This window comes from Micromys minutus, assembly GCF_963924665.1.
Source record: "Micromys minutus genome assembly, chromosome: 9".
In the NCBI taxonomy this organism is placed as follows: Eukaryota; Metazoa; Chordata; class Mammalia; order Rodentia; family Muridae; genus Micromys; species Micromys minutus.
Window position 1 is genome coordinate 36,039,468 of NC_137978.1, and position 71,705 is coordinate 36,111,172.

Here is a 71,705-nt window from a genome sequence, read left to right on the forward strand (position 1 = left end):
CTGGGATTAAGGTTTGAGCCACCACTGCCTGGCCAAACGCAGAACTTTTTAAGGGACATTGAGAGGACAATGGCCTCTCAAAGGTCAAAGAGTAAGAAAATGTTTTCAAATTCATTGTGTGGAATGACTCAGTGGGTAAAGTATGGAGCCACCAAACCTGACCTGAGTTTGATTCAGGGCCCATATGGTGGCAGGAGAGAACCGACTCCTGAATGGTGACCTCTGACCTCCCCATGCATGTTGCAGACCTGTACCCTCCCCCCACTCCTCACCCTTCATAAGAAAGTGTAGATTTAAATTCTTAAAATTATGCTTGTATATGTTTATTACATTAACTTTTAGTCTCTGTGCGCATGCACCATGTCACATTGACATTTTCCCTAGAGATACTGATCATACTTGGTGGCAGTCACCTTTACGATTGAGGCCCCTTTCTAGCCTCCTGTGTATCTGTCTATCTGTCTGTCTGTCTATCTACTTATCTATTTTACATTCCAACTCCAGTTTCCCCTCTGTCCTCTCCTCCCTTTCTCATCAGAAAAGGGCAGGCCTTCCCTGGAAACAAAGCAGCCGTGGCAAGTCAAGTTGCATTGAGACGAGGCACATCCTCTCCAATGAAGTGTAGATGAGGCAGCCCAGTAGGGAGAAAGGTCAACCCAGCAGGTCTCAAAGGCAGACAACAAAGTCAGAGACAGCCCTGCTCCCACTGTTATAAAAAGACCAAGCCATACAACTGTAACATGTCTGCATGCCCAGGTCAGTCCCATGCAGGCTCCCTGGTTGGCTCAGTCACTGTGAGCTATTATGTGCCCAGGTTAGCTGACTCTGTTGGTGTTTTGTATTATTGTTATTATTATTATTAATTATTTTGAGACAAGGTCTCTCGAGTTAGTCCTGGCTGACCTAGAACTCACTATGTAGACCAGGCTGTCCTTAAACTCACAGAGATCCTTCTGACTCTTCCTGGTGAGTGATGGAATTAAAGCCTTGTAACACCACACCTAGATTAAAATTTGTGTGTGTGTACATGTGTATATGTGTGTGTGTATACATGTGTGTGGAGCTGTGTGTGCTTGCATGTGGAGACCACAGTCCAGCCATGGATATTACTTCTCAGGCACCATAAGGGTCTCTCTATGCTATGGAGCTTGCCAAGTAGGCTACACTGGCTGGTCAGCGAGCCCCAGGGGTCCTCCTGTCTCTGCTCCCGACACCAGCATTTACAAGTGTGTGTCACTGCATTTATTCCCAGTGGGTGCTGGGGTTTGACTCTGGTCCTCTTGCCTACACGGCTAGCACTTTCTCAGCTGAGCTTTCTCTCCTGCCTCCTAGACTCTGTGTAAAAACTCTCCAGTGTCTGAAAATGCCAGTTATGCATTCGGCAACCCTCACCTGAGTAGCAACAGTCTCTGTCTCTGTGTGGGGTAGAGGCCATTGTGCTGTGACTGCACATTTCTATGTCTCAGAAAAAGGAGTTTCGGTGTAGCTGAACACCAGGGAACTTTGGAGTCACACAGAACTGGGTATGCAGCCAGGCTGTGTCATTTGTCCGCTCTTTCCAGAAGTTAAGTGTGTTGGTAACTTCTCTAAGCTTGAGTTTATTCACATGCAAACAGGAGTAATAAGCACATGCTTCACAGTGATGGCTGTCTTAGGGTTCCATACAGTGATGGCTGTCTTAGGGTTCCATACAGTGATGGCTGTCTTAGGGTTCCATACAGTGATGGCTGTCTTAGGGTTCCATACAGTGGTGGCTGTCTTAGGGTTCCATACAGTGGTGGCTGTCTTAGGGTTCCATACAGTGGTGGCTGTCTTAGGGTTCCATACAGTGGCTGTCTGTCTTAGGGTTCCATGCAGTGGCTGTCTGTCTTAGGGTTCCATACAGTGGTGGCTGTCTTAGGGTTCCATACAGTGATGGCTGTCTTAGGGTTCCATACAGTGGCTGTCTTAGGGTTCCATACAGTGGTGGCTGTCTTAGGGTTCCATACAGTGGCTGTCTTAGGGTTGCATACAGTGGCTGTCTGTCTTAGGGTTCCATACAGTGGCTGTCTTAGGGTTCCATACAGTGATGGCTGTCTTAGGGTTGCATACAGTGGCTGTCTGTCTTAGGGTTCCATACAGTGGCTGTCTTAGGGTTCCATACAGTGGTGGCTGTCTTAGGGTTCCATACAGTGGTGGCTGTCTTAGGGTTCCATACAGTGATGGCTGTCTTAGGGTTCCATACAGTGATGGCTGTCTTAGGGTTCCATACAGTGGCTGTCTTAGGGTTCCATACAGTGGTGGCTGTCTTAGGGTTCCATACAGTGGTGGCTGTCTTAGGGTTCCATACAGTGGTGGCTGTCTTAGGGTTCCATACAGTGGTGGCTGTCTTAGGGTTCCATACAGTGGTGGCTGTCTTAGGGTTCCATACAGTGGTGGCTGTCTTAGGGTTCCATGCAGTGGCTGTCTGTCTTAGGGTTCCATACAGTGGTGGCTGTCTTAGGGTTCCATACAGTGGTGGCTGTCTTAGGGTTCCATTGCTCTGAAGAGATGTGCTGACCAAGGCATCTCTCATAAAGGCAAGCGTTTACTTGGGACTGGCTTACAGTTTCATAGGTTCAGTCCATTATCTTCATGGAGAGAAACATGTCAGTGTGCAGGTAGACATGGTGCTGAAGGAGCTGAGAGCTCTAGCATCTTGATCTGAGGGCAGTCTGGAGACTAGAGCTTAAACATAGGAGACTTCAAAGCCAACCCCCACAGTGACACATCTACTCAAACCAGGCCACACCTCCAAATAGTGCCATTCTCTATGGGCCAAGCATTTAAACACATGAATCTATGGGGACCAAACCAACAAACAAACACAGTGGCCTGTCCAGCCCTTGTCTGGATTTCCAGAGCTCCCTCTGCTTCCAAGCAAAGTAAGACTGAGAACTTCCAGACTCAGGAAACCTGGCCTTGTACAGCATGTCCCCAACTGTCTGGCTAGTGGCTGACCCTTACCTCCTGGTCTGATCACCCTGCTCTCCCAACAGGTCTCGGACATTTGGTATACATATCTGAATGGTCACTACCAAGACCTCTTACAGACTCGTTCCCAGCAAACAGATTTACTGGGCAAACAGTTTGTGCATGACACCGGCTTGGGTAAGTGGCAGGTCTAGCAAATAGAACAGTGGATTTCTTTCCTAACACTCAGGCCTTCCTCTCTGTGTTCTCATGGAAGCCATGGGCACCACTTTCTTCATTGCAGAGATGGAGAGAAGACGGAGATAGGGCTCAAAGAGCTTGTACCGATGTCAGGAGGAGTTGAGACCCCTGTCATTACACATAATCCTCAGCAGGCTGATAAAGGCAGACTTACAGAAAAAGGGGACACCCTACTAAACCTCAGTGGTTTTTAGCTAGCATCTATTTCTTCCTTTTCCCTCCAGGATACATAAGCCCAGTGAAGCTCTGTGCAGAAGCTGCCTCGTAGATCCCTCCTGACAAGGTCTCTCTCCTTTCAGGGTGTGAGGTCCTCAGTGGCTGAGCCAGACTTGAGCCATCTCCACACCAAGGCCCAGCAAAGGGCTGCATATTGGGTAGCACTGTGTGTGGCCATTGCCCTCTGAGATGGTGCAGAGATGGGGGATCTAGTTCCACTCAAAAATCACCCCTCCTGGTGCAGTGATGGTACAGAGCCCGTTTACAGCACAAAGGAGCAGCCCCAAGTACAAATTCTAACAGGAGTCCCAGACGTGAGGATCGGTAGGTGGCTTTCTCACCAGGAAAGTGGCTCACACTGTCGTAGAAGCATAGCTGTTGTAAGTAATAAGCTTAAAGAAAAAGGCAAGGGTTGGAGAGATGGCTCAGTGGTTAAGAGCACTGACTGCTCTTCCAGAGGTCCTGAGTTCAATTCCCAGCAACCACATGGTGGCTCACAACCATCTGTAATGGGATCTGATGCCCCCTTCTGGTGTGTCTGAAGACAGCGACAGTGAACTTATGTATAATGACTGTACAATAAATGGTGACCGGCACAGAAACAAAAGGCTCTGGGAAGAAGTCATTTGTAATCCCAGTACTTAAGAGATAGAGGTAGGTGGATCAGAAGTCCAAGGCCAGCCTCAGCTACATAAGACTGATACCAGTCCAGGTTGTACGAGACCATGTTTCAATAAAATATAAACAAAGAAAAAATATGTTGCAGAAATAAAGAGACTTGGGTAGAGAACTGACAGGCTGTTGGTCAGCTGTCTTTGGAGGAGGAATTAGGGGGCTGCAACTGGAGCTGAACTGGTCCCAAGAAATCTGACCTGACCAATCCCTGGATTAGGAGCTTAGGCGATAGCCTCTGAAACAGAAATCTTAGCAGCTTTGGGCACTGGTGGTCTCTGCAATACTGACCTGCTGAACAGAGCTAGAGAAGGACAGGTGTGTGTGTGTGTATGAGCAAGGACATGTGTGTGTGGGTGTGCAAGGATAGATGTGTGAGTATGTATGTGTGTGTGTGTTTGTGTGTGTGTATAAGGACAGGCGTGTGTATGTGTGTGTGTGTGTGTGTGTGTGTATAAAGACAGGCATATGTGTGTGTATAAGGACAGGCATGTGTGTGTGTGTGTGTGTGTGTAGATGTAGCCTGTCCCACGCAGCCAGCTCCAGCAAGCCTCCTGTTTCTGTTCCTACCCAGCAGTGGGGTTACAGGCCAAACAGCCATACCTGGTTTTCTGAATTCAAGTTCTTGTGATCACATAGCAAACTTTCTTACCCACTAAGCCACCAAGCTGCCCCCAACTCCTACCTCCACTCCAGAAGCGTCCAAGGCTTATTGCTTCTTATCTCCTCTTCCAATGCAGATGAAGCCCAGGAAGCAGAAGCCATTCGGATCCTAACTTCAATCCTGGTCATTCAAGAGTCTACTTCCCCTAAAGCTCTCCAAAAAAGCATCTTTATTCTGAAGTCTCTGAGCATACTTTACTTTCTGATGTTGGAGTTTTCAAAGGTAATCTTCCCCCTGAAAAGCTCCTGACTGAATGGAGATAGCAGAATATATAAGTTTGCTTCAGCTATGTTTTGCCCACTACCCCAATCCAAGCTTTCCCCCATAACACTTCCAGTCTGGATGTGCAGTGGACTCCGGATTTCCTCTCTGGGGCCTGGGTGTTGCAGTTTCCAGAACTGCATGGAGGAACTGAATTGGGGAGGGGGCAGTTCAGGGAGGGGTCCTTGTGTAGGCTGAAGTGGCAGCTGTGTCCCAGCTCCCTGTTGCTGTGAGGATTTAGGCAGACAGACCTGCCATGCAACTGTTGAGGATGCCAGCCACTGGCAAAGCCCTCTACATGGCTGGCATGTTTAGTCATCACCCCTTCTTTATAGACAAGGAAACCGAAGCACAGAAAGGCTTGGATATGTTCCAATGTCTTATAGACAGTAGTAACTGGTCCATCTCAGGCTAGTGACTGATACATCCACTCAAGTATTTAAGTATACCACTTAAAAGGCTTTCTGCCCAGAATGGAGCAGACAGTAGCAAACACCCAGACAAGTTACTTCTCAGTAGAACTTAGGACTTTTGGAGAAAGGGAAGCTACTATAATTAGACATGTAAATGTGTAATATCATTTCAGACAGTAAAAGATGCTATAAAGAAAAATAAAGCAGAAGCAGGGGTGGGGGAGTATGTGTGAGGGGTGGGGGACATTGTGAGGGGTGGGGGACATTGTGAGGGGTGGGGGACATTGTGAGGGGTGGGGGACATTGTGAGGGGTGGGGGACATTGTGAGGGGTGGGGCGTGTGTGAGGCCTTTCTGTGTGGGCAACATGGGGAATTCCATAATCTCACAGCTTCCTTTCCTTCCTTTTCTTCAACAAACTTTGTTAAGCCTTGTGTACCTGGTGCTCTGTAAAGGTCGGAAGGAGCTCAGTATGGTCACAAGAGAGTGAGACAGCAAAGATCAGGGCACTGTGGGAGCACAGAAGAGAGGTGCTAATCCTGGAATTCTGGGAGACATAGTCAGTGAGTAGGAAGAGTTTTCTAACAAAATTTCAAATTAAGATTGGCTGATACCCTTTTCTACAGGTCAGGATCCACCTGGGTGGGAAGTCATCATTTGGAAGCTAAGGGTGTTAGGCTCACTAAAGGTGCTTAGACAAAAGAGGCCATTTGATTATCAAGGTTCAACACCTCATTCCCTTCAGGTCTAAAACTGTCACTGTCTAAAATCGCAGAGTCCCCACCTTCTTTGCTTGATTCCTGTTGCTGTATCAAAACACCATGACCAAAAGCAACTTGGGGAGAAGAGGGTTTATGTGAGCTTACACCTCCAATCACAGCTCATCACTGAGGGAAGTCAGGGCAAGAACTGCGACCATAAGGAATGATGCTCATTGGTTCATTCCCTCATACAACGCAGGTCCACCTCTGCAGGGATGGCACTGCCACAGTGGCCTAGGCCCCACATCAAAGACCAGTCAGGAAAGTCTCTCACAGGCAGGGCCACAGGTCAGTCTGATAAAGGCCATTCTTTATCTGAGCTTCCCCCTTTTCAGGGGCCCTAGGACACTTACCACCACCTCTGACACTTCAGTGCCTCTTTCCTGCTCTCTCTGGTTCTCTGTCATACATTAATCTTCAGATTCTGTAGGAAACGGCTGAGTGTGGCGGTGCACACATGTAATCTCAGCTCTCGGGGTGGGTCCTGCTTTGCTTCTGCTCTTGGAGAATCTAGGCACCATAAGTTCAAGGCCATTCTCCACTATAAAGTAAGTCTGAGGCCAGCCTGGGCTATAAGACTGTCTCAAGGCAAGCCCTCAGTATCATCATGTTTTTCTTATTCACTATGCTTTCTGTCTGTCCTGCTCTGTGTAAGTTTCACAAGGACACAGGTTTCTATGTATGTCAGTCCCTGGCAGTTAGTGGCTAGCTATTAGAAAGGGCAGGAAGGATAGAAACCAGCTTGTCCTGAGATAGATATCCCATAATGCCTCTGTCCAAGTCAGAACTGTGGGCCCCAGGGCTCTCTAGGATATTCTACTTCTGGTACCAGTGAGTCTTCTGTCTCCTGGCCCTGGTCCATGGCTCAGGACCATACTTGCTAGCCTCACGCTGCTAAGGATGTGTACCTGTCTGTCATTTTCTGGTCCTTCCTGTGGCCACTTCCACTTAGCACTGCAGTTCTGTTTCAGGCAAAGGAATATGCCACGAAAGCCCTCAGAGTAGCTGAAGCAAATCTCGGTGAGGAGGAGCAAAGGGATATTCAAGACTTGCTGAGTGTCATCTCAACCGAGGAAAGGCAGTTCATGACCTAGAGGGCACCTTGCTGGGGCTGCTGGGGGCAGGACTGATGCTGCAGAGCTGCTCCCTGGGGATTGCCTGAGGGACTGTGATCCTATTAGCTTGTGATGTATAGCGTTTTGGGTACAGTGTTCAATAAAACTGTTGTTTATCATGACCTTGCCCTTGGTTTTCATGCCTCTCTATGGCTCTGGGTAATATATCGTAACATTGATATATTGGTGTTTGTAATTAAACTACAAATGGTTCATTCATCATGTTCCCCACAAGTCCCCCCACCCCATCCACAAGAAGTTCTTCCTAGTCCTTCACCAAGTGAGAGGATGAGAAAGAGATTATATTGGAGCAGTTTCTCTGTCCTGGAATTAAGTTAGCATTAATTGAGGTAGACTATGGAAAAAAAAAAATCCATTACAATCCTTAGAGTAATTATTAAGAAAGTAATCTAAATTAGTTAAGAATTAACAAATGGATGAAAATGATACACTAGAAAAATGTCTACTTAGTGAAAGTGGAACAGAGATAAAAAGATGTGGAACAGAAAAGGAAGGACAGAGTACAGGTGTAAGGGAGTCCCAGGAAACACTGGCTGAGACACCATTTCAAGCAAGCACACGCCATCTGTATTGGCTGGAGGAGAACTACCCTCCCACCACCCCACCTCTGCCAAGAAAGACCTGGTAATGCAGAGGACAGACTGGGTCTCCACACCCAGACATGCCTAATTTCAGAGCTCAGGTCTCTAGTAACAGCTTTCTGACATGCTCGCACACATGCACACACTCACGAATTCACTTCTTGCCTCTTGAGGGCTTTGGACACATAGCCCATCCTGGTTCACCTCCATTGTTGGAGTCTACAGTTTAATCCCAACACCCAGGAGGGAGAGGCAGGTGGATTTACGTGAGCTTGAGGCCAGCCTGATCTGAAGAGAGTTCTAGGACAGCCAGGGCTATAGAGAGAGACCCTGCCTCAAAACAAGCAAGCAAACAAACAAACATCTACTAGGTTTAAATGTAGGATCTTATTTTATGGTTCTTTTTGTCTGATAAATTCTATTTTTCTTTTCCTTTTGGACTGATGACATTGTTTTCCTCACTGCATTAAAAAGTCCCGTTCTGCTTTACTCCACCCTCTGTCGGTTTGTCGTTTCTGTGTTTTACTGATTACCCCCAGAAGCCTAAGCGTTCACCTCTGAGCCCTATAGAAACCTAGCCTCAGGGCTGGAATGGAGCACAGTTGGTAGACTGCTTATCTGGCCCTCAGAAGGGACTGATCCTCAGCCAACATAAACTGAGCATGATAGTACACACCTGCCATCCCAGCACTCAAGAGGATCAGAAGTTCAAGGTCATGCTCAGCCACATAGGAAGTTTGAGGCCAACCTGGATTATATGACATTCTGTCTTCAAAAAAAAAAAAATTGAAAATTAAAATCTGGTCTGTAGAGATGGGCCGGTGGTCAAGGGCACGTGCTGCTCTTCCAGAGGAGCCGAGTTCAATTCTCAGTACCTACATAGGGCTTCTCACAACTGCCTGTAACTCTAGCCACAGGGCATTCGACATCCTCTTCTGGGTTTGGCGGGCAGGGTGTCTTAGTTAGAGGTTCCACGGTCATGAAGAGACGACACGGCCACAGCAACTTTTATAAAGGCAAACTTTTCATCGGGGCTGGCTTACAGTTTCAGAGGTTTATCCATTATCATCATGGAGGAAGCATGGCAGCATCCAGGGAGACATGGTACTGAAGAAGGAGCTAAGAGTTCTATCTTGATCCACAGGCAGCAGGAGACTATGTACCACAGTGGACATAGCTTGAGCATTTGAGAGCTCAAAGCCTGCCCCCCCAACAGTGACACGCTTCTCCAACAAGGCCATTCTCCCTAATAATGCCACTTCCCATAGGTCAGGCATCCTAACACATAGTCTATAGGGGTCATTCCTGTTCAGACCATCACACAGGGCATGTGTGTGGCATACAGTCACACAAACACGCATGCAGAATAAATAAATCATTTTTCTGTTTTTCTGAGATAAGGTCTCACTATGTAGCCCTGACTACTTGGAACTCTCTGTAAAGACTAGGCTGGCTGATCCCTCTCTTGAGTGCTGGTGTTAAAGGCATGTGCCAGCACACTGGGTCCCAAAATAAATCTTAAAAAACAAAACCAAAAACAATCCTTAAACTTAATCATTTCTCCTGCAACATACAAAGTCTTTGCAATCTCTGGGCCACATTTACCTCACAACTTGTATACTGATATTTACTTTAAATAAATCTTAAACCCACAGCTTTATTATTATTTTATAAAGTCCCTGTGTTCTTACTTTTCCTGCTTTCTGCCTGGGCTCACATTGCTGATGAATCATTTAGTATATCCTATAATGAGGTCTCTGATGGCGAATTCTTAGGTTTCCTTTCCTTTATGAATCTGAAAGTAGTTTTTGTTTGCCATCATCTTTGGGCTTCTCAGTAAAGATGCACTGTATCTTCATATGTGATATGTTGATATCCAAAACAATCCCAGTTCCTAAGAGCTTCGTCAAAGGTGGTTTATTTAATCCCAAAGACTGGTTAAAAGAATGGGACCTGTAGTGATACAGGGCCCTTCGTCCAATGCCTAAGCTTCCCACCGGGCCACCATGTCTTTCCTTTGCATTAAAATCTTCACCAGCAAGAAATAAAGCTTTCAAGGGCAGGGCTGAGGTATTACCCCTGAAAGCCGGAAAGGTAGTTGGGGGTGGGGTGGGCATTCTTTCTCTGTTGGAAGCACACACTTGCTGTTACAAATTACATCATGTCTGGGAACCTATGTTTAGCAAAGGTCATTCTGAGGAGGCGATCTGCATTCTCACAATAGTAACACTTTAATTGTGCATCCTGGATCGGTGCTGTTCCAAAGGGCCTCGGGTGACCACAATTTTCCCCAAACAGCGGCACCATCCGTAGGTCTCACCATGCCCTGCTGCAGCTCCAGGTGCAGATGAGGTGACTCTGTGTTCACAATGACTGCGAGGAAGGACATCCTTTAGGCCCAAGAGTTCACATAAAACAAACATTTGGCAAAAAAGTGTTTTGAAGGAGATGAAGTAGCGTGAATGAGTGATCACTCGATACAGTGTCTGTCCTAATTGATCAGATCAGTGGCAATGTGGAGATCCGTGTTTGATTTCCGGTTTGTTCATATTCAAACACAGTTCCAATGGCTAATGAGTGGGAGTGGTGGGCTGGTGCATGGCGGGAATGACCCCTGGGATTTTTTTTTCTGGTTTGAGCAAGTTGCTGGCATTGCGCACCCAGGTGAAAAGCTCCAGAGAACAGGGAAGAACATGGATACTGTTGGGATATAGTAACTTGGAGATGCTTATGGGACAGCAGGGAGCCGAGAGGTGAGTAACTGCATATTCAGAAGAGGAACCAGAGTTTGAGAGAGAAACTTTAGATGGCCACGTGCACGGTCACGAATACCTTGGAAGCAGAGATCACGTAGGGATGATGTGAAGAGAAGGAAGAGAAGAAAGCCTCTGAGTGAGGAAACTGAACTCATGATGGAGCCAAGGCAAAGGAGCCCGGCAGGCTGACACGCAGTCTCGGAACTCCCATGATGCCTTGTTTCCACCCAGCTCCACCTCCCACTCCCTGTATTCGTTCTACCACATAGGCTTTATCGCTTTCTCTATACATCTCTATTGCTCTCTGAACCTTGAAAGTTGCAGATATGATGCCATCTTTGCCCCCTATATCTATTTTATATAAGAAAAAGCAAGTACATTGCCTTGGTCTCAACGGGCAATTGACGTAAATCTGATACTATACAATGTGTACCATATTCACATGATTCCAGTCCAGTTATTCTAACCATGTCTTTGATAACAAGAAGCACCTGGCTGTTTATTTCTTTGGTCATAGACTTTGGGATGGATGGGGTATTGCTTCTCGAACGTTCTCTTGCTTTGAGGATTTCAGCCAAGCTAGTCTAAGGAAGAAATATACAAGGAAGACTAAAGATCTGAGTCACTGAGCAAAACTATCCTATGCTTGGTTGAAGAGCATGAGGTGTGGGGAAGCCTATTCTCTGAGTTAAGAAGTGTCTGCAGTGACAGCAGCAGCCCATGGAGAAGCAGTGGGTGTCAGCACAACAGGCAGGTAAGTGGGACCAGGAACAGGAAGCTGGGAGGACCCAGAACATCACAGGACACCAGGAATCAGAGGAGAAGCAATCTCAACATCTTCCATCTTGGGGAGTCTATAACTAGCCCAAAGGTCTCTCTATTGGGCCCTACTCTACCCATTTCTGCCAGAGCCACAGACAAGGTAGCCAGGGAGCAATCACTACCTCTCCTAATACCTCTTGCCATGACAATCCCACTGGCCTATGCTATAGCTCCGTGGAGGTCTGGATGCCTGGGGTAATCAGAATATGGACAGAGTTTTAATGGTGTCAAGGAATATTGGCAATGTTGCCACACGAGACAACAGCATGCGAAAACATTTCTTGAGATTTTTATTTCTAATTAGTGTTCATGAATATTTGCCTGAGTTTGTCTGGGTACCATGTACAGTGCCTATGGAGGCCCGAGGCAGGTATAGGATCCCCTGGAATTGGAGATACAGATGGTTGTGAACCACCACGGGGCTGCTGGGAACCAAACTCAGGTTCTTTGCAAGAGCAGTAGGTGCTCTTAATAATGGAACCATCTCTCCAATCCTCCCATCCTTGAAAGAGAGTCTCTCCTGGTAATTGGGGCTTGAAAACAGTGAAGAGACAGTAGAAGCAGAAAGAGAGAGACCGTTGCATGTCAGAGACAGAGAGGATAAACATAGCTCATTCCAGACCCTACAGGGCCAGACATGTGAGAGCCACTCCTTAAGAGTACGGCAGACCTCACTTGCAGCCTTTCTTCTGAGACCCTGGGCCCATCTTGTAAACTGTAACTGGAGAAAGTCACATTCTCTTTGGTCTTTGTCATTTGGAGTCCACGTGTCCTAGCTACTTTATTCTCTAGTCTGGGCTGGTGACCCACAGACAACAAAAGCCTCAAAGGAAGACCCTTGCCCAAACAACTCCCAGATAAGATGTCAGATTAGAAACCTAATTGGTGGGACTCAGTGAAAGAAATTCTGGGCAGTAGACACAACTTCTGTCCCTGTAAGAATCAACCGTGCTGTAAAGAAACTTAGCAAGCCAGGTGACATCTCTGTGGAGAAGCCAGAGGAGGTGCAGGGAACCCCACAGGGTTCTATCTTAACCAGTATCTCCAGGGAGGCCAGCAATTCCCCACATCCTAGTGATGCAGGGCAGCTTGACCACTGGGGACCACGTACACCATTGGTGCCGACATCTCAGAGCTGGAGACTGGTAGGAATGCCTGAAGTCAGTAGACACCTCCAGACTATGGGTGTCGCCTTCTGTTCCCATTCACACACCGACACTGGCAAACACTGGGGGCCTGGCTGGTCCAGTGGCCTCTCCACCGCCATGGACTGAGAGTAAGGAGGCTGATGGGCAACATTGGGAGGTTGGGGCAGGCTTAGTGGAGGACTGCTGCAAGGGCTACCTCTGCCTTCTCCCTAGTGGTGTTGCCAAAACAAGAGAGCATCAAAAGGAGGGAGCAGAACCACAATGCTCAGCTCAGTACAGTTGTACGGAAAGCCACACTCCAAAGCGAATTGTCATCAGAACTACTTGTAACGCCAGGGGATCTGATGCCCTCTTCTGGCTTCTCTGAGCACTACACTCACATGTCATTTACTCACATTGCATTCATTGGCTCAGATTATATACATATACATAAAGGAAAACAGATTTTTTTTTTCCTTAAAAGATAAATATAATTTTAAAAAGGAAAGAAAGGCCACCGACAGCTTTAGGGTGAAGGTGTCTTTGGCTGCAGCTGCTGATGCTGATCCTGACTCTCACCTCTGCTTGAACTCCTGATCTGCCTGCTGCAGCTGGGAACAGCCTTAGTTCAGGGACTTCAGGGCTGTCACCCTGGACATTCTTATCACAGCTCTTTAGCCAAGAAGCCTCTTGAAATGTTAGGCAAGAGTAGCCGTGATGGTGATGGTCCCACTGACCTGGTCAGAGTTCTTTGGGTGGACGCAGAGCCTGTCAGTCCCGGGAGACTCCAGTCTGGACTAGGCTGCCATTTAAAACAGCTTTCAAGTCTCCCACGTGGTCTGAATTGTAATTCGGGAGCCAGTGCAGAAGAGCGTGGCGAGCAGCCCAGACAAGCTCTCACCATCTGCAACAGTGTTTCCTCCCATCGACTTGACAACAGGGAGCTGTTACAATTCAGACAACACTCTGGGTTTGAAAGGAAAATTATGGTTTTTCAGAATGCAGCTGGTGTGCCAGTGAATAGGATGGCGTCTCTCCGAAGCGTCCCCCTCATTTTATGATATGAAAATAATAAAATGGAGATTCAGCATGTGACTCTTACTTAAAAGGATGTCCAAAAGCCACATCGCACAAAGGGGAATGAAGCATTCTGGTCCGCAGTAATAATCTTAATAAGAAAGCAAAGAAGAGCGAGTCATTTTAAACTGATTTCTTCCCTAGTGGGAGAGTTAACTTTGTTGTTGCTGTAAAACCCCTGCTTGCAAATGAGCTCTTTAGTTTTTCCAGTTAACATCTGTTCTCTCTTTACAGCACACTCCCAGTTTGCCCGTTGTGCAAGGGAAACCCACAGTGGATTTCTCCCCAAGGGAACTTAGCCTAGGTGTTTCCCACAGGGGAGACTGAGTCTCACAATCACTCCCATACTTCCCAGCCAAAGGAAACAGACTTTTTTTTCCTTCCTGTGAAAAAGAGAAGCTAAAGAGAACCAGCAGAAGGCAATGTTAGCAAGCAGTCTGCTTGACTTCACAGGAATCACTCATGTTTGTCCGGGTCACTGGCTTCTAGGAAAGCCTTCATGCAGCCACACACCCCACCTCCCTGGAACTAAGGCCTTCCTGAGCTTGTATGTTTTCTTTCTCCTGTTACCCAGTGGTACTACTGTGCCAACCCTTGAAGGATACAAACTCCATCTGTGGTGTTTGCCTATCTCTGTGGTACAGGTACCTCCACCACAGTGGATCCCAAGCTGCCCAGTGTGACATCACTGAACTCTGAGGTTGGGAAGGGATTTGGACTGGCCTATTATATTACAGTTCCATCTCACAAAGACAAATAACCCAAGAATATAAAAGGGCGGGGAAGCAACTGTGAGGTTTTGAGGTTCTTCTTCTTCGTCCTCCATCTTCTCTTTCTCCTCCTCCTCTTCCTCATTTATTTGGTTTGTTTTTGAGATAGGGTCTCCCTGTTTATTCTTACCTGCTCTGTAACTTTCTATGTAGACCAGGATAGCTTTGAACTCACTGAGATCTGACTGCCATTGCCTCTGGGTACCGAGATTACATTTTTGAGTTTTGAGTGTTTAATTATTAAATTCAAGGCAGGGTTTTTATATAGCCTGGCACTGAATGTAGCCCAGGATGACCTCGAACTTCTTTTCCAATTGCCTTTACTTCCTGGGTGCTGGGATTACAGGTGTCGGTTGTCTTGATTTTCTCCAGTGCTGGGGATTGAACCCAGGACTTCATGTATGCTATGTGGGCACTTTAATTACCAACTGAACCACAAACCCAGCCTCCATTTGAAACATATTTTAGTCAACTTGATCATACCTGGTGACTGTGCTTAATAACCACCTCGTAAGACTTGAATAAGAAGCCATCCTTTCTTGCGGACCAGAACTGGTCAGCTCTGGCAGTATCTCTGCCCTCTGGGAACTGCCAGTCAAGACTAACACACGAGGCACCTGGCGGCTAGTCTTGTCTTCCGTTCTCCTGTCATTCAGGGTCCCTCATCCTCCCTTTACGATAAATCAGCCCTTTTACACAGTAGATTCTGGGAGTCCCACTGAGGACCAGCCCAAGACAGCAGCATTTTAATCTGCTCTTGGTTGGTTCTGTCTGACCTCAGGGCTGTCTTCCTGGCCAAGTCCAGATGGTGTTACTGACTATCAGCGTTCTCAGCATGGCCCCTCCCCCTCCCACACTCCCCTCCCCCTCTGTTTGACAGGTTTAATACAACTCCCTGGCACCTCCTCTGTCCATGTGATGCAAAGCCAGCAAATTGAAGAGCCAAGAAAACCAGGTGCTAAATCATGCAAGGTCAGGCTTCCCGGCAGCTTCCAGCCTCCCAGTCCCAGGCAGCTTTTCCTCCAGATTTTCCTAAGCCATATACATCCCCCATGGCTCACACTGCTGTACTGCACAAACTCAAGGATGGATGGAACCTTCCAGAGCCATAAAGCCTGAACAACAGTCTGCTCTTGCAGCCTTCCCCCTTTTATCCCCCCCTCCCCTTGTTCTCCCAGCAGTAAAGCTGCTCTGTGCCAGCTTCTATCCCTTGGCACTCAGCCACAATCCTGGGAAGGCCCTGCTTACAAACTCCAGGCCTGTGGTAAAGTGTTTCCCTTTAAGATGGTGCTTATCGCTCCATTTTATAGCTGACAAAAGATTCGGTAAGGTGTGGTGGCTCTGCCTAGAGTCACACAAGTTATCTGGTTTGAACCAGATCTGACTCACATTGGTACCATTCACTTCAGTCTGCATCACATCCATAAGTGTACCCAAGGGCTAGAAGTGCAAACGGTTGCTATGATACTAACCAAGTCAGTACAGGGAGAATGAAGTGCCACCTTCAGAGATGGCATTCAGGTGGCCGGGGTAGGGCTGGGGGAAGGAAAATGACTGTGTTGAAGAAAATCCCTTTGAAAGCTACCACAGTTTAAGGTAAAATGATGACGGGAATCCAGGTAAGAGAAAGGATGACTATATAAGGGAGTGTGAACAGATCTGACTTATTCCGGGGGATGGAGACGAGTGGCACATGAAAGAAGCGTGGGTGGAGATTCCTCTGCAGACTGTGAGAACATTCTGTGTGTTACTAAACCTGCACTGCCTCGGCCTCTGACAGCCCCTCCCACATCACGAACACACACATGCCCACATAGTCTCCTTTAAATGTTGCCGGCTATAGAAATGCAGGAAGGAATGGAGCTTTATGTCTTAATGAACACAGTGTGGGGACAAGACCATACTGTCTTAAAGCGACATAGCAGGTGCTGCCAAAACAAGGCCTTTGGAGACCACAGAAAGTCCAGGGCTCAGAATAGAAGCTGGGTTACCAGACCTATCCGGTTCTCCCAAGGCCGGTACCCACTGACATTGGACTACACCAGGAAGAATCTAGAACCTAGTGTCTGATTGTAAAGGTGATAGAAACAAAAGATAGGGAACACTTTTGACATAATTGCTGACTACAGGCAGAACAGAAATTGGGATTTCCCCCTCAACTGAGCCTGATAATTTCTGACTACAAGTTTCAAATCTGTCATCTCCAGGACTTCTGTGGTGAGAGACATCAGCCAAGCTGGGGCACAGGAGGCCTTTAGTCAGCATGGCCTGAAGCTTCCCCTTCCCATACCATCACCCAATGTGAGTTGAAGCAAAATACTCATCACCAGTCTGTGGGGCAGGTAGGCCATGTTAGGAATCCTGATTTTCGACTGAGGTGGTCGAAGCCCTGGGAATGATAAAGGAGATGGCAGGAAGCTTCCCAAATTCTTGAAAATCAGGAAATCTTCACGCTGCCCTAAGCAGTGCATGGCCCCTCAGGACACTGGGCACACCCCAAGTCTCACCCCCACAGGAGGATGTGACATAGTCCCCAGCCAGATTGGCCACACCCCAAGCCGCTCCTGTGCAAGTAGACATGACCTGTGGTCACGTAAGCTCCAGGCAGAAGCAGGAACACCCCCAAATATGTAGACAAGGTCTTCCCAAGCCCTCAGGCCAAGCCAGTAGGAAGTACTGGTGGTCAGACTCCGAACCTGAACCATTTCAAAACTGTATTTATATGGGAGCTTGGGGCGAAAGTAGAGAGGGACGCGTGTAACAATCATTCCTCTGCCTGAGATCCTTTGTTCTAAAGAGCGGATAACACCTCTGATTGGGAAGAGATCCTCTCTCCCAAAGCTTCTTGCATCCCATGCTGGAGCCTCAAGCTGTCTCAGTTCAGCTTGGCCTGGCATCCCGTGGCTGTGGTGGGAACATGCTTCCCACCAAGCCCAGAAGTGGAGTGTTGGTCTCACAGGCCCAAGCCTGAGCTCATGTGTGCCAACCAGACCTAGCAGCAGAGGTGGCAGAGGCTACCTTTTCTCCAGCCAGAGAGTTGTGTGGGATTCCTGGCACCAGGTCCCACACCAGTCCACCAAGGGCCCAGACTTCTTAGACTGCAAACCTCATTCATGGCTCTATACACACACGAGTGCTGAGCCTGGTCATCTGGCTTACCAACACCACGGTGCTTGAGAACACTTTATCAGAATGGAAAGGCCAGGTGGGCTTGGGATGGCAGCCAGCACAAGCTGTGTGGAGGAAGTCACCTCCAGCAGTATGCTAGGTCCAGCCTTACTGAAGACTGGCTCCATGTCCCTGGATACTGAAGTGCTGATTCCCTTTCACAAGAAGGGGAATACTCTTATCTCCTACCTGGAACTGTTCTCACATTACCTTGGAATCTCGGGGGTTATGGAGGTTACCCAACAGTGCCGGGATGCTAGTTTTGTAGTGGTCCTATGTGTTGGTAGCACAGAAACTGAATCTTTTGGAAGCAATAGGAAGACTTAAGGAAGGGGTTAAGACTGAGCTGTGTGAACCTTTGAAGAGGAGGCTTCAGGGCTCATAAATTTAGAATAGTGACCGGCATCATAGGAAGCAGACGAGCTGGTCTTCAAGGATGATCCTTAGGGAAGAACTTTCCATGATGAATGAGATACCCCCACTCCCCCATAGCTCTTGGGCATTTGAACACTTGATCCCCAGTTGGTGACTGTTTGGGGAGAGGCTTAGAAGGTGTAGCCTTGCCGGAGGAAGTGTGTCACTTGGGGTGGGCCTTGAGTTTTCATTTTGAGTATATTCTGCTTCCCGCTTGCTGTTCAAGATGGGATTTTCATCTGTTCCTGCCACCATGCTACATGCTGGTGTTCCCCGCTACGCTTCCCTGCTGTGATGGTCCCTCGGGAACTGTAAGCCCCAAATAAACTCCTCCTCTAAGTTGCTTTGGTCATGGTGTTTTATCGCAACAATATAAAAGTAACGAAGGCATTTCGTAAAGCAGTTACCTATATGAACTGGGAGTTCCTGAGCCAACAGCAATGCCAGGGCTTTTTTGTTTTTTTCAATAACTCTTCTTTTGTGTATTTATGTGCGTGGGTGCTTTGCCTGCATGTCTATATGTGCACCATGTGCCTGCCGAAGCCTGAAGAAGGTGTCAGATCTGGAACTGGAGTTATAGTTGCAAAATACCATGTGGATGCTGGGAAATTGATCCTGTGTCCTCTGGAAGAGCAGCCACTGTTCTCAACTGTCGAGCACAGGGGGCAATGGCTAGCTGTACCTGATGATGGAGTCACTTCCCACTTTAAGATTTGTAGATAGTATTCAATGACTTGATTGACCATAGAACCTTCTCTGTCCCCCATATTAGCTTCTCCCACCTTTCCTATATTTGCAGGGTACTCTTTCCATGACTTAAGCCATTTTCTCTTCTTTCCTCTAGAGTCCCAAGCGATCCTGATTTCATCTCTGCTACAAAACTATTCCAGGCCTTTCCATCTTCTCTCTCCTCCCCAACCTGGCCTGTCTGACGCAGGACTGGCCGGCCAGGTGGGGTGCTAAACCCGCAGTAGTGACACTCATGAGCCACTTATGCTATGCCTCAAAATCTAAGGACCCAAAGTCTCCAATCCACCCTCCACTCACCCCGCACACAATCAATCAGACAAGACACATGAAGGTGTTTTTTCCCAAGTGCGGAATCATGTGTATTCTGAGTGACTGAGCTATTGACATTCAAGTTTTCACCAGTTTCAAGATGTTGCTACCAGACAGTGGAAAGACCACACACATACCTGAATCTATATTATGGAGGAAGACTTGGTGTTGGCATACATGAGTCAAGGGTTTCAGGTTATGCATGGTACATCCAGAAGGTTCTTTGGGTGCCTTACTCCTTTCAGGTTGTGAAATACCTGTAGCTAGAAGGCAGGCCTCTAAGAAGCTGCATTCTGTATTTCAGGGCCCCTACTACTGTTGAGCTTGCTAAGGCCAAGAATTCATAGCCTCTTCCTTTCTTAACTCTCTCAGGAGCAATGAGAAACATAACGCTACACTGTTATTGTAGGAGGCGTCTGTAACCTCCCCCCAGACAGAGAGCTGTGTGTAGTCATTCACTTCAGCCTCAGAGTGCACCACGAGGTAAATGAAATAGGCCATTTTCCCTGTCTACAGAATGGAAAGATGGAGACACAGCTCAGGTGCCCGGCTGCGTTGGGAGAGCCAGGCCAGACTCCTGTTCTGGGTCCGCATGTTCTTTCCAGCAAGTGTAGGCAGTTGTGGCAAGTATGGCGGGGCCACAGAGCTGAGACTCAAGGAAGCGCCTATGGCCAGCTGTGGTATGGAAATCCCAGAGTGGGGCTAGGATCCAGATGAGAGTCAGCTTTCTCTGCCTCTCGGCAGGGTTAGTTCTGGGCAATAACACCGGTGGCAGACATCTCTGCCAGCTGGGAAATGGGCCTCCTTTGGCAAAGGAATCTGGAAACACTCTGAGCTGCTCTGCTCAGGTAGGGCCTAGGCGGGCTCAGATCAATGAGAAAAGGCTAAACAGTGGGCATGTGTCAGTGTAGCTTCCAAGAGGCCAATGCTGGGCTCACCTCTGACCACGTTCAGCAGGAACCTAAGATAACTAGCCTTCTTTTAAAGCCACCCGAGTGCTTAGTCTATAAGAGTGAACTGTCCTGTTTCTATGGTACACACACACTCAGATTACAATTCAGTGGCATGCACCCAGGGGTAAGACAGTATAGAAACTACAGCGGTGAGGTGTGACATCTGTCACATGTCACCAACCTTTTCAGGGAGATGACTGTCAGTTGGTGAAATCTGGTGTTAACTAATTTTAAAGGCCAATTTCGATTTAAATGTGTTGTGAGAAAACATTATCATTTGGCTTTATATACACTTTATACTTATAGTGGAGTACAGGAATTATGTGCCCATTGGGTAGTAGTGCCTTCAAAGTAGATATACCTTATAAAGTGTATATTTACTCCAGTGTAACTGACCCAACTCACATTTCTAGAACCTTCCTTGGAAACTGTGAACTTTTATGCTTCCTCGGAATGGGCGAATCTTTGTCCTTTATGATAGGTCTATAATTTTTAGTAGCCAAAGAGCACTGTGTCCAGTGAATACAGGGGTGGTGGGACTTATCAGGTAGCAGGAGTTGTGAGGAGTGGGGGTAAAGAAACTAAACAAGGCCTGTTGATAAAGTTATGAGGCCTCTTTCCTTTGACGGCTACTGAAGTAATCCCAAAGAGTAACCTCAATGTCCTTGGCATCTGCCCTAAAACAACTGCGGAGGATGGGTCTTCCTAGTATGTATATGAGGTAACTCTGGGCAGATCTGTTCGCTGCTTGTTTTCAGTTAGACCCTCTATAAGCAGAAACAAAACTCTGTCTCTACCACTTGTCCCAGGGGAAAGATCTCATCTACTGCTTTAAGAGTTACAGAAAAAAAGCACTTGGTATCATGTCTACAATAGTCCACTCACCCCTCCACAAATACCCAAATCTCCCCAATTTGGAAAAATGGGTGAGGACAGGTTCCTGGAGTCTGGAGAACAGCAGCATGTGCAGAAGAAGCAGGGGTGGGGGTGGGTGGGGGTGGGGGTGGGGGGCGGGGAAGAACAGTCATCGCCTGGTAACTTGCTGTGGTAAAATCCCACTGGTTTCCAGATGACAAGTAAGCACAGTCCACTGAAAAGGAAAAGTCCATGGTGTTGAGTTCTAGTGCACAGGAAACAAATGGCCATAGCTCATCAGATGCATTTTCAGCTGAGGCCAAAGGCAGCAAAGGTGCGTGAAGCTGCTGGAGCTGACCTTAGGTAAAGCAGGAGTGTGAGTTCTGAGAGACAAAGCTACCTATGGCGATCCCGGGTTACAAAGCAGGACCCATGCCAACCGGTGAAGTCAAGGAGTGTCCCAGCCTCACCTTCTACAGAGCGCTTCAGGGAGCAGCTGAGTGTCAGAGGAAAGAGGTGCGATGGTGACTGGGGGGGAGCAGACACGAGCATCCCTCTCGCCTGCACACGCCTCCATTTCCTGCATCTGAGAGCGGTGTTTCCAGGAGCTAAGTACATGTTCGCTGCTGCTCATGACCAGGGGCAGCAACACGGACTCAGCGCCTTGAAGCGCTACCCTTCCATCGACGTGCTTGCAATAAATGTTGGTTTCAAATCGGTCATTCGGGAAGTTGTTCTCGACGGGTGTTTTTCATTATGAGTTGTTACAAAAACCACAAAGCGAGGCTGTTTGTTCACACTGTCATTAGAAAGGATGCTGAGTGCCCGGATGGGGTTTTCTAGTTTCTGTGCAAATGAAATCACGTTAGTCCAGATCTAATTCACTGAACACTACTCAGGGAAGCAGTAGCATTTGGTTTGAATGCTGCCAAGAAAGCAGGAATTCACCGGAATTGTAAAGCAATCCTGTTAATGCTGTAACCAGGCTCGGGCAACATGGGCAGGCGGGGCCCCCATTGTTTTTGCTGAGGAATCCCGAACCTCTCCCAGTTCAGGCTCACTCTCACTAGAGGTAGACCCATTGGTGAGGGTATAGACACTCTCTCCAACTCCCTGCGCTGAAACACAACCATTTGGCTCATTCTTCTCCCTGGGACTTGCCAGTCCCGGGAGGATGGCCATCTTCCCAGTCTGCCTGTTTGGCAGCAAGGACATGGCATAGTCTGCAATGACTGCCCCCACATCTAAGTTGCACGCCTGGTCAAAGGCCAGGAAGCCGACATTGGCATTTGCCTCACACACCATGAAGGAGCCATCATCCATGATGAGAAGGTCGATGCCACAGAAATCCATGCCCAGGATGTTGGACACCTGGATAGCCAGCTGCTTGCCTTGCTCTGTCAGAGGGCACTTGACACCCACACCACCTGGAAAGAAAGCACAGCAACTCCAAGGTGACAAAATGCCACTCACTGAGGAGGCTAATGATCTTCAAGAGAGACAGGACTGGTGACAAAGGAGGAGTGAGACAAGTTCTTTTATCTACAGTGCCACTTAAAAGTTTAGAAAGTTGGGGCAGGAGAGATGGCTCAGTGGACCCTACTTTGGTTTCCAGCACCTATTTCAGGTGCTCACAACTGCCTGTAACTCCAACAGATCCAATGTTCTCTTTTGGTCCCCGGAGGCACCTACACACCTATGGCATAGAATCACACTTAAAATATTTAAAAGTAAAAATAGATATTGGAAAACCACAGCGCCTGACACACAGTGTGTATTCAATAAATGGCTGTTAGAAAAATGAAAATGAAAAATGATAATCTACTTATCCTATAGCAGACAGGAACAAAATACTTCATAATCAATGATAATGCTGAGCTGGAAATAAGGGCCCAGGGGACCCACCCAGAATGAACAAGGCTCTGGGTTCAGTCCCGACTACCAGAAAATGAAAGATAATAATAATAATAATAATAATAATAATAATAATAATAATAATAATATACTGTCAACCTCAGGTCTCAAACACACCATGTATACCCACAAATTTGAGGTTCCACACTGTGGCTTTGCACATGGCTACTGTGTACATGAAGACAACAGCCAGAGTCTCTCACAACTGTCTGCCTACATAGATTCTGGGCCATGTGCCAGCCCAGGGCAAGAACTCACAACCCAGTGATTCTCAACAAGGGTCATAACCCCTTTGTGAGTCGAGTAACACTTTCACAGGGTTCCCGTATCAGAGATCCTGCTTATCAAATATTCATATTTCATTTCATGACAGCAGCAAAATTACAGTTATGAAGTAGCAACAAAATAATTTTATGGTTGGGGCCACCACACGTGAGGAGCTGTGTTAAGGCCACAGCATTAGGAGGGTTGAGGACCCCTGCTCATAATCTCTCTCTTCCCCGCTCCCCTGCAGACGGTGCGGTTCTGCTTGGGGACTTTTAGTGACACAGGACCCAGTCAACCAATAAGCCTCTTTATAGTCAATGAACTTGGAGCATGCAACTGCTGAGTCAGGAAATAACTATAAGGTTTTTCTTTCCAAATCACCAACATACTTGATTCACCAAGTTTGATGAGAGTTTTCTGTGATAGGGACAAGGATGACAGAAAACAAACTTTCTGAGGGGGCTAAAGGGACAGGATTCTCTATATTCAGTCAAAATGTAAACTGCAGCTTTCTGGCAGCTTCATGCATGAAAAGAAAAGGAAATCTTCAATTGAAACATGAGAGCAAATACGTTTCCCCTCGCCAGCACCTTGGTTCAAGAATGTTTATGCTTTTGCGCTGACTGCATTCATAGCTCTCTGGGGACATCCGGGTTACAGGTTAGACCTTGTGAGGCCTTTGGTAAACCAACTGAGGGGATGGAGCTTTCAAGTCTAACTCCTCACCTCCTTCCTTATGCCTCCCATGTTTTATTCAGATGGACCTTTGCCCAAATGCTGGTCACTCCCTGGTCAACCCTGACTGCTGAGTCCTAACATCTACACAACAAACTTTTATACTCCAGTGTCGACACCAGGACCGTGTTTTCTGGCCCAGCCCTTGACTTCCTATTCCTCTCTGGACTGCAATGGGCAAGGGAAAGGTTCCCTTCTCATTTTCTGTGAGGCCCTCTACCCTCTCCCAAACCCCGACCCCCCAAGCCTTCCCTGAGGTCCTCTGCCCCCCCACTTCCATCCCCCCACCTTCCACCCCCAAGTTTTCCCCCAGGTCCTCTCCCCCCCCAGCCACTCCCACTTCCCACCCCGAAGCCTTCCCTGAGGTCCTCTGTCCCCCACTCCTACCCCCCACCACCCACCCTCAAGCCTTCCCTAACATCCTCTGCCCCCCATTCCCATCCCCCACCTCCCACCTCCAAGCTTTCCCAGAGGTCCTCTCCCCCCACCCCTACCTCCCACCTCCAAGCTGTCCCTGAGGTCCTCGGCCCCTCCCTCACCCCCACCCCCAATCCTTCCCCATCTCACCTAGAAAGCAGTTGCTTTGCATGCGGCCATCTGTGGAGCAGCGCAACATGGAACCAATCACCTGACCGCCTACCACCACCACCCGGATGTCCTTCCCGTGTGACTCCTTCACATACTTCTGGAACAGGTAGGGCACATCATGGCGGACTAGGTGGCAGATGTCAGAAAGATGATGCTTGTCTCTGGCCAGAAAAACAGCTTTTCCTTTAAGAAGAAAGAGCGCAAGGGAGACCGTTGGACAGGCTGTAGGCCTGTCTTATCATCCTACCTCCCAGCCTGTCTCCCTGCCCCAAACAGGTACTAGCTTTCTAGAACTTTCCGTGTATTGGTACCTCCCATTTCTTTGATGAGAGCTATTTTATGAAAATTTTAACCCCACTGTCTCCCCACACCTGATTTTTGTTTGTTTGCTTCTTTTTTGAAAGGAGGTCTCCCTCTGTTTGTAAACCAGGCTGCCCTAAAATTAAAAGCCTGATCCCTCAATCCTAGCTTCCCAGAGCGCTGAGATTACAGAGTTTATCCTGTGCCTGCCTTTTTTTTTCTCCCAAAGTGAAACTATAATGTATCCCAGAAACTCAGATAAGGAGCCAAAGCAAGATGCTGAAACTCCTAAACAATCAGTAAGTGCTTCCTTCCCACCACCTCAAGCTGCTACAGGGCCTGCCTGCCTGCCTGCCTGCTGCCTGCCTGCCTGCCTGCTGCCTGCCTGCTGCCTGCTGCCTGTCTGCCTGCCTGCCTAAGTGCTCTAAAGTCTACACTGGGATTAGTATATATGGCAGGCAGACACTCATCTTTGTTTACAGAACATAATGAATTGAACACAGTTTAGAGGAATCTCAAGTGTGGATGCAGAGAGCTGCAGAGGACAACCACAACACGGTAAGAGGCCCACAGGGTCCACGCTGCTGCCACAAGACGCGCCTGTCGGCTCATAGGAGGGGACCTGACAGACACCCTCCTAACTTCTATTTTTGTGTGTGATATTTGCATATATTCACATATATGTGAATGTGGGAGACATGGAGGACAGAGATCAATGTCAGATGTATGTGTGTACATGTGTGTGTGCGTATGTGATATGTATGCATAGTGGATGCAAGTGAACATGTGTGCACCCTGTACACATAAAGGTGTGGAGGCCAGAGCAAGATGCTGGGTGTCTTCTTCCATCAATCTCTGTCACTGTCTGGAGACAGGGTCTTTGAAGCTGGTTGTCTTGCTAGCTGTCCAGTCAGACTGCTCCCAGCATCTACCTGTCTCTACCTATTCCAACCTCAATGCCTGGTTGGTTAGGTGCACGTAAGCCACTCCCAGCTTTTGACAAAGGTGCTGAGGTTTCCAACTTAGGTCCTCACGTCGGCGCTGGAAGTGCTGTGCCCACTGAACTACCTCCACCATCCCCTCCACGTCATTATTATTAGTATTTTGACACAGCTTTTCTCACTAGGACCTGGAGCTCACCGATTAGGCAAGATCAACGATCACCCTGTCTCTCTTCTCCAGAATGAGGGTTCCAGGCACGCACCACCACACTTAGCTTTTTATGTGGGTGCTGGGGAGCCAAACCAAGATTCGCATGCTCACTCAGTAGGCATGCTACCATTGGAGCCATCTTCCCAGTTTCCTGTTTCCTCCTCCTACGTGAATAAATTTACTATTTGGCCATCTCCACTTGGTTCCACAGGGAATGGCTCCCATCCTGTGGCCTTCTGGGAGAGCTCCTCTGTGATTCTGAAGTTCCCATCTGCTCCTGGAGTCATCTGTGCTCCTGCTGTCCTCCAGCCCCTGCTCTCTAGCTGCATCTCAGTGAACAGTCGGAGCAGCATGCCCAACAGGTCTGCTCTGCAAATCTGGCATGAGCATGCGTGACTAAGCGTTCTTTTAGGCAAAAAAAGGAAAGAAATGTTTTCCCTAGGTTTCCTGTCACCACCAGAAAGAAGTATAACAGCTATGGAATCTTTAAAAAATAATAATGAAATGAAATTAAATTAGAAAGACAGGGTGAGTAAGAGTGCTTGTGCAATCCTGAGAACCTGATTAGAATCCCAGCATCCACATAACAGTCAGGTGGCTGGTGATTATCTGCAACTCCAGTTCTAAGAGTACTGGAGACCGAAGGATCGCTGGGTCTGCAGGCTGCCAGGCAAGTTGAAAAACTTGAGCTTTCTGATTAGCCTTAAAGCTGTAAGGTAACAGAAGAGGACTGATGCCTTCTCTTGGGATCTACACACACACACACACACACACACACACACACACACACACACACAAACACACACACACGTGCACACATGCAAACATACATGCACACACACACACAGAAGATATAAAACTGAAAAGCATCTCTCCAAACTGTAGCCAGCACTCGGAGCCAGACTGTAGCATCACGTTTACCAAGCATACTAATTCAACCACTCCTGATCCCACGTGTGCTATGCCATCTGAGTTACATAGCATTACTGCAGGGGGATTACTCTCTTGCCGAGACCTCTGCTGCACCCCTCCACTGCATTAAGCAGTGTAGCAGACCTTATATCAGTGTTTCTCAACCTGTGGGTTGAAACCCCTTTGGAGGTCAAATGACCCTTTTACAGGGGTCGCTGAAGACCAGCGGAAAACAGACATTTACCTTATGATTCTTAACAGTAGCAAAATTACGGTTATAAAGTAGCAACAAAAATAATTTTATGGTGGGAGGGGGTCACCACAACATGAGGAACTGTATCAAAAGGTCACAAGGTAGGAAGGTTGAGAACCACTGCCTTATAGAGTAAGGTGCTCAGGGCCCAGCCCCTACCCCGAGCATCATTTAAAGCTAGAACTGTTGAGCACTGTACTAGAAGAGCAAAATGCTACAGACCAGGGGTGTGTATGACGTCAGGAGCAGCCCTGACAGGATGAGCAAAGGCAGAATTCTGGTGAACTCATGAGAGCACATGGTTATGTAGAATGGACACAGTCTCTCCGGTGACTAAGGACAGCCTGGAATGAAGGCTGTTTGCACAGACCACGGCTCTGCGAGGAACATGGACTCGGTCCAGCAGGTAACATGGGGACTTGGGAGGGTGTTCAACAAGAGCTCTGTTTCCAAGAATCTACTCGAAGGAAAGCGCAGATGCTCTGGCTGTAGACTTGAGAATCTAAATCAGCTCAGGGGACCGTCTGCTGCATAGTTAAGGAGAGTTAGGCGTCTGGCAGGAGGGCAGAGGGAGCTGACCAGGGCAGGGAGAACACACTGAGTGTGCAGAACATACTGTGAGTGTGCGGAACACACTGTACCACAGAATTGCAGCTGCATGCACTGATTACCCAGCGAGCCCAGAGATACCACTGACCCCGGTGTCCCCGTGTGCTCTTCACCACCACTGGGTAGCCCAGGGGCTCTGCTTCATCGATCATTTTAGAGAAGTCTTCGTGCCCACCTGCCAAGAAAAGGTGAGAATCAATAAAGTGTTGGCCGAGGGGCAGAGGCTGGCCCAGCACTCGCCTGTGTACAATGTGCTGATGAAATCAATCCAAATCCATCCAAACCCAACAGGCAGGAACCACACCTGTAATGCGCAAGGTGGGACCAGAGGAAGGTGGCTGCCAGCGTCTAGAAACGTCACACCAGCTGTGGTAATCCTCATGGCATCCTTACAGTGGCCGACAAGGAAGTGGGGACCTGCTTGCGACTTCCTTGGATGTCTCATACTTTTCAGGTCACCTTCCTACCTCCTCTGTTCTGGCTTCCTCAAATGCTCGACTCACCCCCATCCTAAACAAATGGAGGCTGCTGGGCCCTCACTATCCCTTAACTCCAACCCTGTAACCCACTGTCTAAGAGCTGCTTGGAAGTTGCAGATTTCAACCACTTCCCTCCGTCTTCACTTCTGTAAGCCTCCTATGATGGCTCCTCTCCTCATCACGGAGCGAAAGCAGTCTTCTTGTCCTGAGGAGCCACATGAGCCTTTGATGAAGCCATATTTCCCTATGTGACACCTCTGCTCTCTCCCCTCTCACTTCTCAAATCGCAGCTGCCCAGTTCCTGTTGTAGGCTCTTCTTCTTCCATCCCCTAAAAGATTCCCCTCCCCCCCCCATTATTTTATGTTTTATTCTTTTGTTTCCTATGAGATGATCTCACTTTGTAGCCCAGGCTGACCTCAACCTTACAACCTGTTCTGCTTCCACCTCCCATGTGCATCACCACACACAGCTCACTTTTGAGCTTTGCCAAGACAGGGTAAACAGTTCTTTATATATTTTTTTTTTTGCTTCACAGAAAAACGTCTGTCAGACATTCTGGGCCAGAAGGCTAAAGATGGATGCTCCAATTTTACAGAGAGATTTGGGGGGGGTGGGGGGCTGTCCAGGCAGCCAGCTTTTTCTGTCACTTCTATAGTTTTGGAAGCTGCTTGCCTACAGTTCCTGCACCCTCAAATAACATTTATTTCTTCTCAAGTCTCCGATGGGGTTGGAGTCTAGATAGTTTTAGTCTCGCAATTAAGCTTAATGTTTAGGGTTTCAGCACGAACAGCCATAAACATTCCATGGAAAGGTCCTTTAGTCGGACCCTTTAGACCTCTGTTCTTTCATCCTGCATGCCCTCCTGTCCCTCTCTTCGCTCAGCATAAGGGAGGCTTCTACATCCTTGTCCCCAGCCTTTTGGAAGCTTCAGGTTCACTGCTCATTGCCTCCCAGGCATTTTTTCCTCATGCGGACTGTAAATGCCGCAAACACACCAAGTCTCCACTGAAATCGCACCCCCCCCCCTGCACCAGCCATTTACCCTGACTACCAGTTTACTTCTTTTGACGTCTTCTGACCCAAGGCAGAACCTAGTCACCTCGATTCCTCCCCAGACCCCTATACACAGCCAGTCACTCTGCTCTATTGTATCTCCAGGCGCTTCTGCCATGCCATTCCCCCCTCATTGAAGACGCTTACCACACCTACCCGTCTCCACTTTGTCTTATGTAATTCAGCCTCTGTGTGGTGGCCAACATGATCTGCGGGGTGACTCTGAGTAGACGCTTCCTGATCAGAAGCCTCCGGTTAGCTTTGTGGCACCATTATCTTGGCACACTGCGTGCCGCACCCTCTTATCTTTCCAATCCTCAACTCTCGAGTACCCTTAGCCTTCTGTAACTTCTGTAACTAGTACCACCAGCTAGGTATGTTCTCTTCGCCTCTGCCTCTTTTTCTGCTCTCTACTCCAGGCCCTTCTTTTTGCAGCTCTCTTTAGCTTAGATGATGCTACCTCTTTAAGGAAGTGGTCCTCGATGTCTGATCACTGCACTAGAAGCTCTCCTATGAACTCCTGTGTAAGCCTAAGGCTCTGAACACTGACCACACTGCATGAAAACTGCCTGTATATTTGCTGCCCTTTGCTTCTGATGCCATGGGAATGCCTTGGGGGCTGGACAATTCTAGGACTACACTGTGGTGGTCCAAATAAAAATGTCTCCCCATAGATTCATATATTTGATGCTTAGCCACCAGGGAGTAGAAGAAATTCTTTGATAGGATTTGAAGGATTAGAGAGTATGGTCTTGTTGGAGGGATTGTGTCAGTATGGTAGGCTTTGAGGTTTCAAAAGCCCACTTTAGGCCAGGTCTCTTTCTCTGCCTGTGGATCAGGATGTAGCTCTCAACTACTTCTCGAAGACCATGCCTGCTGCCATGGTCTCTGCCATGATGATAATGGGCTAAATCTCAGAAACTGTAAACAGCCCCTAATTAAATGCTTTCTACTCTAAGAGTTGCCTTGGTTATGGGGTCTTTTCACAGCAATAGAATATAAGACATCCTCTTACAGTGGTTGGTCCATGTTTTTCAAACTACAAACCGGGAGTGGCCATGGCATTTCACACCGAAAGACTGGCCGGTATCCAATATGCGAATTCCCCCACAGGTAAACAGACTCACAGAGAAAAGCATCCAGAGACACAGAAAAAGTTTCCCGGAGAGAGAAGAGAGACACCAGTATGTTAGAAAGGAGTTATAAATATATTTTCGAAAGACTCACCATAGGAGAAGGTGTCTGGCATGGGGACCCCATGTCCAGCCAGTTCTTGGAATGTCCAAAACTTGTTGATGCAGTTTAAGATGCTTTGTGGACGGTTGACCAAGCGGCAGCCCAGCTTCTCCAGGTGCCTCAGGATGGTGATTTCACTGTCCGACTGAACAGAAGGCGTGGATACTCGTACAACCACTACGTCGGGGAAGGTGGTCAGGGGTTTCTGGCTCAGCTGCAGGCCTGCAAGCGAGGGCTAGAGTGAGCACATCGCTTGCCAGTGCTTTATCAGCTGGAGGAAGTGCCTCCAGTGTTCACCTGGCCAGAAAAGAGCCTCAGCACTGCCGAGTGAGCATGATGGTGTATGCTGGTGTATGGCGCAAGAAAGCCGTAGACAGCGCCATCCTCCGGCAAATGGGCACAACGTGATTATGGTACAAGGAACGCAGAGGGGAAGAGAATGTAAGGCACCCAGATTGGTACAAGTTAGAAGAGTCTGTGGCACAGCTGCAGTGAGGTCCTGCTTCTCCTGGGGTGGGGGCTGCTCTGGGGCCAGCGGCTCAGGAGGGCATCAGTGCCACTGTTTTGGGGATCTCTACACTCTTCAATGACTGAGCCTCGTGAACTGGCTCAGCATTACGTGTGACCGCTTCCCCATTACCGCTAGTTTTATTTGGTTTGAAATCAGACCTTATGATGTAGCCCAGACTAGCTCAAACTCGAAGTCCTTCTGCCTCGGGGGCTGAGACTCCAGGCTTATGCTCTACCACACCCAGCTAAACAATCTTTATGAACCACAGTCTCATTGTTATATGCAAATGTCAATGTTAGATGGAGAAACAGGACTCTAGATCTGCTATGTAAAGTGTTTACCAGACACGTGCAATGTCTGGGTTCAACTCCCAGCTGCCTCGGGATTCAAAATAACTAATTCACTATGGTCTCAACTATGTATATAGATGCATAGGGGGAAAGAAAATAAATACACATTTTAAACATCGAGAATAGGGTTACAAATAATCTCTCAATCTCTCTGTCCTTCTCTGGCTCTCCGTCTGTCTCTCTCTGTCTTCCTGTCTCCAGGGTCTTGCTATGTAGCCCTGACTAGCCTGGCATCACAATGTATCCCATGTGGCTTTGCTTCATAGAAACACTCCAGTCTTGCCTCAGCACCTCAGTATCAGGATTATGAACATGGGCTCCTCTGACCAGTCCTTTTTTGTATTTTTTCTTTATCTAAATTTTCCAGAATTTTTTTCATGTGTATATCATTACAAAACCAAAGTTTAAAATGCCTACAAAAAATCAGTTCAACATTTAACAAATATTGGACTCAATATTCATTAAGTAACACTCACTAAAAGGCACTGTAACACTCACAAGCAGAAGGAGTTGAGGCTGTCTACCTGACTCTGGGCTAACCAGGGCCTCAACTTGATGTGAAGACTCAGAGGACCCTGAGCAGCCTGCACGTTACTGAAGGACGTCTGTGAAGAACCCTCTGGCTTGCCTCGCATGACACCAAGAGGCAGAGCTAGCCGTGAAATGCTTTCTGTTTTGTGCTGACTCCGTCCCTGGAGCAGCGCCTGGTTCCTGGCTGGCACCTGGTATTTGTTGAATTGGACAGAAGCGGCAGGAATAAGGACCCAGGCTTCACCAGGTCCAGTTACTCTTCCACCCCTTAGAATGGAGTGGGCACAGGAACATGGTACAGAGGGAATGCCAGGGATAGAGGTGGCTATGCAAACTGCTTGGTGCCTCTCAGCTCTGACACCCTAGGGTTTGTCTAACTCCAGATACTGAGTATCCACAGGGCACTGGGCACCTGGGATGGAGTGAGGAAGTTGGGGTACAGACTATGTGAAAGCAGTAAAAATTGAGTTCCAAGACTTACAGGGTCTGTTTCCATCCTAACCAACCTCAAAGCATCTCCTAAAGGACCTAGAGAAAACTTTAAAGTACATTTTACAGACCCACCTCACAGGCTTAAACATATAGCATTATATCTATATATGGTACCAAAAGCCAAGTACAAGTAAAACCAAACTTTCTCTAACAGGGATTCAGGTGTGGGGTGTTGCTCAGTGCTAGAGTGCTTACTGACTTCATATGAGGGTCTGAGTTCAAGGTCCTCCTAAGCTTGCACAGTGCCACACAGCATCTCCTAAACTAGGCATGGTAGCACACACCTGCAATCTCAGCCCTCAGGATGTTGAGACAGTAGGATAAAGAGTTCGAAGATTGCTTGGGCCATGTGGCAACGATAGGGTGGTTATATCAACATTAAAGTTCTAAGCTGAGAAAGAAGAAGAAAAATCTCAAAAAACAAAACAAAAAACAAACAACAACAAAAAACAAAAAAGCAAAAACAAAACAAAAACAACCCAACCAAACAGAAAGCAAGCCATCCACAAAAAGGACCATGTGGCTCTAACTTACAAGTCAGCCATTCCAAATAATTTACTGGTTATTCTTTAAAGGTGTGGATGGAGAGGGACAGTTATCACATCACATTTTCCCCCAGCACTTGTGCTGACGCTGTGAGCCCATTAGGTTGAACTGTCTCAGGACTAGTCTGTAAGAAGCAGCTGGGTTGGGTTCATTTGGCCACCAGCAACAGGACTGCTTGAAGGCGCTCTTCCTGGCAGTTTGAAAGATTCTCCGCTCCCTTCAGCCTTTGGAACAAGTATCGGAGAAGTGGGGACGAGGCAAAGTTGGAAGAAAAGGAGAGGTAGCCACACTGATCCAAACAGCGAACAAACAGGGAAGCCCAGCATATCGCCACGCAGTGAGACAGAGACCCAAGACGCTTCGGAAACCAATCAGCACAAGGCACGGACACCGTTGCGACACAGATATTCCAAAAAGCAAGGTAGGACATTTTTATTTTAACTGCTCAATGAGAAAATAGCTTGGCAACGGAAAAGCAACTCGGGGAAGCAAGAAGCACGAGAAGCATCCAGCTTTCAAATCCCAGCACAAGCCACAGACTCACAGACTTCTACATGGAAGAACAGGATTCGGTCCATCTCTGGGAATACCGACCACAGTGCACAGAGAGCTCAGCCTCTACAAGCAGCAGTACAGACACCTGGGACGTCTTACCAGGACTTCATCTCTCTCCTCCAACTGTAAATCTTTGGGCCTGGCTCATTCCCACTGTAGCCTTTAATAAATGAAGAACGCAATGGGTTAAAGTGGAACCCCAAAGGCCCTGGCAGGCTGAGCACAGGTCAGGTGCCTACCTAGGCTGCTGTCTAGCCCTGTGCAAGAGGGAATGGTTGGGTTGGGGGTTGTACCAGCACCATGTATCCATGGGTTTCACATCAATGGATCCAGCCAACTGCAAATAGAAAGTACTAGAAAAATTTAGTTTACGTCCATACTGAAAATGTCCAGGCTTTTTTTTTTTTCTTGACATTATTCCTTAAACAATATAAATATAGTATAGCAACTATTTCCAGGGCTGGGGGTATAGTTGAGTGGTAAGTCACTCACCAATTAGACAAAAGGCCCTGGGTTCAAATCCCACCCACCTTAAGAAATAATCTATAAAGAACCCACAATTATTAACACAATATTTACACTGCATTGAGTATTCTAAGTGATCTGCAGGTGTGCTGAAGGTGACATGTTAGGGCCTGGAGCATCCTTGGATTTTGATATGGGACAGAAGGGTCTAGAACAAATTACCTGCAAATACTAAGGGATGACCATACACCTTTGTCCTCTGACATTTCTGACACTCCTGCTCTGGACCATTCCATATGTGCTTGCTCAGTCTCTTCCCATTGGCCATCATCACATGGTTACAATGTGACCTCAGGCAGAGAAAGCTGCTTCTCACTGGAGCTTCAGTAAAAGCAGCGGCCACATGGGGCCAAGAACAATTTGCATCTGGGGCTGGCTTCTTGGCAAACCTACCTGCAAAGACCTTTAACCACACAGGCAATTTCCACATTGGCATCAACTCCCAGGTAGGCACCTGCTAAGCCTAATGCAAGGATACCACTTACTGAGCATGTCACCTTTCCCAGAATCTTTCGGATTCTCATTGAGGTTTTCTGGCCTCAGGTCAAGGGTATGGAGAACCTGTGTGAACTAGAGGATGGGCTCTTCTTGGTGGTGATGGGAAGGAAAGCCTCCCTCACTCTCAGATAACCAGGGACTTGACATGACCTTCACTCAGAGAGGTGGGGGAGGATGCAGGCAGTTCTGGGTCCCTCCATCCCTTGGACACCTGGCTGGGCTTGAGATTCACTATGGTTAGCCTCAAACCACGTTAAAACATTTAACCAAGAAGCGATCACTCAAAGAAGTCAGTAAGATAGTAAGGGGCAGGATTGGACATCAAACTCGACCATTCAATGACCCGGCGACGATAATTCAACTCTGTGGAACCAAAACGCCTTTTCTCCATCTTCTACTTTCGTGGGCAAACTATATCTCAACTTGTTCTTGAATTCTGTTTTCATGTGCCTGGTGCACACTTGTTGTATTAGCTTGCTTTGCTGTTGCTATGATAAACCAAACAACCATAACCAAAGCAACTTGGAGAGGACAGGGCTTATTTCATCTTGTACTTCTGGGTAACAGACCATCACTGAGGGAATTCAGGACTAGAACTCAAGGCAGGGACCTGGAAGCACAATCTGGTACAGAGGCCATGGAGGAGTTCTTCTCACTGCCTTACTCCCAGTGGCTTGCCCAGCCTGCTTTCTTATACCTCCCAGGACCACCAGGACCACCAGCTCAGGGATGGCGCCACCCACAGTGGGCCTCGCCCCCACATCAATCATTAATTAAGACAATACCCCACAGACTCACCTATAGGCACTGTGATAGAGATATCCTCTCAACTGTGGTTCCCTCTTCCTGCAGGGATACTTGAGCTTATGTCGAATTAATAAAAAAATGAAGCATGCTTGTAATCCCAGCACTGCAGAGGCTAAAGCAGGAGGATCATAGCTTTGGGGCCAGCCTGGGCTACATAGTGAACCCTTGTCTTAAAACAACAACGGAACAAACAAAAAGGACCCAGGGCAGAGAAGTAGAATAATTTCTTCAAAGAATCAAATCTGCTTCCATAACCTGTATTAGGATGAATTAAGTTCAGCAGAAGTAACTTTATCATTTGTGTGTGCAGTACCACATAAATGTACCTTACAATGGAGATATAGCATCACTATGTCTCCACTGCAATAAACAAATCCTAATTCCAAGGTAGAGCTTTAAAAAACAAAAACAAAAACCCTACTCTCTGTGATCCACAGAGAGGAAGGGAAATATGGCCATAAAATGGTCGTCAGCCAGATGTGCCTCTGGATGGTGTTTTTGCTGAGCATTTATCTGCTCTGTGCTGGGTAGTCTCCTAAGAATATCCATATATTTTATTTCATTTAGAGGCATCCTAAAATATGGACCCTAGGAAGGGATTTGACCACAAAGTCCTGACATTTACACAAAGGGAGTGAACTGGGGTTTACAGCTCTCCTAGCCTGCACATGCATGCACGCGCACACACACATGCACACACCTGGCTTCACAAAAGGAGACACCAACACTAATCTGGATCACGTACAAAGCAAACAGCAGAAAGAGCAGGATCCCGAAGGACTGGAGCAAGGCGGAACCCTACTGGGGCACCTTTCAAGTCGATGGTACCTTAGCAGGATCCTGCCACTGTGGCTGGAACTGAAGCTCCAGAGCCAGGCATTCTGTTACCCTCTGCATGTGTACTGTGTCAGAAGGAAGCAACAGGCTTGTGTCCCTGCTGCTTTTCTCCACTTCTCCATGTCCACCCTACCCCCACTCCTTGTGTCACCACCTCTCCTGAGGGAGTTATACGGACTCTGGGTAGATCCAGTCACCACTGTGCTTACCCTTTTGAGGTTCTCTGGGGGAAGATGTTCAAAGAAATCTCCCCTCCATCTCACGGAAACCCACAGTGACGTGTGTGGCCTCTTCCTTCCCCACGCACTGCTGTCTGAGGTCTCCTAGTTCAGTGCAGCCTTTATTGAACTTGAGGCAGACACACCCACTAAACGGCACAAAGGTGAGGCAGGCAACCTCAGCTCTCCCGGAGCTCACAGGAAGCTGAAGTCTGACTCAGTGCATGCATTACTTTGTCCCCATTCAGAGGTATTTTATTGGGCAGCTTCTTTGGGTCAATCTCAGTTTGGGTTTACCCAGGACACCCTGAGACCACAATGTGAGCTCATGTAGACAAACAGGCAGTGATTTCAAGAAATGCTGAGAGAGGAGTCTAGGAAGGGGCTGTGGGGAGTTAAGATCAGTGAGTTGGCATTCTCTGAAGGGGAATCCCCCCCACCCCCAGCATGGAGCACAAATACACCCACCTGAGAGGAGGAAGCCAGAAATTTAGAATTTAGGGTATGGTTTTCATTCTCCTATCCTTATGGGATCATGTGTGTGTGTGTGGGAGGGGTTATGCACATGTGTGAGTGAGTGAGTGAGGTATATGCATGTGTGTGTGTGAGAGAGGTATATGCATGTATGTGTGTGTGTGTGAGAGAGAGGTATATGCACATGTCTGTGTGTGTGTGTGTGTGTGTGGTGTTAGCAGAACAGACTCCTGGCTGCAGAAGTGGAATCCAGCAGTCAAATGGTTAGAGGGTAAGGACACGGGAGGGCTCCAGATAGCTGAAGAACAGCCATGATTCTAATGACAGATAGCAGTGAGACAATGTCCTTGTGGTATAAGGAGAAAGCCAACACATGACTGTTAATGTCCTGGGTGCCCTGTGGTGTTGGGAGACAGGGAACCTGGATGGTTGTCTCTGCATGGGGGAAAATGGAGGACTATTTCAGACAGGACAGGAGTTGGGGGGCTCCCATTGTGTCTGGGCTCAGAAGATGTGAAGCTAATGTGGGTATTTTGTCCACTCTGAACAGAACTAGCACCCAGGAAGGGCTTAGAAAAACTTTCCAAGATGCTGCCATGGAGGCAAAATGGGCCTGGCCTTCACACCAGAGTCCCGGCTGAACTGTCTGCTGTGTCTCTGGACCTGTCTCCCCTTCTGTAAAAGTAAGAGTCCCAGAACTAGGCAAACCTGCCCATCTCCTCTCAACGCCAGCACCTCACCAACACGGCCTTTTTAAAAACCAGGAAACAAGTCTTATCAAGCCCCTGTCTCAGTTACTTGAGGCTCATGGACCCCAGACTCCATGGCTGTCCACCCACCCCCACCCCCGCTGTGTGACCCCCACTGCTGGGCAAGCAGTCAACCACTGAGCTCCTCTCCCAGCCCGTATGGTTTTCTGCTGTCCGTCTGTCTGTCCCTTCTCATCTTTGCTGTATCCTCTCAGACCACACCAAATGGGCTCTAAACCCCCTTGCCAACCCCTCCAGGTGAGCCTTCCTTTCTGTACCAGCTAATATTTTATCACCCAACATAAGCTAGAGTCACCTGGGAAGAGGGGACCTCAACTGAAAAAATATACCTCCATCAGACTGGCCTGAAGATATACCTCCATCAGACTGGCCTGAAGGTATACCTCCATCAGACTGGCCTGAAGATATACCTCCATCAGACTGGCCTGAAGATATACCTCCATCAGACTGGCCTGAAGATATACCTCCATCAGACTGGCCTGAAGATATACCTCCATCAGACTGGCCTGAAGCAAGTCTGTGAGGCATTTTCTTAATTGATGATTGATGTGGGAGAGCCCAGTCCATTGCAGGCAGAGGAACCCTAGGCAAGTAGTCCAGGGCTGCAGAAAAAGCAGGCGGATGGAGCTGGAGAAGATGACTCAGCGGTTAAAAGCACACACCGTTCTTCTGGAGTACCAGAGACCCATCTCCAGCAACCACATCAGGCGGCTGGCAAGGCCTCTAACTCCCACTCCAGAGTAATCCAACTCCTCCAGCCTCTGCGGGCACGCGCATACATATGTAAGGTGCACACTCATATGTATGTAGGGCACATACATGTGTACACTTACACAAACACATAATTAAAAACATTAAACAAATCTTTACAAATATTAAAATAATGGCAACAGAAAGAAGAACAAAACAAAGAAACATTGAGCTAAATACACCATAGAGAGTGACCCAAAAATCGCCTCCAGGTTCCTGCCCTGAGTTCTTGTCTGGGCTTCTGGGAGTGACAAACTGTGATCTGGGACCTGTGAGCCAAATAAAGCCATTCCTTCCCAAGTCACTTTGGTTGTGGTCTTTATCACAACAAACAAAAGCAGATATTTTCTTTCTTCTGAGTCCAGCTGAAGGCCGTTCTCTTCCTGGTGACTCTGTTTCCCCATTTGCCCTTCCAAGCCGGGATGTTTTCTCACCTTTTCCTCAGGTCACTGGCCCTAGACATAGGGTCGATGTGTTCACAGCTCCTCAGTTTACCTTCTAGAGCTTATCTTCTCGCCCCCTGGTGGGTGGAGAGATGTAGTGTCTCCCTCTTCACTGAATCACAGGGAAAGTGAGCCATGGGTCCTTCCTCTATAGGCAAAGCCCCCCCCCCATCTTTAGCTTCCCCTTGACTCCCCCCTATTTTCCACAGGCTCTTTACAAAATCATCTTGCAGACTGTGTTCTCACTACGCTTCCTGCTCCTCTCAAAATGCTACAGTGGCTCTCACTGCGAACTGCCATGCCTTGCCCCCATCCTTTCTCTGTCACCCCCTCATTATCCAGAGTGACACCAATGTCCATTACTGACCCACAAAGACCCTGTGTAGCTGCTCACCTCACCTCACCACCCCACCCCTCAGCCTCTTCTCCTCATGTCTGCCCCACACTCCCGAGTTCTTCCAAACAGGACTCCTCCGTGTTCCTTCCTCCCAGGACAACTCTACTCTCTACAGCTAAACAGTGAACTTCTTGGGGTAGGAGGACGTGGGGAGGATAATCCAGAAGGAGAGGGAGGACAGAGAGCAAAGAGCATTGAAAATGTTTGGAGAAGCCAAAGGGAAACATTGTTTAATAAGCTTATTTAAAAATACATATAGAATCCATATGGTTGAAATGGAGTTATGCTGCATAGGGTGATAATGTCTCCCCATCCCCTACAGGAGCCAAACTCTAGTGCCAAAAGGGGGAACCTCCCTTCAGGTTGGTCAGGGGATTCCAAGAGACCCCTAAAGCAACAGAGGCTACTACCATTGCCCTTGGTTGCCTCCCAGAACCTGGAGGTAAGACCTGCTTGTTGATCGAGCTAGAACTGACTTGCACACCTTTTCCCTGAGGTCTAGCTCTCACGATATCGGAAGGTGCCCTACAAACTGCCAAGGGAGAAAAGCAATCAACAGTCCCGCCCAGATGTAAAGCCCAGGAAGGACAACAATGAGCAGGTGCAGCAAGACGGTCCCACTGCATCTGGGGTAACCAACAGCTGTCCCCTGCATCTGGGGTAACCAACAGCTGTCCCACTGCATCTGGGGTAACCAACAGCTGTCTAACTGGACTTACGGCTCAAACGGAGGAACTTCCTGGCTGGTACTGTAAACTTAGCCAGCTACCCATGGTTAGAGAGGTCACAGACCCTCAACAGAGAACCCAGAATTGCCACTTGCCTACGCCAGCTAATTCCTAACTGCATTCCAAATACTCTTCCTTATACCTACAGATAAGTGCAGCTCTCGGCCCTCATCAGAGCACCTTCTTTAAAGCAGACTGTACACTTCCTGACCTCCTGCTCTTGACTAGAACACACCTGTGGGTGAGGGCACACTAGTCAGCCTCATAATTCCATTCTGTACCGCCTGCTTTCTTCCTGTCTTACTATAAAGAGACACCACGACCATGGCGACTCTTACAGAGGAAAACATTTAATTAGGGCTGGCCTACAGTTTTGGAGGCCATCATCATCATGGTGAGAAATGTGGCATACAGACAGATGAGGTGTTGGAAAAGGCGCTGAGAGTTCTACATCTTGATCCATGGGCAGCAGGGAGAGGACTATGCCACTCGGCCTGGTTTTGAGCTAGTAAGACCTCCAAGCCCACCACAGTGACACACCTCTTCCAACAAAGCCACACCCACTCTAACAAAGCCACACCCGCTCCAACAAAGCCACACCTCCTAATAACGCTACTCTCTATGGGCCAAGCATTCAAACACTTGAGTCTATGGGGGGGGGCGCATTTCCATTTTTTCCCCTTTTGCTTTTTCAGAAATGCTCTGTGTTGTTCACTTACCTTGTTTATATTCTACCTCAATATAGAATGTAATCTCCTGGAGAGGCAATGATTTCTGGTACTTTTATTCAGGTACCTAGAACAACACCTTGCACTCGGTCAGCAGACACATGGTGGCAGAACACATGACACATAAATCTGTGAGGGTGAAGGCCACGTCTGTTCCTATTTGCCATTCTATATCTGCAGAATATGTCTTGGCGCCCTGCTTAGTCAATACCTGCCAAACAAACTGGGTAAAATGGAGAAACTGGATTGTCGTGAAGAATAAAACATGTATTAAAACTTAATGATAAAGGTACGAGAGTAAAGACCCATCATCCCTATTCAGTCCTCAACACAGAGTCACTGAATTATCACTTGCTGCTGGGGAAGTCTTGAGGAACTCAACTGGTAGCCCTGGCTGGCCTGGAACTTGCATTGTCCCACCTGCCTCTGCCTGCCAGTCACTGGGATCAGCTCGAGCCCCACACCCACCTGTGCAGTTTCCTTTTGAGACAGGGTCTCATATAGTCCAGGTTAGAAAGAGCTTGAATTCAAGGACAGTCTAAATTGGAAACAAAGCAAGGCTCTGTCTTAAAATAAAAAAAGAAAAGACTGGGCACATGGCAGGCTGCTTGCCTAACATGTGAACAAAGCCCCGAGTTCAATTTTTTTGTGCCACAGATAAAAGAGAACCTGACCTAGAACTTTGTAGCACTGGATCCTTTTGGGAGATCACCAGCTGCCTGGCTTATACAAGACCCTGGCTTCCATCCCCAGGGCTGCATAAACATAAATAAATAAACAGATAAGGCCACCAAAGCTCAAGCTCTGAGAGCGGCAGGAATGCTGAATCATGCTCTTCCTAAGAGACAATGCTAACACGGGCCCCTCTGCCAGGCCAAACACATTTTCTATGGCTTGGCTTATGACTTCATAACTATCCCCTTTTCTTGAGTCAGTTAATAATTCTGACCTGAGGATGATCGGAGAGCTTAACTGTCATTAGTAAACCTGACCTCCGTAGAACAGCTCATCACAGACACATCTAATCATGATCTCCCAAACACAGGCACCAACTGCATAAAAGCCTTGTATACTTCAGTACAAGCCTCATACCTCAATTTAGACAACAAGCATTAGCAAAGGCCTACTATGTCCTGGTTATAGAAAAAAATTTCACCTAGATAGGGGAGAGGGTGGATGCAGGCCTTGTACACAGATAAATTATAGTAAAAATTCAATGGGTGCTACTCTGATGTTTGGTAGCAGGTGGAAGTTATCTCCATGGGGATAGGGAAGGAGCTTAGGAATGGCTCCAGGAGAGACCAGTGACTTGAGCTAGATTTGAGGGATGAATGGAATTCTACCATCTGTGGGGAGCCAGATGGGGACCTCAGACTGTCACTGTAGTGGGAGCCCAGGAATCACAGGACAACAGTGATGCCAATGTTGGCTTACACTTGAGAAGACAGCAGATCCACTGAGTACCGCTGTAACTCCCAGCTGGTGCTGTGTGCATAATGACCTCACTGCTGCTTATGAGTATTAATAAGTAAGAAGAACGGAGCACAAGCCACAAGCACACAGGCATGAGGACCCACTATTATGACTTCGTTATTACTGCTGTTACTATTAGTTACATGCATTTTGGTCTTGTGATCACCTGTGTTCAGGGAAATAAACACTTAGTGAATGATTAGAGGATTTGCAGCTTCTCAAAGGAACAAAACAAGGTAGGTGAGAAGTTAAGCCAGCAGAGTGTAGAGGGGGTGCTTTCTATAGGACTGCATTAGTAACCTGAGGGTCGATGGTCTCTCCTTAAGGGGCTCCCCACCCCCAGCACCATCCGAATCCAGGTTGGTTAGGGTAGATCATCAAAGTAAAAATAACCATCACAGAGCCATGGTTTTAATCCTAGCATGGGGGGGGGGGGGTAGAGGCAAGTGGATCTCTGGGAGGTGAGGTCAGCCTGGTCTACATAGCAAGTTCCAAGCCAGCCAAGGCTACCCCTAGTGAAACCCGTCTCAAAAAAAAAAAAAAAAAAAAAAAAAAAAAAAAAAAAACCAAACAAATTAAATCATAGTGATTCAGAAAGCACGTAAGCACTTAAGTGGAATTCATGTGTGAAAATGTCTGTGTTCACAAACTAGTTTTTCTCCTTTCGGACACAGGGAACTCTATACAGATGCTTGATGGATGGATGGGAAAATTGAAGACTAGTTTTTGGTGTTTTTTTTTTATTTATTTAATTTTCACTTTTCTTAGAATTGCCTCTTTAAAATGGGTTTTTAGATATACAGAGAGAGCATTTTCAGAAGTACGGACGTACATGTAAAGACTGATGAATGATGGGAAAATCTGACTACCACCTCTCCAGAGGACATTTTTACAAGCTGTAAAATAAGCAAGCAAACTTATTTTGATATTAATGATTTAATTGAGATCACCAGAATGTAACTGATCTGTCCACTTAAATATGGAACTCAAAGCACAGATTTTTAAAAAAGATTCATTTTATATATATATATATATATATATGAATACACTGTTGCACTCTTCGGACACATCAGAAGAGAGCATCCGACCCCATTACAAATGGTTGTGAGCCACCATGTGGTTGCTGGGAATTGAACTCAGGACCTCTGGAAGGGCAGTCAGTGCTCTTAACCACTGAGCCATCTCTCCAGCTCCCGAAGCACGGATTTTTCAAGTATAGAGAACCTTAACTTAAATACAACATACACGATTCAAAGAGATGGGGGCAGGAGAGAGGGCACAGTGGTTAGGAGCACTGTCTGCTTTTCTGGAGAACCCAGGTTGGATCCCAGAACCTACATGGCGGCTCACAACTGTAGCTTCAGTTCCCAGAGGATATGATGCCCCTTCTGGCCTCTGCAGGTACTGCATGCACATGGTGTACAGACATCCATGGAGACAAAACACCCATACACATAAAATTAACCATGAAAATGCAAAACCAAACAAAACCCTAGAAATCAAAGTCAAAATGATCTTCACAAAGCAAAGCAAAGACATTTGTTAACATAAAAGCTGTCAGAAGAATCCAGCTCTTCAGATTCTCTATTCAGAAATGGAGTTTCACCGTTAACCAATCGAGGGTTTCAGAAACCCAGGCTTGAGCAATGGTATTTTTACACTTAACCACGCCTCTTGAAATGTGGGGTGTCTAATGCTTGCAAATACTACTCCAAAAGTAATTATGGAAGGTTTAAATACACTTACGGATGAACAATGTACAAATGAACTATTTCACTTAGGGGCACATACTCAAAACCTCACTTGCAAGTAGTCTGTTCAGGATGTGGAATCCCTTCCCTTGCTAAAGGGATTCTACTCAATCAGACAAAGATGAAATATAGATAACATTCCAAGACACATCCAAGAGGGCCAAACCCTCTTCAGCTCTGGACCCCCTGAAATAGCTGGCTATCTCAGAGAGCTTGCTGAGAACACAGACTGTAAGCCAGTGAATACGAGTTTCCAAAGTCATAGATAGCTTAGCAATGCATAGCAGGCATGTACTGAAGATAGTAAGACTATCTGAAAACAGAACGCTTTGAATAGGCAGTCAGGGATAATAGCCATACCCCAACCCCCAATTCCCCTGGACCCGGCACTGAACGGACGAGTAAGGTCTGAAGGTATTTGTGACTATCTTGGAATCAGAATTTAACATTCTTTGGAAGGAGGACGAATAAATGGAAATCATCAATCGTCCCCTCTCGCCCTTTCCCCTCCAGAGACAATCCCAATCTATTCTCAGCTGTCTCCTATAATTAGGTTCCCAGTTTGAGACTAGTGTTCTACCCTGGGCGTTCATCTCTGGGGCATAAGTACCACCGGAAAAGTTTCCCAAGCATCTGCCCTAAGAGCAATTTTGTGAATTCTGGTTTGGTCCTTTACATTTCGGAATCCAACCTGACAGGTCACCTGTGTTCGGAGAACCTACAATGTGAGGTTTGGTGCCTTTAGCTTCAGGTGAATGCGAATGCCCCATTAACTCGGCTCCGAAATGAATGAATTAAGCATCTACTCTACTCTTGGCCTCAGGGTGCATGCAGCAAAGAGCGGCTACCTCGGAGCGGGGCTCAAGGAGGAGAGCCGCTGGCTCACGGGACCCCGGCGCCCCTCCCTCCCTCCCCGGGCTGAGCTCACCTAGGTGGCCGCCGACAACGGTGACGGCGATCTGGTCCAGGAACACCGCCCGGAAGCCCACGTCCTGCTCGGAGCAGCGCTGGCGGAGCGCGCGCAGGATCTGCACCTGCGGGTAGTCCTCGCGGATGAGCCGGTCGGTCAGCAGCCAGACCTGCGCGCACATGGCGACCGAGGCTGCGGCCGCCCGCCCGCGCGACCCCCTGGCGCGTCCCAGGAGAGCACCGCGGCTCCGCTTGCGCCGTGCGCCAGGCGCCTCTGCAGACCCCGCCAGGCAGATGCTCCGGATCGCCCAGCGCCGCCGCCGCCGCCGCCGTCTCCTCCGCCTCCGCCCAGCCAATCAGCTCGTCGCGCCGTCCGGGGAGGACGCGGCCCGGAACCTGCGGAGCTGCGCAGCCTGCGGCGGCCGGGCGGGGCTGGGGCGACCCCGGGAACCCGGTGGGCCACCGGCGGGGTAGGTGCTTCCCCAGAGAGAGAGGTGCGAGTTTCAGAGGCTCCACTAAGCCTCTTCCAAAGACAACTCCCAGACTGGCAAGGTCACATGGCGGGGCTCTGCAGTTGGACTTGACCCTTAGAAGAACGATCTGTCTGTCCCAATCCTGGCCTGCAGCCAGGCTGGGAGAAGGAGGCAGTTGGGTCTTAACAGCTAGATAATTCGTTTAGATAATTCGAAGATTCTTTTTCTTTTCTCAGGGTCTCCTTTTCTGAGCATCCCCTCCCGGTTTGCACCAGCGGACCATCATAACCCCAGTGTCATAAAAATAGGTCTGAGAGGACCCCTGGGGTGTGTTTTTTCCTCTTGCTCCACAGCTCACTTCCCCTCCGCCCTCCAACTCAGTCCTCTGTTCACATGTCCGTGGTCCTAGCCGTTTGCAAATTCTGCCTGCAAACAATAGCATGAAACCTGGCATTCCGTCTTTGAAAATAAATTAATTATACATTTATTTATTGTGCAGAAGACGAGCCGGTGGCGTTTTACTGCAGCTGGCACTTGAAGATCATACGACAACTTTCAGGAGCTGGTTCTCCCAAAACCCACCATGTGGGTTCCGAGATCAAAGTCAGGTCAAGTGCTTTTACCCTCTGAGCCATTTCACCAGTCCCCAGCTAGTCACTTCTAAATCGCTATGGGATTGATTTTATCCATATGTGTTTCCAGCTCTTTAAAAAATTCTTTTTTGAAATCATCATCATCATCCTTTTGGTTTTTGGAGATGAGGTTTCTCTGTGTAACCTTGTCGCCCTTTAGCCCCGTGTAATGCCTGTCCTGGAACTCGCTCTGTAGACCGGGTTAGTCTCAAATTCATCACAGAGATCTGCCTTTGGCTCCCCGAGTGCTGATTAAAGGTGTGCTCCACCACTGCCTGGTTTAACCGATGTTCTGTGCACCTATGATATGTGTTTGAAGCGCAGGGGCACATGGATGCCACAAGGAACTTGCAGGGCTTGCAGAACAACTTTTGGGAATAGGTTCCCCCCATGGTAGGCTTCTGAGAGAAAATTGAAGTCACTAGCTTTGTCCAACAACACTTTTACTTAATCAGCTATCTTGCTCTCCCTAAAGCATTTCTTCCTTCTTTCCTTTTTCTTTCTTTTGTAAAAGAAATCTTACAGTTTCAAGCTCGACTCAGCAATAGCAAGACATCTCTGGTAGGGTGAATGTTCAACTGCAAATATCCTGTCCACTAAGATATTCCTCTGGGGAAGTTCTGTATACAATGAACTTTAAAAAAAAAAAAAAGTTTTTGAGGCAACAATGTTGCAAAAACATCCCCTAGGCCCCAATGCATTTTCTTAGTGATGGAACTGTAACCCAGTGTCTTATAATTAGCACGTTTCAAAGGGGATTTATAGCACTGCTCCACTCCAAGCCAAGATGCCCTCTCCTGTCTTTGCTATTGAGGTTGCATGGTTTTTGAGGATGGGATGGGAGGTACAAAGGGTCTAGCCTTAAATTCATAGAGCTCTGCCTGCCTCTCCCTCCCAAGGGCTGGAATTAAAGGTGTGCCCAACCAGTTTTCCACAGCAATTTTTATTGCTTTTGGAGACTCAGGGTCTCATGTAACCCAGATTGGCCTAGAACTTGATATATAGCCTGGGGTGACTTTGAACCCCCTGACCTAGTAACACCCATAGCCCTTTCTTCTTCAAGTCAAGTATACAAACCAGAATTCTTTTTCCTAAGGCAGGTCATAAAATCTGGAAACCCTCTTCCCGGAAGCCAGCTGTAAAACCTAAAAATGTGCCATATTCCATTATGGGTGTTTTATTATATCATCAAAATTCCTCAAACATGGAAGTAGCTCCCCCAAACATGACCTTATTTTTTTAATATGTCTAAGATGTGTAATGCTGGGGTTTGGATGAGTGTCCCCTGGAGACCCATGTGCTTCAAGGTCTTGGCCATCAGTCTGTCAAGCTTTCAGGAGATGGATGGTAGAACACCTAAGAAACGGATCCAGTGGAAGAAATTAGATCACTGGAAGCAGAGGCATCAGCCCTTCCTTGGTTTCTTTGTCTTCTGAATGCTATGCCATGTGAGCAGCCTCCTCTGCCAAGTGTCCCGGGACAAACTGTCTTGTCATAGGCCCCAAAACAGTAGGTCAACCAACCCTGGATCAAAAACTCCAAAACTATGATGAAAATAAATCTTTTGCCTTATATTAAGCTGATTAAAGTATTTTGTTATTGTAATGCCAATTAACACGTATTACTTATGTAATACTTCTTTGCAGATGATTTCTAAACTCAAACCCAACCCTGATGTCTCCTGAGCTTCAGTAATATAATAGGATGCTGTTTACTTCCATGTCTACGTTCCTACAGGGAAACCCTCTATTCTAGGTCCATTTTCAACAATAGGGGGAGGTATTATCTCATATCAAAGAAAATTGGGGGTAAGTGGCCTCTACAGTCTATTCACTTAACTTCTCACTAAGAGCAGGGAGCCATCTTTTTCCACATAGCTCCTTTGGACACCCATAGGATGAGACCAAGAGTCACAACCACACAGCATCCAGCACAAGTCAAGACTGACACTTTCCACGTGGCTTTTTAGCATCAAGAAAGCCTTTCTGAGAAGGCCCCGGACAGATCTCCCACACCCAAACCAGTCACTAGTGTCAGCATGAAATAACATCTCTCTGCTTTCAAGGATACAGGAACATTGTTTATTTTACCATGGCCCGGGAATACAGACTCAAGTCATCCTGAACGACACAGAACAAGGAAGATCCTAAGTCAACACATTTATCAAACCCATCGGTGGAACACTGGAGACTAGAGTTTGTTATGCTTCAAAATGCATCCCCATGGTTTACCTAATCGTCACGAGAGTTTTACATCATATACAGAGAACCAAAGTAAATGGCCTAAGGTAGTCCAAGAAAACTGTGGCTTTCAACTTGCAACATTCTATTTCTCTATAAATGTGATTGATGCTCCATTCTGCTGAGGACTGAGAGTTTGTAGGATTTTAAACAGAGATGTGGCTTCCTAGGAAAACTTCAGCTTCATGGTAGGAACGAGTGAGGATCCACCATGCATAACTTTAAATTACTGCTGATTCTTCTATGTCTGGAAAATGGGCTTCCCTCCCTATGCACAGAGTCATGTAGAGGTGGATGGATACTGGAGCAAAACTGGGGCTGTCTTAGGAGGACCAAAGGGAGAAGAGATGCCAGGAACACAAACTCTGTGTCTGGTTCGTGTTGGCCTCCTATGGGAGAGGAAAAGCAGTCAAGCCACACATTGACTTTCAGTGCTTCTGTCTGGGTGCTGGATTTTCTCAAAACTCTTCACCAAAACAGGAATGTCTGGCTAAGCCTGACGTCATCATCATCATCAAGGTTGGGAGGTACAACCCTTCCCTTGATAGCAAGAAATTGTGACCTATAATCCAATCTGTTACACATTTTGATTTGCCAATCATTTCTCTTCTCTTTAGGACTCCTAAGGAAAAAACACACAAGAAAGAAATGGAACAGAAAACAAAAGGCTGGGGTTGGGGAGATGTCTCAGTCAGTAAGATGCTTTTTTGCAAGCTCAGGATCTGAATTCAGATACCCAGTAACTGACGTAAAAAACCAGGTACAGCAGACTTACCTACAAACCCAGTGCTGGTGAGGCAGAGACAGGAGGATCCCTGGAGCTTGCTGGCCAGTCAGTCTAGCTAAACTGGGGAACTCTAGTGTCTTAGTTAGGGTTTTATTGCTATGAACAGACACCATGACCAATGCAAGTCTTATAAAAGACAACATTTCATTGGGGCTGACTTACAGGTTCAGAGGTTCAGTCCAGTGTCATCAAGGTGAGAGCATGGCAGCATCCAGGCAGGCATGGTGCAGGAGGAGCTGAGAGTTCTACATCTTCATCCAAAGGAAGCCAGGAGCAGACTAAGCATCCTCAGGCAGCTAGGAGGAGTGTCTCCAAACCCACCTCCAGAGTGACACACTTCCTCCAACAAGGGCACACCTTCTAATAGTGCCACTCCCTGGGCCAAGCATATGCAAACCATCACATCCAGGTTCAAAGATTCTATCTCAAATAAGTTAGAAATCAATTGAGGAAGACTCTTGACATTGACCTCCAAGTTCCCCACACATGTGCACAGAGGTGCATGTGCAGTAATACCACACAAGTGTGCATGTGCACATACATACCCCCCCAACAAAGGAACCAAAAGATCATCTTATTCTCAGTGTGGCTAATAAGTAGTAACCTGGAGGGCAGAGTTCAGCCAAAATATTGGGTTCTCTCCCAAGGCAAATGTGGAGACAGTATACTCAGACTGCCTGCAGGGAAAGGGATGAGATCCTGCCTGACTCCAGGCATAGTGAAGTGCCATGCTCTTCAGGAGCAGGCCCACTACACTCAGCTGAGCTTGTACTATTTGGAGACCTATTTTGTGTGGTATAGAGAATGCTCTGTCATAGCCATATTCTCAATTTTGAAGTGAGGTTTTAAGTATACAGCAAGCCAAAGCGAAAGAATAAGTAACTTGTATCTGACAGGGAGACAGCAAAGCATCATCAAGTGCATTGTTCAAAGCATCCAGCAGAAACCAATGGAGGAAGCTCCACTGAGAAAGCCATGCAGAGTTCCCAGCAGTCTTGGGCAGAGCAGCTCATCCCTTGTTCCCTATGGAAAAGACTTCCACCTAAAGGAAATAACAGCAACAGAAAGAGACAAGCTCATCAAACTGAGTGCTCACAGTGTCCTGGAGAAACTGACCGGGAAAGCTGAAGCAGTCAGCCTGAGTTTCCATTGAGCTTGTTGTAGCTGGCCCGCCCATGGCTGAGTTTCTCTTTCTACCACAGGCACCTTTGTATCGTGAGACAAATGTTAGAAACTTCTGGAAACCTCTTTTGGAGACAGCAGCCCTTCTAGCTGCTCTCAAAGGCACACCGCTTTCACTCTTCATCTCTCCCCTCTTTGCTGCAGTCCATCCTACACAAGGGGCCCGAGAAGACATTAACACAGATTTGCTTGGGTCTGAAAGTGGGAGGGGCAACTCTGCTTCCAGAGTCTGTTTCTCTGTGAGTTAGAGTCTCTTACAATGTAAAGGGCCTTGTGCTTCGACTAGGTTTTCACAGCAGGAACTGGGCAATCACCTTTTAACAGAGCAACACTAACTCCTAGGGAAAAAGTGGACTACTTAAGTCCTGTATGATGATAAGAAGTATATTTTAGGGACCAGCAAGATGACTCAGCAGGCAAAAACACTATTCCCAAGCCTGACAATACAAGTTCAATTCCCCTGACCCACATGAAAAGAGAATCTACTGCAAGTTATCCTCTACCTGCGCGTGCTCACTATTGGTACACAAGCTCCACACATCAGTATGTAAACATAGTAATAACGAAACCAAACTCCTATTTTAGTCTTTGTTATAGATCCCAGATACACTTTCTAAAGTCCTTGCAATTTATTAAGTGGTAGAAACATCTTTGGGTACATTTGGCTTTCTTTCATTCATTCATTCATTCATTCATTCATTCATTCATTCTCTTTCTTTCTTTCCTTCCTTCCTTCCTTCCTCCCTCCCTCCCTCCCTTCCTCCCTCCCTCCCTCCCTCCCTTCCTCCCTCCCTCCTTCCCTGACTTCCTTCCTTTTTTCTTGCCTTTCTTTTTTTTCTTTTGTCTCCAGACTCTGGAATCAGCCTCAGGAGTGAGAGATGTAAAAAGAACAGGAGGGGAGGGGGGTAGCTGCTCATAACTACCACATTTTAATGTTAATGGGGTGACTTTTGGAATGCCCAGTGGGGAGCTGGTTACCAGAGCAATCAACCGCGTGATTAGAAGGTGGGAACTTGCAACCCCACCCACACCCATCCCTAGGAGGAGGAAAGAGCTGAAGGTTGAGGGTTCCCTGGCTAATGAGATAAGCAACAATGCCTACTTAATGAAGAATCCATAAGACCCCATGGACCTTCTTAGAGTTCTGGGCTTGTGCAGATGCCCCAGATGTATGTCTTTCTTCCCCCTGGTTGCTCCTGAATTGGATCCTTCATAATAAACTGGCAGCTGTGAACAAGATGATTCCTGGAGTTCAGTGGGCTATTCTAGCAGGTTATCAGTCCTGATGACACAGTGATTGGAAATCCACAGTTTGTAGCCAGAGTCAGGATTGCAGGCAAAGACTAGCACCTGAAGAGTCTTAGCGACTGAACCCTTACTGTGGGATCTAATCCTAATGTCAGGTAAATAGTGTCAAGATTGAATTGAATTGTGAGACCCCCGTGTAAATAACTACAGAGACTTGGGTAAATGCTTGTTGAAGAAGAGATATGCACGTGTAGTATTGGAAGTGTTGTGTGAAGCCATGTGTGTAGAATGTGCATGTCTTTCTAGTACTAACAAGGCTGAGGCAAGGTCAAGGGCAGGCTAGGCTACTTGGACAGAACAACAAAACATTTTGTGAGTACAAGAAAGAAGTCTGGGTTCTAGGCGATCAGATTGGTCGGCAACTTCCTCTTAGCCAGTCTTGGCACATACTTGTAATTTTAGCACTTGGGAGGTAGAGGTGTAAGAATCAGGAGTTCAAGGTCATCCTCAGCTACATACAAAAGTTTGAAGCTAGGTCCTGTGGTGCTGGAGAAATGGCTCGGCTCAAAGGACTACAATTTGATTCTCAGTATCTACACTGGGTGGCTCATAACCACTTGTAACTTCAGCTCTAGGGAATCTAATTCCTTCACACACACACACACACACACACACACCTATCCTGGGTGCTGGTATAGCCTGGACACACCCAGTGACTTCTTCTATCTCTGGAGAACTGGTTCCAGGACCCTTCCAATTCCTATAGATGCTCAAACTTCTTGTATAATGGACAGAGTATTTATACATAGCCTACATGCAACCTCTGGAGTATCTCAAGTCATCTCCAGAGTACACACTCTGCCTGAGGCAGTGAAGGTGCTATGTGAATGAATAGTTATGACCCTATATTGAAAACAATGAACAAAAAAATGGTCTGTATTAACTATTTTTCCCTATTATTATCAATGCCCAATTGAATCCATTGATTCATAACCTACTACTTTTAGGGGGATTGGGGTGGGGAGTCATCTGGGCCAGAGCTTTTTACAACCAGAAATTCCAGTCAGGATTGCCTCTCTCATTTCCAGCATTCAATATACATTGTCAGAGAAGATTATGGAGATGAAGACCTTTGAAGACAAAGCAAAGAAAGTGAGTCTTTATAAAAAAATCACCAGTGATCCCAAACAAGAGTATTTGCCAGATGTGCAGAGGATCAAATGTTAATCATGTCAAAACAGACTATAATAAACAGAGAGCAATCTGTCTAAGGAGTAAAGAGGCTCCACACATGCATAGATTCAAGGAAAGCAAAGGAAACACAGGAAGGCATAGCCAGGAAGAAGGGATGGGCTTGGAAAGGCAATGATGCTGAAGGATGCTCTGCGAAGCCCGGAAGATCAAACAGTTCTTCGTGTTATTGGAACCAAGAGCGTAGAGCCTCCCACCCACATTTTTATTGATAGACATTTTGGGGGAGGCAAGCAGGGGACTGACATAGCTTTGCAAGGTAGACTGCAAGGAAGATATTGGGGTGCCTGTGGCAGTCGGTAATATTTGTAGCCTTTGCCCTGACCTTGTTTCCTGAAGCAAGCTCCTGCAGCTCCATAAGTTCGGTAGGCCAGAGGTTCTCGACCTTCCCAATGCTGCAACCCTTTAATACAGTTCTTCACGCTGTATAAAGTTATTTTTGTTGCTACTTCATAATTGTAATTTTGCTGTTATGAATTGCAATGCAAATCTCTGTGTTTTCTGGTGGTCTTAGGTGTCTCCTACAAAACATGGCTTGAACTCCTACGGGTCCCACAGGTTGAGAAACACTGAGGAAGACAGTTCCAGTTTTCCTGGGACTTTTCCTATCTCTCCTAAGGCAGACCCAGGACACAATGCAGAATAAAGGAATGCTTTTAGGGAAACAAGTCTGCTTAGGATGTCAGATGGCAAGGCTGGCCGGCCACCCTTATCAATAAGGAGAAGTTGAGTTGATCAAAAGAGCCTAATAAAAATCACTGGCTCCTGCCACCCCCGAGCTCACTATAAGGAGATTAGTGTGCATTCTGATGTTTGCTTTCCAGGATGATTTTGAACCCCTGGGACTGTGTGTTGGTAGAATGACCCCCAAAGCTGAAAGCTTCAGTGCCCCAGCCTGGGTCTGCAGCTCCATAAGCTCAGACTGTGGTGCAGCTGCGCTGATGCGGAGAAGCTGCACCTTCCGGTGAAAATCCACTGACCTGCTGTCCCGCCCGCCTCAGCCTGAGGTATATTCAGTGAAGGCAGGTAGCTGGGCTTCTCAGAGCAGAGAAGCAGTTTAAGAGCAGAAAGGTAGAGGAAATCTAGAAAAGAACCGTCTCCATACAGATGTATCCCATGGTGTGAAGGAGAGGGCACAGGACCCTGTATTCACGTATTTCTGTCCAGAGTCTGTGGTTCCGCAGGGTCTTGAACTGCTGGGGGAATCTGTAAAGCGATCACCTCCTGCAGGAGTAAAGATATTTCTTTTAGAAATCCTGGACTGACTATTTCTCAGTCAAGGGGGTCCCTGCTCACCAAGTGTGGCAGCCCCTGGTTTTGTTAACATGGCCAGTTACTTACCACTTCAATATTGGTTATATCCTAATGTACAACAAACCACCAAGTCACAGACCACGTTTCTCACACTCGGTGACCGCAAGGGAGTTGATTTTGCCCATGATTTGCAATGTCATGTTGATGCACTTGTAAGTGTAAGCCAGCTGCTTCAGCTCGGGAATGTCAGTCACCAGGTAGGGAACATTCTCCTGTTTTTCCTTCGAAGACAGGCCCAGGACTCTTAGGACAAAGCATCAACAATGAACCAAACCAGCCAACCAACCAACCAACCAACCAACCAAACAAACAAACAAACAAACAAACAAAAAACCACATGCCATCCCCCAAACCTTTGTTCTTGCAAAGTACTCCCAAATGCTTTGGTCCAGTCCACATGTTTCTCACCACGTCTCTGTACCCCTTGAGCCCGTAGCATCGTTCATATCTTTCCCATAGGAGGCAGGTTTTAGACACTGGACATACATACACAGCTGGAGATCAAAGCCTCTCTGACCACATCTCCAAAGGCTGTGAATAGTGTTCGCTTGTGAGTCTCAATGCTTCACTCTCTGAACGATTCACTGACAGCTGACCGGTAAACCATCCTCTACCCCCTTCTTCTCTGGAACGTTTTCACTTCTGAGATCTGCTTTGGGCGCCAAGAAATCACAGAGCTTGCTGAATGCTGGCTGCAAGCAGGAGAACGCAGGAGAGTTTAGCCTTGTGTGAATGTGTCTGCCGTGTTCCCTGCTGCTCCCCCCAACACTGCCGTAGGAACAATGCCCTGATGTCTCACCAGCCCCGAGACAATGTCTTCTTTAAAAAAAAAATGTTTCATCTAACTTCTTTTTTAAAAATTTAATTTAATTTTTTACTTGTTCGCTGTCCACCTCCTGGGCACCTTTCCTCCAGTCCCTCTCCCCTTCTCCTCTGAGCAGGTGGGGGTCCTCCTGGCTATCTGCCCACCCTCGCACTTCAAGCTGAGACAGTGTCTTAACACAAGTCCATGGTGGTCTTGCACTCTGAATCCTCCTGCCTAAGTGTGCTGCCACACATAGCCTATGATAGAATGCAGGCAGTGATGCTCCTTAATAAAGTCTTCTAAAGCTGGGAGTAGTGACATGCACCTATAATCCCAGCACTAGGAAAGTTGAGGCAGGAGGATGGCAAGTTGGAGGCCACCCTGGACTACACAGTGAGACTCTGGCACTAAATAAGTAAATAAGCAATCAACTATTCCCTAAAACTTATTTTTGGGGTGGGCGGGGGAGTCTCAAACTGGAGAGGTGGCTCAGTGGTTAAGAACAGCTATTTCTCTTACACAGGACCTGAGTTTGGTTCCCAGAACCCATGCTGGGTGGCTCTCAATCACATGTAACTCTAGCTTCAGGGACTTTGACACTCTTCAGTTTCCATGGGAACCTGCAGCTCACATGCACATCCACACACAAGGACATGCACATAATTAAAAATGAAATAAATCTCATTTTTAAAAAAACTCTCAGTTTTCTCTCACTCTAAGTGGTGTTTAGAGTGGTAATATAGAACAGGCAGCTTACTTTATTCTTGTGGTTGGTTTCCTAGTCTAGCCAAACAGTCCCTGAATATGAAAGGCTAAGGCCTTTATCCAGGTTTATCGGTTCATGACAACTCTCTAAGCCTGTCCTCTACATCTGTACCATCTGGCCAGCTGAAGACAGGCACATAAGCAGTACAGAGCAGAAAAGGTGAATGTGCCCAGCCTAAGGTTAAATAACTGTGATTTTTTTTCCCAAGTAGAAGAAAATTGGAATTAAGAAACAGTATCATTAAAAAGAAGTTCTTTATGAATTGTCCTTACTATCACCACCCCCCTCTTGCATGACTGCTGGTAAAGCTGGATGACAGCAAAGCGAATGAGTGGGAAGACAGTTAATATTAATAGAAAGAAAGAAAGCAGGGCCAGGGAACAACAAATCACACCGGGTTCAACAATAGCTCAAGGCGTTTTTCTAGAACTTTATGATGTATGCAGCTAGTGGAGAACCATTTCTCTAGTTCCAGTGCTCTACAGTTTAGACAAAAAGATAAATAACTTTCCCTGAGTATGCTGGGCCTAACGACAGTCTCATAGTGGATGAAAGCTGCCTTTCAAAACGGTATCACTCCTGTCTTGTAAATGAAAAATGGGCTCCTGGAGGGGTGTGAGTAGAGACATCGGAATGGGAACATCTTTGTACGATTTTGACTACATCATTTATTTATTTATTACTTTAGTAGGTATGGGTGCTTTGCCTGCATGTGTGTTTGTGTACCGAGTGCATGCCCGCTGTGTATAGAAGCCCCAGGAAAAGGTTGTCAGATCCCCTAGAACTGGAATTACAGAAGGTTGAGAGCTGCCGTGAGCTTCTGGGAACCACACTTGGGTTCTCTGCAAGAGCAGCCAATGCTTTTAACTGCGGAGCCATCTCTCCAGCCCCTGGATACATCCTTTAATTGAATACATTGGATTAGTTAGGCATAACATTTCCTTGAACGTCATTTTAAAAAGCAAATTAAATACAAGACCTTATTTGTCCCTCGGTGCTGTGGTGGCTCCTCAGTCATGGAAATTCCCGGTTCCTCCTTTCTGAGTACCTGCCTCCTCCAGCACACGCTCTGCCGGAAGTCCATTACTTAAAGTCAGATACGAACTGTGCAGCCGGGGCCTTCTCATCTGTCTAAGCTGCAAGAGACGAAGAGGTGAAGGGCGGTGACATCTTCCCCCAAAGCCCCTCCCCTTTGTGCTTACTCTGAATTGATTAATCTACAAGAGAAATCTGTGGCTTTCCATCTGGGCACACGACTTGGAATTTGGAAGGAAGGTGTCACACGTTGAACACAGTGACGGACATGCCTGTGACCCTCCATGTTCAGTGGCGTCCTTCCTCCGTAGAACCGCCACTACCACTCATCTGACCTGGGCCTTACAGCCAGAGGGTACATTTCTTCGGCTTCCTTTGCAGTGAATTACATCTTTAGACAACAGGAAGTAAGCTGAAGTATTTGTAGAAAACTGCATGTCCGCCATCTTTCATTTCTCCCTGCCCACAGGCGGTACACTGGCGTGTGGTGGACGTGTGGTGGACATGTCAGCTATAAGGACAACACCTTGGGTGACAGTGCAGTAGCCAGACAGAAGGTACTGCTTCCGGATAACCCTGCAGGGCGGAATTTCCTACCACTCTGGGCTTTCTGCTTGTCTCTGTTGTAGTTTGAGAGAAATAAGCCTGTACCTTTTTCACGTCCCTCCCTGCCCTTTGGTAGTCTTTTGTCATGGTGGCCTTGCTCATATCCAAATATATTCTTTCTTTGCCTCCCTTTATTTTTTGGTAAGATGACAACAATGTGATGTGTTCTACTGAGTTATTGGAACATTCAGAACCAAGGCAGCATGGGGCATGAGTATGGTATGTCACAGTTAACAGTCTAGATATTAGGAAGCTGATTCAAGCGCATTAGAAAGCATGCAGCTTGCTTTCCTGTTAGCATAATGGGAGATTATTGCTATGATTTGGTCCTTCATTTAGAAAAGCATGTGACTATAAATGTCTTAGATGTAAATTGAAGTAGCAAGCCTATAGTTGAGATCAGAATGCATGCTGGATTCACACTCCCAACTCCCTGGGGTCAATCAGATATGCACACTTTCATTGCCCTGAGTTTTTCAATCTGCAAAGTGAGCCTCAGGGCAGTTGCTGACTCTGGCCTGTCTGCCTTGTAACTCCTTGCATTAGGAGCATCACATGGACCACGTGGGTGAGGAACGGCCTAAAGAAATCATGATCTTTGTTCTTGAGAGTTACAGAACGGAACATTATCTCTTGGCTAGGTCTTAGAGAACTGGATCCGCTGGGCCCATCCACTGTCAGAAGGTGTCCACCAGTCTGGAAATACTTGTCTGCTGCACACATAATCACTCCTAAATCAGCTCACAGCAAAGACAGACTTTGGATAAGCATCCCCTGACTTCTGCTCTGGCAGGCTTTTAGAATAGTCAACTTCTTTGTCTCAAAACATTTCTCAACCTACTTGCCGGGCTGTTCAGTAAACATCCTGATCTGATTCCAGCAATGAGTAAGTGAAGGTATTTTTAAAGGAAATCCTCCACAGTTTGGGTTCTATCTCCCCCATTCTCTTGCCTGTACTATTATTGTCTTGGAATAGAACTCAGCAAGTGCCAGTGAGGAAGAAAAAGAGTCCTTGGGAGAGGAAGCTCCAAAAAAAAAACAAAAAGAAACACACACTATCCTTTTAGAGTGCACACTTGAGTCAGAGAGTGGGAGGCAAAGAAAAGCTGGTTCTTGGGAGATCTCCAAACATGGCTGGTGTCCACTTTCTTCTTTGGGAGCTGGCTTCCACTTTCTGTTTTTCAGGGGAAGAGATCCAGACCCCTTGGAACAATTCTGCACTGGTTTTGGGTAGTAAATTAAGTTTGAGGGTGGTAGCAATGCCAAGAAAAGAAAGGTCCGAGTGTAGTCCCCCCTGCCCCCAGTCTACTACCAACAGGGCTGAGAATAAATCAGTCAAAAGTCCCTTCAGTCCCTAAGGGGACAGAAAGGGACTAGGAGGAACCTCATGAGAATCAAAAGGAATGCATGGGTGATGGGTTGGGTCTCAGTAATTAAGCATCAACATAGTGGGGCACACCTATAGTCCCATCTACTAGGAGACTGAGGTAGGAAATTTGTTTAAGCCCAGGAGTTAAAGGCCAGCCTGGGCAACATAATGTGACTTCGTTAAAAATAGATACACAAAAGGAAAAGGTGGCCTAGTGTATCTAGCTTCTCCTTGGTTTACATCATCAGTTAGACAAGGAACTTTTTCTTTTTCCTTCTTTTTATTTTTATTTTTATTTTTTTATGGGTACAGGTTCTTTGTCTGTGTGTATACACCTGGAGACCAGAAGAAGGCACTGGATAGTGGATTGGATTGTTGGACCAGACAAAGGCATTGTGGGTGCTGGGAACTGAACTCAGGACCTCTGGAAGAGCAGCCAGTGCTCTTAACCGCTGAACCATCTCTCCTACCCCAATCCATTTTTTTTTCTGGTTAGAATTTGGGTGGTGGGGAGTCCAGGGTTTGGACCCAGGGCCTTGAGCATGCTAGATAAATCCCCTTCCTCTGGGTTACATCTTGGGGCAAGGAACTTCTTAAGGAAGGCCACAGACAATGTGAGGCCTGAAATTGAGGCCAGGGGTATGATAGACAGCAGGAAATATGACACACATATTTAACTATTTAACTTAAACAGTCTTTAGTGAACGTTCTGTATGCAATGCCTCTACTCCTACATCTTCTCCATTATTTCTTCCCTGTATTTGCCCTTTTCCTGACCTACTTGTCGGGACGTGGCTTTCCTCTCCAGGATCTTCTTGCAGTCCTTGTCCAGCTTTAGCCTGGTGATACCCACCTTGCTGGGATGGATGCCCACATGCCCATTTGTGCCATTAGCCTTTTCCCGCTGGACTCGTTAGACGTATATGGCGTATTTCTTCCTGCACACCTGGGCCACTTTGCCATCTGCTGGTCTTTGTAGTGTCCTCGAACAACCTGAATTTCATCATCCTTTGGAATAGGCATAGACCACACATTAGATTTCCGTCTCAGTTCTTTGGAAAGAGGGGAAGACATAATCTTCCTTCAGATGTGAGAAGGTGCATTGAAATGCCGTTTATGGTTCTTACTTCGGTCAGAAGTCACGAAGGGACTGAACTTCATTCTATTGTGATCTAGCAGTGGCTACAAAAGGAAAGAGATACTTTATTTTAATCATGTATACATGTGTATATGTGTGTGTGTGTGTGTGTGTGTGTGTGTGTGTGTGTGTGTGAGTGTATATACAAGTGCATGCCATGTGTGTGGGTGTTCATGGTGACCAGAAGTGTCAGATCCCCCAAGGCTGGAGTCCCAAGTGGCTCACTAGATAATTGCCCTCAGGCCCTCTAGAAGAGCAATGCATGTTCTTAACTATTCCTGTATGTGACGCCTCTGCACCTCTCCATCTCCAAGAAGCAGGAATTTCCAACTAAATTCGATTTAAACACATAGATACAAAACTGCACTTAAACTATTTCTCCCTGTGGAAGATAGGACTCCTTACAGAAAGTAACAAGTGTTCTCTTCTTTTGCAGATCTGAGTTGCAATGTGCTAAGTTTCCTTGTGTGTGCACAAAACCTGTATTTTAAAAAAGAACGTGTATATGGCTGGAGAGATGACTCAGTGGTTAAGAGCACTGGCTGCTCTCCCAGAGGTCCTGAGTTCAATTCCCAGCAACCACATGGTGGCTCACAACCATCTGTAATGAGATCTGATGCCCTCTTCTGGTGTGTCTGAAGACAGCAACAATGTACTCATACATAAAATAAACAAATTTTAAGAAAATAGGACATGTATAGGTCACAAATGTATGAGCACAGATTTCAAAGTCTTAATAAAACGTTGGCAAAGGAAAAGTTAAAAAAAAAAAAAAAAAGCCACATCACATCCAAGCTATATGGCAGGGAGGATGTTGGAAAACTTCTACTAGCAAACGGCAAGGAAGTAGATACCGGAAAGCAAAAGGTCAACACACAACCTTGCAGAGGTTTCAGGTAGAAAAAAACCAAAAAACAAGCAAGAAACACCAAAACAAAAGCACTGCATGCTTCTCAAGCTGTTGTCCTCTGGGTTGCATAGTCAGCCCCGTGTCTAAAGACTGTGTCCATGGCTCCTGTCAACCTAAATGAAAAATATTCAGAAAAAAAGTTCCATGTGTGCTAAATGTACACACATTTTTCTGGTCATACTTCTGAGCAGTATGTCAGTGTTACTAGGTTGAGAAATGCCTTAGGATGTTTGTTAACAACGAGCATTTCTAGATGTGTCTGTGATGGTAGTTTTCAGACGGGGATTCGATCTTAAGACTCTGACTCGTGAATGGTCCTATATTTTACAGATTCAAAATATGAGGTCTGTGTTAGGAGGTGGTGAAGGGTAGGAGTGGGGGTTTAGTTGGAGAAAGCAGGTAACTGAGAAGGATGACTTTGGGGGCTATTTCTGTCCTGATCTTTCCCACTATTCTCTCCCTTATGTCCGCCAGGAGGCGAGAGCAGACAAGCTCCCAACACCATGATGTGCAAACCACATGGGTCCAAGCAACTAGCACTAAACACTCCAAAATATTCCACAAAGTAAACCTTTCTCCTCTTACCAGATAGAAGGCAGGGGTGAGGAGTGTGTGGGCAGGACATAGGTGTGTGTGGGAGGGACACAGGTGTGGATGTGGGCAGATGAGGGGGTGGGGTGAGTTGTGGGTGAAGGAAACTCTCTGGACCACTAAACAGGTGCTATAACAGAGGTTGGAGAGATGGCTCAGGGGCTAAGAGGATTTCAGCTCTTCTAGAAGATTAGAGTTTGTTTCTTAGCATCCACATGGCAGCTCACAATTATCTATCACTCTAATTCCAGAGAATATGACACCTTCTGGCCTCCTCAGGCATTGCATGCATGTGGTGTACAAACATACATGGAGGCAAACACACACACACACACACACACACACACACACACACACACTAAAGCAAATAACTTATTCTTATAAGAAAGAGTTGCTAAAATACTGTTGAAATCTCTTAAAATTATTGGTAGTGTTAATGGTGAATTCTCTAAGTTCTTAAGCAGGAGCATGCCTAGTGTCATTTTCTGTCACTAAGGAAACATTTGAAGGATGGGGCAATGTGACCCTCTATTGGCAGCTGTTAGACTGTTCTTTGATGTCCTGGCCATGGTGAGGATAAAACTGTCAGCCACCCAGAGTACCCTTATCCCAGCAGATTAGGAGCATATCCCTTGAGTCCCTTGATGGCCTAAGAGAGGGGCCGATGTCATTGGTGCTAAAGAGGTAAGGCTATAATTTATACAGACCCAAACTTGCTTTCCCTCCGTTCCTAGGCAAAGTGTGTTGTGATTGGTGGAAACCTTCATTGCTCGTGAGTTGTGCTGTGATTGATCCAAGCACCCAGTCTGTTACATAAAGTTCACTTGGATAGCCAGCGTGGGAGACATCCTTATGTACTGCCTTCCTGGGGACACAACCTAAGACCATCTCCAGTGATCTCTTGACCACTTTTTTAGCAGCATGGGCTGAGCTGGTAACACAAAGCAGCAGAGACATATGACAATCTAGATCAACAGTGCAAAGTCAGATAAGAAATTGCCAGGCTGAGCAGGGAGGGCAGCCTTCAGATTGACAGCTGAAGGAGAGACACATGACCAATTCAAGATAGAAGCTGGGGCAGGAATGAGGGCGGGGGCAGGCAGAAATAAAGCCAATGAGGCGCTGAAGCTAAAGAAAGCTATAAATAGATAGAGAAAATAGAGTTCAGATCCTGGTTGTTGGAAGAGTTTCAGAGAGCTGTCAAACTTTTAGGGGCAGCCCAGTATCTCAGAAACTGCTAGACCAGGAGATAAAGCACTGCTTGTGTCCAGGGCTGAAGAATCCCAGAGCTTAGGCTGCCCAGAGGCTGCACTGCCAATTGCTGCCAAGAGCTAAGAAATCCTAACCTCCTGTATGTGATGGTTTGAATGAAAATGTCCCCTGCAGGCTTAAGTATTTGAACCCTTGGGAGAGGCTTAGGGGGTGTGTCCTTGCTGAAGGAAGTGTGTCACTGGGGTTTAAGTGTTCCTCTATTCTAGGTTTGCTTTCTCTGCCAAACTCGTGTTTGAAGATCCAAGGCCTCTGTTTCTGCTCCAGACGCCATGCCTTCTGTCTGGCACCATGCTTCCAGGCCTTGAGGGACTCTTATCCCACAAGATCAATACGTCAAAGTAAGCCCTTCTTTCCATAAGTTGTCTTGTTTATGGTATTTTATCACACCAACTAGAATACTAGATCTGTACAAGAGTTAAGGGTTGCAGTTCCCAAGGCCTATGGAGAGCTCTAACACCAGAAGGTGCTTACTGATGCCCATCTGACTGAGGTGATCTGTGCTGTTGTGAAATACTGAGGGGCACAAAAGCTGCCAAAGGACTCGAGGAGCTTTTGTCTCATCACCTAGCCATGACTACCACAGGAATTCTTCAGTCAACTAATGGGTAACTCGTTAATTCTTTTTAGTACGGCATTCACGTTCATCTTATGAATGTACAGTAACTTACATGGAGCGCCAAGGGAGTGCCAAGGGATCTAGAGATAACCTGAAGCTATGGAAGAACACGCATAAATTATAAACCATTTTATTTTTACATTTTATTTGCTCTTTTTGGTTTTTGTTTGTTGGTTGGTTGTTTTTAGTCATGGTCTCATTATGTAGTCTTGGCTGTTCTAGAACTATGTAGACCAGGTCAACCTTGAACTCACAGAGAGCCAACTGCCCCAGTCTCCCTAATGCTGGGATCAAAAGTGTGAGCCAGTCACCAGGTGGCCCTTTTCTTCTTATTCTCTCTCTCTCTTTCTTTTCTTTTCTCTCCCTCTTCCTTCTCCCCCTCCTCTTTTTCTTTTTGGACAGAGCCTTGCAGTGTAGCCTTGACCCCATAACCAGTTTTCACTTTCTTGATCAACATTTGATGTGGGAGTGTCCATCTCACTGTAGGCTGTGTTACCCTGGGCTGGTGGGCCTGGGTTCTATAAGAAAAGGCTGAGCAAGCCATGTGGAGCAAGCCAGTAAGCAGCATTCCTCCATGGCCTCTGTTTCAGTTCCTGCCTCAAGTGCTTGCTCTGACTTCCTTCAGTAAAGGACTAGGGCTATAAGGTGAAATAAACCTTTTCCCACCCGACCTGCTTTTGGTCATAGTGTTTATTATAGCAACAAAAAGCTAACTTACCTCATAGTTCAGTTGTTGTTATGGTTTCCAAAGCATTCTTCCTAGTGCAAAAAGAAAGAAAAAAAGAAGCATGCAAACATACAGAGAAAATGGACCGAACACCCATTTCTGTGTTCATCATGGTTGCTAATATTTTATACCCATTGAACTGGCTGGCTGGTTTTGTGTGTCAACTTGACACAAGCTGGAGTTATAGCAGAGAAAGGAGCCTCCCTTGAGGAAATGCCCTCATGAGATCCAGCTGGAAGGCATTTTCTCAACTAGTGATCAAAGGTGAGAGGGCTCATTGTGGGTGGTGCCATCCCTGGGCTGGTAGACCTGGGCTCTATAAGAAAGAAGGCTGAGCAAGCCAAGGGAACCAAGCCACTAAGTGACATCCATCCATGGCCTCTGCATCAGCTCCTGCTTCCTGACCTGCTTGAGTTCCAGTCCTGACTTCCTTTGGTGATGAACAACAATACAGAAGTATAAGTTGAATAAACCCTTTCTTCCCCAACTTGCTTCTTGGTCATGATGTTTGCGCAGGAATAAAGACCCTAAGACACCCATACTTGCTTTAGATTTTTAAAAAAGAAATAAACACTGTAAGTAGAGGCAAAAGCTATATACACCATGATAACCTTACTTCTGGCCTTCTCTCCTTTCTAACACGTAACATGAACTCAGTGTGTCTCGGATACTTAGGCTTGTGTATGTGCCATAGACATGCTTTTTACATAGCTGTTATCTTTATGAAGATGGTACCTTACTCTATATATTATTCTACAGCTTGGTTTTCTGTCTCCTTACTGTGTTTGGAATGTATTCTTTTGTAGGGTTCTGTGCTCCACCACAGGGCATGGCTGCTTGGGAAGGGGGGACATGGGTTGTTTGACTGCATTTATCTCACACAGCACAGGGCAGGTTCTGGGCCCTAGGGAAGCGTCAAGTCATCCCTGGGGGCGGGTAGGAAGTGCAGTCTGAGATGTAGGAAAGCTGGAACTGGTTAGAGAGTTCGAGGGTCTGCTGTGAGGCTGGGGCCTTGGGGTTCTCAGGCTCTTGGACATGTAGGCACCACTGGAAGTCAAGGAAGAGCTGAGAATGGAGGCCCGAGGGCTGGGGGTCAGGGGAAGGGAGAGAGAGTTCCGGCTGGTCCCAGTGGGAGAGTCCTTGGCTTACTGGCAGTTATGGTTGGGAACACAGAGAGGCTTCTATGGAGATTAGATTGCAGCTCTCTAGGGAAAGGCCTTCTCTATAGCTCCCATGGCAGTTCTCAATGGAAAGAGACAGTCCGTGGTTCTAAGGCTTTTACTGTCATGGCGGAAAGTGGATGTGTAAAACTATACCCCATTTCGTAGTGTGGGCCTGAGATTAAATACCTTTAGCTTGGAGGGATGTCAGGAAAGGAAAGCTTATTGGCTATACCCTCTGGGCCTCTAGGTACCCTATTAGCATGGAGACCTCTGTCTTGAGCCTATGTGACCTGTGGTCACATTTCTTTTATGTGAGAAGCATGGCACATGTGTTCCAAGTCTGGCAGGGAACTGGGAGTCACCTAAGCCTCAGGTGTGTACCCATTGTCTCCCGAGTCTCTACCAGCTTTGCCTTATCAAACGTCCCACATTCTTTGTTGATATCTACCACACTGGTTGCTTCATTTGACCACGGCCTAGTAAACTGTCTTGTGAATACTGTAAAACCGCACTTTGTTTTTTGTTGGATGTATGAGGTGTTTCATTGTTTCACGGCGCGCATGCGTGTTTACGCATGTGGTCCTGGCGTTTGGACCCAGGCCCTCACACGTGCTCAGTATGCATTCTACCATGATCATCAGTCTGACCATTTACCTATGTGACTTTGGGTACATATGTGTGAGGGGTTTTCTAACCTGGCCGAATAATGAGCGAGAAAACAAACCGTGGAACCTGTGAGTCAGTGACGAGCCAGTTTTTATTCTCACGGCTATGTGGGCAGGGTTTCCTTTCCTTCTTGAGACAGGGCTTTGCTAAACCCCGTGAAGTGAATGATCCTCTCATCCCATGTTCCCGAGCAGCTGGAATCACAGGTGTGCACCACTGCACACAGCTGCCCAATTATCTGCTTATGCGGCAGAAAGAACTGAGGGTCTACTTTCAGCAGGAGAGCCTGGTGCTCCATATCCGACACCTGTACCTCTACCACTTTCCTACTCAGACGGGTGTGAAAAAGTGTCCCAAGGGCTTCCTTCAGTTGCCTGGTTCGGGGAAGGTGCATATTTTGTATATTTATTTGCTACTCAGAAGACTTGCAGCAATTACTCTTTTCCCACTCTTCTCATTGTCCCATATTTATTAACAACATGGAGGAATCGTAAGATGAACTTGCGCACTGAGCCTTGTCTATAAACAAACCATTTCTTTTTCTTCACTGTTTCATGCTATTTTACTTTCTGGGTGTTTTGCCTGCATGCATGTCTGTGCACCATGTGTGTGCCTGGTATCTGCAGAGACAAGAAGAGGGCCTTGAATCCTCTGAATGTCGAATTACAGATGGCTGTGAGCCACCGTGTGGGTGCTGGGAACTGAACCCAGATCCTCTGAAAGAGCAGCCAGTCTCTGAATCACTGAGCCATCTCCTCAGCTCTTCACCAGTTCTGTGTGGACACTTTGAGCTTCGCCCCTGCTTCTCCTTAAATAGCAATGAGTTGCTATGACAACAGGCACCACGCTGTGCTGTAGAACCTTAGAGCCTAGAACTCCTCCCAGGCTCTTTGGGACCTGCTGCCTGACCTCTGGTTCTACTTTCAAGTCAACTTTTAAAGGTCCTGCACATGAGAGGAGCAGGGGTGCCACGGTGTCTCCCGCTGCAGGAGAGCATCCTTCAGAGAACACCCCAAAGACAGTCTCCCGCTGTAACCAGTTCTAGAACTGTTTATTGAATAGTTTGTTCTTTCCGCTATATTTTCTTTGTTTTTGTTTTTTTATTATTTAAAACAGGATCTCTTTATGTAGTCCTGGCTGTTCTATATAGACCAGGCCTCAGACTCACAGAGATCCACCTGCCTTTGCTTGGGGTTCAAGGAGCATGACACCATACCTGGCCCTTTCCTCCATATTTTTTATTGAATATTTTCTTTATTTACATTTCAAATGCTATCCCCCTTTCCAGTTTTCTCTCCATAACCGCCCTCTATGAGTGTGCTCCCCCACCCACTCCCTCCCTCCTTCCTGCCCTGGCATTCCCTGGTGCATTGAGCCTTCACAGGACCAAGGGCCTCTCCTCCCATTGATGCCCGATAAAGCCATCTCTGCTACATATGTGGCTGGAGCCATTGGTCGCTCTTTGGTTGGTAGTTTATCCTCCATATTTTCAATGGCAAATTGGAAGCACTGCAAATGTCCAGAGGCGGCTCTCTGGGGCCTTTATAAAATTTCACCCACCAGATTGCCTGCCTCTACGCCAGTGTGACACCACCTCAGTCCAGGAAGTGGGTCCTGGTGAGGTGTTCCCAGTCCTTTTCAGGTGTTCCCACGTCTTCCAGCTGCCTAGCTTTCTGCCTCAGGCTGAATTTTAATATTAGATTGTTTCGGTCTGTGGAAAGTCAGACTTGGCTTCCTCTTTACAATGTGATCGAATTCTCGGATAAAAATTTAAGGAAGGACTTACATCTGTTGACTCTGACTCATACAACTCGTGGGCCTGTGGCCATCTCCGTTCTGTGGGTCTCTGTGTGTTCTCATGCTGTGCTGTAACTTTAATTTTCTTCATAATGAGCTTACCTGCTATTGGCAGATTAATTCCAAGTAGTCTTTTTAAACATTGATTTTTTATTACTGTGCACATCAGTTAGTGTTTGCACGTGCACACATGCATTAATAATAACACCTTTTTATTGTAAAGGCACAGCTTTCTTCTATTTTTAATTTTAAAAAGTTACAATTAGTCATGAATGCAGCAAGTTTTCTGAACTTCCTCATAGATTTAACAAATTCTACTCTAAGGGACTTTCAGTTCCAGTTTTAAAGATTTTTTTTTTCTTGAGACAGGTCTTTCTATGTAGCCCTGGCTGTCCTGGAACTTAGTATGTAGACCAGGCTGGCCCCAAACACACTGCATCTGCCTACCAAGTGCTGAGATTTCTGCTTTTATTGAAACCAGCACAGTCCTTACTCTTCAGAGCAATGTACTCCATCAGCAAATTTGAGGTTGTGTTGTAGAGATTCTCAACTCAGCCTTCGTATGAATAATTCTCATCCCTTTGGCATTGATAGCGTTGACACTGAGTTACATTAACTTAAATTGAACTATATAATTATAATTTTGACTACCCATGTGTCTTAGTGCTTCATTGCTGTGAACAGACACCACGACCAAGGCAGCTCTTATAAAGACAAACATTTAATTTGGGCTGGCTTACAGTTTCAGAGGTTTGGTCCATTATCAACCTGGTGGGAAGCACGCAGGCTGCAGGCTGGCATGGTCTTGGGGGATCTGAGAGTTCTACATCTTGATCTGAAGGCAGTCAGGAGAAGGCTCTTCTCCACACAGTTCGGAGCTCGAGTGCTAAGACCTCGAAGCCCACCTACACAGTGACACACTTCCACCAACAAGGCCACTTCTTTTTCAACAAGCCACACCTCCTAATAGTGCCTCTTCCATGAGCCAAGTATGTTTAAAGCACCACACCACAATGTTGTTATAACATATGTAATAAAATACAACCAATTCTTGAATGAGCACGAAACTCCAGCGCATAATAGTCCATTATTTACGGGAATTCACACAGAAGGTTACTGTGAGACAGACTAAAGAGAAATCGTTAATGATGTCAATGGTGGAAAAGCCACTGTTTAAGGATGCCAGGGGCTGTAATGATAAGCTCACTAGGTCAACAGGAGTTGCCTCTATTTCAGGAAATCCAAAGAACAAAATAAATAAACTACCATGCATAATGGTTTGTGCTAAGCACCATTGGTTAGAGGGGATCTGCACCCTAAATCTAAATGCACCCTCCTTTGAGGACCAGAAGCATCTATGTCCAGTGGCTCACAACCACTTAAAACTCTAGCTTGGGGTGAGGGTGGAGGAGCTGAATGGGTGAACATAAAGGTAGCCTAAATGTCTTACAACCTGATAGACATATTCAGTTTAAGTATGTAAATAATCACAATATAAAACAGTGAGACAGAATGTGATAACACAGAGTAGGTGCCGTAGAGCCCAAAGTGAAACTGTAGCTCAGGATGAAGTGGGATTAGGAAAAGAGATTGACTATAGAAGTCCACACCAGAGAGCTGTCGTAACCCTCTCTGCCATCATCCACTTTGAAAACTCTCCTGGAATATGCTTGAGTTATAATTTCTTTTCTTACTGAATTTGCAAAGAGCCCCTGGTTCCCTGTTTAGCTCTTTCAGATAAGAAGACTATGAGGTCTGTGTCTCAATCTTTGTGACTATACATATATGCTACAAGGAGAGGGTAAACTAAGATCAAAGGCTGGGGACTGGAAAGATGGTTCAGAGGATGGAGTGTTTACTACCATGCAATCATGAGGACCAGAGTTTGGGTCCCCAGAACCCCAGCCAATGCCAGGTGGGCACGGCATCAGCTTTGAAAGACAGAGAGAGGGGCTCCCCAGAGCAAGAAAGCTATCGATACTTGCCATGCCTTGAACTGTGGGTTTGACTGAAAGAGTCTACCTATTGAGTAAAATGGAAGAACAATGGAGGATGAGTCCTGACCAACGCATGTATCCAGACCAACACGCATGCACACCCACATACATGTCCACATACGTGTCCACACATAAAACACGCGAACACACAGAAAGAGTAGAAAAAGATGGAAGGATTTAAGGTTTAAACAGCTGACATTGGGATGGGGAAATGATCTGGATGTCTGGGTAGTCTCCTTGTGATCATGGTGACCGAAGTGGAGGGAAAATGACAGAAGCTATGTTTGAAGTAAGGCATATCAGGGACCTGCCCATTGCTGGCACTGAACATGGCTGTGGGTATGAGCCAACACAAGCTGGCAGCTTCTAGTACATGCTAAAGGCAAGGAGACAGACTCTCTCCTAGAACTTCCAGAAGAATCTGGCCATGTGACACCTGGCTCATAGAACAGTGGGACTGATTTCTGACCTCTGTCCTTCAGAATTATTAGATACTGAATTTGTGTTATTTCTAGCTACCACACTTGTAACAATTATTTATAGAAGCAATAAGAATTCACACAGAGTGTGCAAAGCTGGTCAGAGAAAGAACAAGTTTTGAATGAAAGTTCACAGTTTTGTGCATTGTGAACTGAAGAGCGGTGGTTACTTGCAGGTTATTAGAAATGTAGGTTTGAATCCTAGAGGAGGGGTCAGGACTCAAGACTTTAGAAGCATTGCATGAGGGAATACTTGACACCTAGAATGCAGGTGGAAGAGTACTGGTCAATAAGTTCAGAACTGTGCTGTCTTACAGAGCTACAATACAGACAGTGAATGCAAAAAATGCTGTCAACTGGGCTCAGTGGGCAAAAATTTTAGCCACATAAACCTAAAGACCTGTTTTACTCCTAGAGCTCATATACAAAGCTGAATCCCACGGCATACATCTGTAATCTTGGCACTCTTACTGTGAGCTGGGAGGCAGAGACAGGAGGAGACCCTGGAAACCTGTAGGTCAACTCTCCTGGAGCACATGGTATAGCACAAAAATAAGAGAGACTCTGGCTCAGCAAGGTGGAAGGTAAAAACCAACTCCATAACACTGTCCATTGATGTCCACATTCATTCCATGTGTTTATATGTGCACACACACACACTCACACACTCTCACACTTACACATTGTCACTCACACGCACACATTCACACACACTCACTCATACACACACACTCACACACTCGCTCACACTCATACACACTCACACATACACACTCACACACATACACACTCAAACACATACACACTCACACACTCACACACTAACACTCACATGCACACATTCACACACACTCACTCACACATTCACACACACTCACTCACACTCACACAAATTCACACACACTCACACACTCACACACACACACTCACATACTCACACTCACACACATACACACACTCACATACTCACACACACTCACACACACACACACACACTCACACACACACACAATCCATGTCAATAACTATATTAAAATAGACAGAAAAAACAGGTAAAATTAAACCTGAATAGTATGTTGCCAATAGTAAAATAGTATTTTACCAAATATGTCCACATTGTTGTCACTTTAACATTTAATCAGCACAAAGATTACCAAAGAGCTCTTCGATATCCCTTTTTAGCAAGTAATCCATGTATACCTCACACTTGCAGCATACGAGTCCATCATGTTTGCAATTAATTTCAAGGGCTCAGTAACCTTCATGGGCTGGTATAGTGGCTGTATCAGGCAGTGCAATTAGAGGGAGAGCAGACAGTGAGTGGAACCTTGAGAGACACCTGCATTTGAGAGATAAGAGGAGGGAAACGAGCCAGTGGAGAAATTGACAGAGGCAGGAGGATAATCAGGACAGCACAAAGTCTTAAAGTCCAAGCATCTTCCCTAGGGAAATGCAGAGAAGGTCATCACACACTTTGTTCAGTGCGAAGCATCCTTCACTCTTGCATTTGAGAGGACTTCCCCTGCCGTAGTGTGGCTCTGCACTGCAAAATCATCCATTTGCCATGAATTTAGGAGTCTCATGTACAGACCCAAATATGTTTAATGGCACTAATACAGGTGACTGGAGATAACAGGGTGACTAAATGAAAGAAGAAAGGAACAGTTAGGTGGTACAAAGTTGTCAGAGGGTGTGATGATTTAAAACAGGTGCCTTGTGGGAGTAAGATGGAGATTGGGTTACCATGACAACCGATTATTTCATTGGTCCAATGACCAGTTGCTATGGCAACAAAATCTTTGTGTCAGTGTGACATAGACCCCAAGGGAGAGGATGCTTGTGCAAAGGACCCCATGCTCATTGATAAAGCCTTCACATTTACAATAATTTCTGCATTGCTCGAAGTCTCTCTCCCAGGCATGCCGGTTAAACATGGGCATTCTTCTCTGTTGC

The 71,705-nt window shown here is 46.7% G+C and overlaps 2 protein-coding genes and 1 pseudogene across 3 annotated transcripts in view; 1 reads left to right on the forward strand and 2 right to left on the reverse strand.

Annotated features, from left to right (window-relative positions):
• The window catches only part of ZMYND12 (zinc finger MYND-type containing 12), a gene marked incomplete at both ends in the record, with an annotated part of 29,219 nt that extends 21,947 nt beyond the window's left edge, over positions 1 to 7,272 (forward strand). The window contains 3 exons of the mRNA XM_080921239.1: positions 3,018 to 3,129; positions 4,821 to 4,966; positions 7,150 to 7,272. Of these exons, the coding sequence (XP_080777365.1) occupies positions 3,018 to 3,129; positions 4,821 to 4,966; positions 7,150 to 7,272 (381 nt within the window). The remainder of the gene's footprint in view (positions 1 to 3,017; positions 3,130 to 4,820; positions 4,967 to 7,149) is intronic.
• A 14,593-nt stretch (positions 7,273 to 21,865) lies between these two features.
• RIMKLA (ribosomal modification protein rimK like family member A) lies at positions 21,866 to 44,870 on the reverse strand (the record flags this gene model as incomplete). Its single annotated transcript, XM_080922153.1, has 5 exons — positions 21,866 to 22,323; positions 24,380 to 24,583; positions 27,715 to 27,801; positions 30,387 to 30,617; positions 44,708 to 44,870. 5 exons carry the CDS (start codon positions 44,868 to 44,870, stop codon positions 21,866 to 21,868), a joined length of 1,143 nt encoding a protein of 380 aa, XP_080778279.1.
• Positions 44,871 to 59,126: 14,256 nt separating this feature from the next.
• On the reverse strand, positions 59,127 to 59,557 carry LOC308424077 (ribosomal protein uL24-like; annotated as a pseudogene). Its single transcript has one exon. The product of its transcript is annotated as a ribosomal protein uL24-like (transcript).
• Positions 59,558 to 71,705: the final 12,148 nt, after the last annotated feature.